Consider the following 56,512-nt stretch of genomic DNA (forward strand, 5'->3'; position numbering starts at 1 on the left):
CAGTCATCCCAGTCATAAACTGTTTTCTCTCCTACCATCCAGTTAACGGTATCAAAGGCATTCGGTCAAAGTCCACCAGATTACGGAACAGTTTCTACCTCCAGGCAATAAAACTGCTAAATAGCCAACCTGCAGCTCCTTTTGCAAATCACCCGTAATGGCTACATGGACATACAGGTTTCATTGTATTTGCCATACTGCACTACTTGGACATAATGTATTGCATACACCCTGGACCCATAGCAGCTCTGTTTATATTGAGTTTTGTCTGATGTTTATCTTATTCAATTTCTATTGCTCTATTATCTATCATTATGTAACCATATTTTGTAACTTTAATTCTGTGATTTTTATCCCCCCCCCCCGGTGAGGTTGTAGAAAAGACATTTCATTGCCAGCAACTACTGCTACATGCTGTATTGTTGTGCATTTGATAAATAAACTTTGATTGATAGATTGGTATAAAGCGGTAGGGCAAATGATAACATGGCATAATTTAAGATGAATTACAATTCTAGAAGCAGTATATTCATCTTTCACACAATGTTATTAATAATAAAGGCATAGCATTGTTAGAAACATGAAATATCAAAATTACACCAAGACTTCCATTAGTTGTGGTTTGGCAATGTAATATTTTTGGCTATTGCATTTATTTTTAATTCTACCCTTGTGTATTGCAGTGATTATTATATATCATGTAGTAAACAAACTGGTGTTCAGTGTTTATTTAATATTTGTTAAAAACTGAACTCTACCAGTATTCCTTGTTTGCAGTTTGACTGCCATTATATGAAACTGGTACAGTATGTTAATGCTGTCCCCTGGTCGTTGCTATAAATTTCCTAAATGTCTGAATGTCATTGTTGAATCACAAAACATTTGTGTAGGTGTCAAGTCAAGAGGGATTCAGAAGCATATTTTAATGACAGCTATTTATGTTCTGCAATTCTGAAAAGCCTTGTTGGTACAGTATATCTGTTTGAAATAAAGGCTTTTTGTAAAAGAAGTGTGGGTGTGACAGACTGAAAAGAATGTAAGATTAATAAATCCAAAGGCCTAAAGGTTTTAATTAGAGCTACACTTTTGACCATACATCTTGTTTTCTGCTTAAACTGTAGTGAACACCAAAGCACTTAAATAATTCAACCCTGACATTAATTTTTAGATTAAGTGCAAATGAAGCCATGAATACATATGGGGATTATAAACAACATAATTCAAAGCTATCCTTATAAACAACTTCCTCTTATTTAGAGCTATTCATTTAGATTGTATTATACAGTAAATCATTCATGTAATCTGAAGCTATCCATGACAACTTGACCTTTGGGAGGTACTGTGAGCTTTCTCAGTGCTTATCTTTCAACTTCTCAATAATGGCTACACTGTCCAATTATTTTATGATTTTTAAAAGAATTGTACCCATAGAATGGATATGAAATTTGCAGCTGTATTCCTCTTTGCCTCTTTAAGACTTACTTTAACAAATTTTAAATTTTAAATCATTGTTGAAGTTGCCGCAATTATTTAATCATGCAATTGATTGATTGATTGTTTCTAAAGCTTTGGTATACAGTACATCCTTGTAATGAATTCAGTTTTCTGAACTCTTTCCACACACTGATTTATTGCTTTATTGTAAAATATGACAGGAGGCCAGCCAAAAAAGCAAAAAAAGAAGCCTACCTCTGTCTGAGCTCTACTTAAACTTTCTTGTCTTTAAAAAAACTCTTCCAAAAAAATACTCTTCTGAACTAAAATGCTTCTACAGTATGCTCATTAAACTGTGATTTACCATACACCATGAGAATGACCAAGAACATCTCAGAAAAGCTATTGAGGTTTCTGAGGATCTAGAAACAAAGGATACTGAATTGTTTGCATTGCTGCTGATAGCTTTAGAGACAATACAGTAGATCAATTGGAATCTTCTGGTTTACCCTAATCAACTCCTAAGTCATTAAGGGTCTTCATCAGTGAGACATCCAGTATAAAAACCAGGTATGCAGAAGCATGACAGAGATACATAGAGACAAATACCAAGAGAAAGAAGAGAGAGAGGATAAGAAGCATGCCAGGCAAGAGGACCTTGTTCATATTAGATTTAAAGACCATATTCTAACTAAGGTTTGGAACTTTGGTTTGGAAGGTTAGGAAGAGTGCTTGCCATCTGTTATATTAGGAAATTCTAATTTCCTTTACAAAAGAATCCCGAGGTTAAAGACATTCTCTACTGGTTAATGATGTATTTCATACAATAGCGAGCTACAGAAAAATTCCAATTTGCTTTGGACATCTGGATTTGTCTCTTATATATAAGCATGTTTATCTCTCTTGTGGGCTTTTTAGGTATTTTGTAGAAGTTTGAATACTACAAACTATTTTGTAGGTGTTTTCTAGTTGGTGCCTTGGTTATACCTTGTTTGTAAATAGAAATTGTAAATTGTATGTAGTCTTTTGTGTTGTGTGTTTGTGTTATTGTCAATATTAATATATATTATTTTGATCTTTGCCTCTTATTAGTCTTTCACCAGAGCTGTGCCAGAGAACAACGAGCTGAGGTCCTTCTAACTATACCACCTGCTTGGGTATATTCTTGACATATCTTTACAATTTAGCAGTTAGAATTATTAGTTTGATTATTGCTATTGAAGCTATTGAAGTTTCTGAAGATCTAGAAACAAAGGATTGATTTGTTTTTATTTGATTTGTAGTATCATTTTGTTCTTTATTTTCTTAAGCCTTATATTTGTAACAATATGGCTAATGCAATGAAGGTGTTCATCACTTCAATCTCTAGACTTAAAATTAGTTGAGCATGCATGTTACTCGCTGAATATACAGTAAAATTGAAGTCAGAACAGAATAGACCTCAAGAACAGACAATAATGCTAAGTGGCTGCAAAGCAATTAAAATGCGTTTAGTGAGCACAATGGGTGGCAAGCATTATGCAATTATTGTAACCAAATGATTTTTACACCCTCAAAATGTACTTTAAGTGATCTGTCCCAATATTTGTGGTTGTCTGAAATCACTGGATTGAATACAAAGTCTATTTTTATTGGAAAACAATCAATTGTGTCCATCAAATTACCAAATAATAAAATGTAGATTAAATTGTATTTCTGATTCATACCACATGATCACACACACAATCTTTGTGACTGTAAAGCAAAACCTTTTGGATGGCATTGTAAATATGCCTGTGCTTATTCATGCATCCATCTTTTAACCATTTTATCCAATACAGTGTCACGGGGGAGCTTCAGCCTATCCCAGCAAAGAAAAAGCACAAGGCAGGATACACCCTCAATGGGACAACAGTCTATCACAAAGCACAAATAGACAAATGTGCATACACTTATATCTGGGGCAAATATCCCAGAATCCAATTAACCTACCAGCATGTCTTTGTACTTAGCAAGGGAGGTAATAGGTATTCTAGTTCACATAAAAAAGCACAAGAAAGGTTACAAATTAGAGGAATCCATCTAGCCCTTCGGTTAAATAGAGCTGGGTTCCAAAAGAGATATTTTTGTTGACTGAGTTGAACTTTGTTGGTTTAAGAACATAAGAAAGGTTACGACTGAGAGGAATCTAGCTCATTTGGTAGTAGTTAACTGGTCAAAGGATCTCATCCAGCTATTTCTTGAAAGAAGTCATGTCATTGACTTCAACAACATGGCTGTGTAACTTGCTCAAAACTTCCACAATCTTTTGTAGTCTTCTCTGTGCAAAACTAAAAAGATTAACTTCTTTTAGCCTGTCAGTGTAGTATACAGTATTTCTTTGAGTATGGAGATGTACAGTGTGTGGTTAGATGATTAGATGGCTGTATGGTTCTTCTCTGACTTTCTCTGATTCCAAAGCAGAAATATCATCCTTATATCCTGGTGACCAAAACTGAGCATAATATTCTAAATAAGGTCTAACTAGTGCATTGTAAAATAATTTTTACATATAGATAATAACCCAATATTTGATGTGCTTTTTTATTTCTTCCCTACAGCATCTAGAATATGAAAAGTATGGTTGTAGTAAACATCTAAATTTATTTAATAAGTAATAAGTAGTTTATCTTTTTTTCTTAATTTTCTTATTTATAGATTATTATTTAACCAACTGCATGCCCCGAACGTATTTACATTAAGTGTTATGTATAATGAGTTAACCTTAGTCCTTCTGAATTTCTATTACAGCTTCTACATTGTTGACCAACCCATTTTTGCTATACCATCTGTAAAGGTGACTAGTTTGCACTTTATACTAGAATCTGGATTATAAGTATAAATTAGTAACAGCAATGGTCCTATCATCTCAAGAAAACTGCCAGATGATGTCAAGTGCCTCAATCAGAAATATTAATATGCTAACTGTGATAAGAAAATATAATGCATGGTGAAGAGCAGCCTGAGTAGAGTAAGAACTTGCTCTAGGATACAAATATCAGAGGGTAAATTGAGAAAAACAGATGCAAAAAGTATCAAAATGTATGTTGAAATTATCTAAAAGTAGAATCATATTGTATGGTGGACAGAACCATATTAATAAATCTAAAAGATCAGTTTGATCTTAAGGAGGCCTAAAATGGACCACATGTCACAACTTTGAAAGCTAAATACTGAAATCAATCAAAAGCATTGTATAAGTACAGTACATACAGTGCCTTGCGAAAGTATTCGGCCCCCTTGAACTTTTCAACCTTTTGCCACATTTCAGGCTTCAAACATAAAGATATAAATTTTTTATTTTATGTGAAGAATCACCAACAAGTGGGACACAATTGTGAAGTGGAACGAAATCTATTGGATTTTTGAAACTTTTTTAACTAATAAAAAAATGAAAAGTGGGGCGTGCAAAATTATTCGGCCCCTTTACTTTCAGTGCAGCAAACTCACTCCAGAAGTTCAGCGAGGATCTCTGAATGATCCAATGTTGTCCTAAATGACTGATGGTGATAAATAGAATCCACCTGTGTGTAATCAAGTCTCTGTATAAATGCACCTGCTCTGTGATAGTCTCAAGGTTCTGTTGAAAGCGCAGAGAGCATCATGAAGACCAAGGAACACACCAGGCAGGTCCGTAATACTGTTGTGGAGAAGTTTAAAGCCGGATTTGGATACAAAAAGATTTCCCAAGCTTCAAACATCCCAAGGAGCACTGTGCAAGCGATCATCTTGAAATGGAAGGAGTATCAGACCACTGCAAATCTACCAAGACCTGGCCGTCCCTCTAAACTTTCAGCTCAGACAAGGAGAAGACTGATCAGAGATGCAGCCAAGAGGCCCATGATCACTCTGGATGAACTGCAGAGAACTACAGCTGAGGTGGGAGAGTCTGTCCATAGGACAACAATCAGTCTTACACTGCACAAATCTGGCCTTTATGGAAGAGTGGCAAGAAGAAAGCCATTTCTCAAAGATATCCATAAAAAGTCTCGTCTAAAGTTTGCCACAAGCCACCTGGGAGACACCCCAAACATGTGGAAGAAGGTGCTCTGGTCAGATGAAACCAAAATCGAACTTTTTGGCCACAATGCAAAACGATATGTTTGGCGTAAAAGCAACACAGCTCATCACCCTCAACACACCATCCCCACTGTCAAACATGGTGGTGGCAGCATCATGGTTTGGGCCTGCTTTTCTTCAGCAGGGACAGGGAAGATGGTTAAAATTGAGGGGAAGATGGATGCAGCCAAATACAGGACCATTCTGGATGAAAACCTGTTGGAGTCTGCAAAAGACCTGAAACTGGGACGGAGATTTATCTTCCAACAAGACAATGATCCCAAACATACAGCAAAATCTACAAAGGAATGGTTCACAAATAAACGTATCCAGGTGTTTGAATGGCCAAGTCAAAGTCCAGACCTGAATCCAATCGAGAATCTGTGGAAAGAGCTGAAAACTGCTGTTCACAAACGCTCTCCATCCAACCTCACTGAGCTCGAGCTGTTTTGCAAGGAAGAATGGGCAAGAATTTCAGTCTCTCGATGTGCAAAACTGATAGAGACATACCCCAAGCGACTTGCAGCTGTAATCGCAGCAAAAGGTGGCTCTACAAAGTATTAACGCAAGGGGGCCGAATAATTTTGCACGCCCCACTTTTCATTTTTTTATTAGTTAAAAAAGTTTCAAAAATCCAATAGATTTCGTTCCACTTCACAATTGTGTCCCACTTGTTGGTGATTCTTCACATAAAATAAAAAATTTATATCTTTATGTTTGAAGCCTGAAATGTGGCAAAAGGTTGAAAAGTTCAATGGGGCCGAATACTTTCGCAAGGCACTGTATATATTATATTTGCATTATATTTTTTATATAGTTCAAGTACTGTAGGTAGCTATGTCAGCATGTGTAGGCTGCAAAAGTAAAGGTTTATTACCATGCTGAAAAGAGAAGAAAAGAAACAGGAAGACAGCTACACTGCCAAAACGTCATATTTGTATACTGTATATACAAATACCTCTCCTCATTTCAGCATCGCAACCCCTAAAAAACTGGGACATTTCCAAATAGTAGATTTAAATGTTAGCAACTTGGCATTTGCTTGTCATAGGAATTTGGCTAATGTCATGTTTCAAAGTCATAGTATACAAATTTCTGGCAGGTAAAAAATCAACACTAAGGTTATTGTTGAAGCGTTAGGAATTCATAGCAGGTTATGACTTTGAAACATGACATTAATATATGAGGAACATGACATCTGTGATCACTTGGAACTTTTGCATAAGTGAGGGCTTGTTGATTATGAACATAAAACTTTGTGAGAAAGAGTACCACACAACCATTTTTCGGACTCTTTTTCAAAGAGTCATCTATTCAGCAGTCTACAAGATGAAGTTTCAACTAATAAGGAGACGCATATTCAGCAAACACCACAGCTGCAGAGCAGCAAGAGGTGAGGAAAGCTTGTATCAACATTCTGCATTCAAAACTACAAACAAGACACAATGCTTTGCAGCCATAATCACAAAGCCAAATCCAGGCTAGTAACTGCAGTAGCTCTGGCAGCAGTAAGAAGATCAACCTGGACCACAAATCCTGAACTTTGCCCAATAATAGACTCAGAAAGACAATCAAAGAGCAGCCAAATGGCCACAGCTGACCATATCTAGCTTTACGTCAGCATATTTTCATCAGTATAAAGATTCTCCTAATAGCTCACAAATGGGACATAATGATGATTATGATCATGGCAACTAATCAGAAGTATGTTTGTCAGATTCAGTAAAGCCTTCTCTAACATGAGTTTGTACAACACAAATTTGACCTTTTTTTTTTCTTGTATAGTTTATATTTTATGACATTCTCGATTCATGGTGCATAATTGAAACGCAATACGGTACAGTTCAGTATAGGTAGTGCCATTAATTTGTGTGTATCATATACAGTATGTAAATACATTTTATGATGATTATATATATATTTTATGATGATTTTACTGTACATGGCTACTGTACATTCTGAATTGGATTTGCCTGATGTGCTGCACTGGAGGAAACTTAAACCCAAGCTGGACTAGGTTCAACTGTAATGTTCTTTTCAACTGTGGGCCCTAAAATGTGTCTAAAGTATTTATTAATGTTGTATCAAAAATATGTACTTCACAATATAAAAGTAAAACTTGATTTTGCTTCACTTTTTCATATATCTTGACTTGTACTCTGTCTCTAATACATCATTGTAGCTTTACAGAGCTATGATCAGGTTTGTGATGTTTTTCTCATTAATAATCCCTGCTGTATTCACAGGAACATTATGACACCGAACTCTTGTGGCATTATACAGCAAAATGAAATTTCATGAACAGCTGTTGCATCTTAGTACCATGACATGAGTGTGTCATTTACTCACTGTGACTGCACTGAATTCAGCAAAAACTGCAAAACTAAATAGGGCTAAACTGAACCGAATTCAGAATGTTATTAGCCGTGCTTCAAAACAATTTTGTGCGAAACTGCATATTTGGTTACTTAAGTTTTATAAGTCATTAATTGGTGTGACCCAGACTATTATAATAAACCAATAGCTTACAAAAGACAATGCCATAGAGAAAATTATGCTGCAGAATTCTGAGTATTTATATCTAATATAATAATGATAATTTAATAATATTTTAATGGTCATTATTTCCCCATAAGACATTTTTTGGGGAGGCACCTTAAGCAGCAAGCAGTAAAGTGTTCACTCCAGAATTTCCCTGGACATTAAATAGTTTAAAACTGAGCTAATACTTCTCAGTTTGTTTGGGCTTATCCCCATGTAAATAGTTAAGGACATTTGGTTCTTTGCAAACAGGTTTGTTTGAGTCCTTCAATAGCCTCATGCTACATTATCATATAATGCTAAAATTATTTCATGTATTATCCTCATGGAATGTATACATTTTGCTTTTAGAGGTTGCTTTATGTTGAATAATGGGTAACAGCATAGTGGCAGGCGCCAGTCCATACTGATGGAAAGTGCCTTGAGGAAATTACCTCTCATTTACCACACCTGTGGCTGATCTAGGGGCTTTAATGAGCAGCAGGTGCACTGCTTGTATAAAGTCCCTCTCGGTAGGAAGAGAGAGAGTAAAAAAAAAAGTGAAAACCAGACAGAAAAATCTTAGGTCAGGGCTTGTCAGAGAATTTGTGTAGCTCTGCAGATGCATTGCTGCAAGCATTTAATATTAATGAGCATAAGGTAACATACAGTATAGCGATATTTTCTATGATTACACCTTTCGTACCAGTTATGTAGATAAAAAAAGCTCAGATTTAGCATGTAGAATAATCAAAAATACCCACAAATACTTTGTGTGAAACTGTGTATCCTGGCAGCGGACAGAAGTTTTTGATTTTTCTATCCATCAGAGCCCTTAATTACCTAATTAAACTCATTTTTTTTTCTTAATTAGACAGCTTGAAGCCATTGGTTGTTCTTAAAACACTGGAAATTTACAGAACCCTATAAATCCTGAGGGACAGTGGCCCTTGAGAATCAGAATGGGGCACCTCTTTACTTTACCTAATGCAGTATTTGTGGTTGGATTCCAGATATGCAATGCTGTCACAAACACACAAACCAAAACAGCATAAAATATATTGTTAAAAAACCAGTCACTTGGCAGACAAGACCTTGAAAACATAAGGAGAGTAACATTAAGCTCCAAAAACCTCATTATCATATATTTTTCCAACCTCAGTGTCTAATCAGTATTTGGGTCACAATAACAAAAGACTAGTTTATGTGGTCTGACCCCTGCTCAAGGTAATATAACCATGCATCACTCATACTAAAATAATTCACCAAAACTACAACATACTTAATTCATGTGAGAGAATTAAAAAATCACTTTTAAGACATTGCCATTGCAGGCTAATTGTACAGTGCAATATAACTGAATTGTAAGCTAAAAGACGAGTGTAATGAAAATTGTATACTCTTTTCCATTCCTTAGGATATACCTATGACTATTGTATGATAACTTAAGTAATCAGCAGTCAAATTGATTTCTTTAAAGTAGATTGCAGCTCCTGTAGAAACAAAGGACAATAATATCAATTTAACTTAATTTATCTTCTTTCTGAACCAAGCTTTGTTAGCTTTTAAACCTTTATCAGTGTCTTGTATGGTACATTATGCTGTTTGTATTACTCATGTGTTGCAATGAGAAGGTGCTTATTTAGCCCTCTTAATTCTGGTCTTCATAGGAGCTCTGTCCCCTGTGAATTACAGGGATGCACATTTCCATGGCAACACATGCAGCATTTTATCTTCAAGGCACTTTCTGTTCCACTTTGGAGGAAGCCATATAAACTAGGAATTGTGCTGTATAGCCTACAATTTACATATTCCTTTCATTTGTGTGAAGAGTGAAAAAATAAATGTAGTAAAGGATGACCTTGAAGATGTTAAGTGGCACATTTAATTTGGGTTACCTTATTTTCTTATCTGCACCTTTTTTATATTATTTAATTTTTTTCAGATTATATTTTGTCTCGTTACCTGGCACTGATGTTATGTAACTGACTTTCAAAAAATCTGTTGTCTAGACAAAAGGATAAGTAGGTGGCCCCGATCCATTAGGTTTCCAGAGCTGCATTTTCAATTGTATGTGCACAGACAAAAGAAGGGTTTCTCAACTGTCTGACAAATGAGGAGAAATCGGCAACAATCCAGCTGGAAACTAACCCTGTTGCTGTGGTTACAGTTACAAAAAAGAGAGTGTAAAAACAAAATAACAGTAATCATACTAGTTTTAAAAGCTTCTTCTGTACATACAGTATGAGTATAGTTCATTTTGCGGTTTCATTTAAAAATTGGTCAGATTCAACATTTATTTAGCATTTTTTTACATTTACAGTTACATTTGACAATTATATTTGCAGAAAAAACAGGTGACATGCATACATCTCAGATTCCCGTTCTCATCATAATTTTATAAAGCACCTACATTTAGTGGTACACTAAATGAAATTTAATTACATTTTAATTTGAAATAAATGATCACTCCTGGGTTATTACATATCAGACATTTTGTTATGGCACAGCACAAAATAGCTAGACTGCAGGTATAACTTAAAATGGGAGTGAAGAAGGAGAATCACTTGAAAATTCATATTCAAATAAAAGCAATCCTGTTTATAAGATATATAATAACAAAATTTGTAACACATTGTGTTGCACTCTTCATTTCAGTAATGTAAACAAATACTTGAATAATAGTATGTTTAGTATTACTTTTGCTCTGTACTGTAAATTATATATTACAGTTGGTGCAAAAATGTATAAACAACAGCAAAAAATTGTTATAAAATATGAATAATATTAATGTAGTTCTGTGAAGGAGACCTGCTAACTGCAAAAGACCATAATCAAATAGTATATTACTGTCTCTTAATCATATTGTAATGCTACAGGGCTCACGTGGACGCCTTCGCCGCTGCCGCATCAGGTCAGCCCCCCACCATCGGGGACTCAAACCCAGGCCTCCGGCATCACTCAACAGGGACTCAGACACTTGAGCCAAAGGGAAATCTCCCATCAGCCCAGCAGCTCTGGTCCCTGCTATTCACAGGGAAGGGCGGTGACGTCACAACTCTGGTAAGCCAGCTCTTGCAAGCAATGGAGGCTGTATGCGTTACAATATATACTGGATACATCAACCAACTCTACTCAGATTTACACTTGTGAGAAATACTTTTGAATTAATCTAAAAAGCTTAAAATGTTTTATGAATTGTGCGTTTCCTGTTGGTAGAAGTAGGAATCATCTGGCAGAAAAGAAAAAAAGATGTCATTAACTATGGATTTTGTAATTTTGAATTTCTTTGAGTGGCTAGAAATAAAAACTACGTTGGAACTTTGGGGAAAGAAAAAAAACGTTTTTCTTGGTGAAGAAAATAAACATAAATAATATATAACTCTTGATTTCAGGATAAACATCTTGTCTTTCTGTTGATTTTCTTCTCATTGACTGGAGTCAGGAGGGTTACATGGCATCGTGAAAGAGTATTGAAAAAAGTAAAAGTCAACGATGATCACTTTGTCATTGACCGATGACACGCTCCTACAGAATCACATGCAGTTCTTAAATTTTTTTAATTGATTTTTGAACAGATTGAACTGATTTTTTTCAGTTCAATTCTATCTCAAGCAAGTTCAAAGGATTCAGCGTAACTGAAGAAACCATCCCCAAGCCTTGGTGTTTCTTCTGCTAATTTAAATGCTAGGATGACCTATCCGTGCTATTTGCTAGTACGACACCACACCCAGATTCCACCATTTCATTAAAACAAATGTGAAAAATAATGCCATACTCCATCAGATTCAGTACCAATAAACTTGTATTTTTTTTCCAATGACTTTATGCTGGCACTCAATATTACACATTTACACAGGTTGGTACAATTGTGCCCTGGGTTCAGTATCAGACTTGTGGTGCTATCTGTGTGGTGTTTGTACATTCACCCCGTGTTTGTGTGGGTTTTCTCCAGGTGCTCCAGGTTTCCTCCCACAGTCCAAAAACATTGGCTCAATGTTCTTAAGCCAAAAATGTTAATTGGCTTTTGGGAAATTGGCCCTGGTCTAAGTGTTTGCATATTTCTGTTTGTGCCATGCCGATGGATAGGCATCCTGCCCAGAGTAAGCTCCGTCTTCCTCCCCACTCTCTATTGGATAAAAGCAGTTAGAAAATGTTGGGGTGGATATCCATTTAAAGACAACGCAATAGGAAACCCCTTTACCAGTTTGCTTCATGAAACAAATATCTGATGGATTACAACTTGCAGGATTAATTCACTGTGGACTGTACATTGACATAATGTTCTGTTATTTGAGTTTGGCAATAAAGTGGGTGGTCGTTTTATCTACAGCTGTTTGAAAACATATGCAATGGTCTGCAGCTCTGCCTGTTTTTTGTTTTCCTGAGGTTTGGCTTATTTTAATGATTGTTGCTTTTCCGGCATTTTCATTTTATGGGGCCCAATAAAAAAACAACATGTGGTAATGTAAGTATGGGGTAAGATCTGGGCTTTTCCAGACTGAACATTTGTCCAAAAATACATCTAATGCAAGACACAGACATTTACCCAGGATTCAATCCTTATTACACCTACAACAGTTGAAGTGTATTTATCCTATCAATCCACAATTAACACTTCAACAACAACTATCAAAAGACTACAATGTTACTATTTTGCAGATTTACTGCATAAGAAAAAATCATATGAAATAAAATTAATCATGATCACAATCTAGAAAAAAATACATATTAAATAAAGATATATAAAGGTACAAAGGTACATATGAGAGAGATACCTATACATCAAAACAAACTTCCGACTTTTGTTCTCCTCTCTTCACTTTGGATAATCATATATGTATTGAATCCTTGCTGCTAACATACAATGTATAAGGTATTTACAGAATGAGCTCAGCACCCTGGACAGTTCTTTGCTCAAAGGTAATGTGTTCATAAAATCCCGGACAGTTAAGAATGCTCAAAACTTCCTAAATCATTCTGAATGAGATGAATGACCAACATATATATTAGTCACCAAGCAGCTGGTGAACAGAAAGTGGCAAGAATATTGGCATTTATTTGGAGTGTGAAGGTAAAAAGGTCTGACACTCACTTGATGTTGTTCTATGTGTAATCAAAACTTTTTACTGATGGTGATTCGAACTAGTAAATGTATATGTTTTTATGAATTCAATGGTTAAATTTCAGATTAATATTAAAACCTTAAAATTAAGTGATACAAACTTTAAAAGGATAAAAGTTCCACATGTATTTTATACAAGGACCATAAAAATTACTGGTAATATTTAACAATAGTATTTCCAAGGCTTTTTCCATCCAAAAATCTATGTTTAATAAATGTGCCATGAAACACAATAACAAACTATGAGCAACAAAATATTGCGAGTACGTTTCAATAAAGGTATTAATGTACAAGGTATTTTATTCCACAAAGTTCACAAGCAGTGCTGCCATGTTAAAATCTACACACACTGAACGTGAAAGGAGGTCTATTTATGCATCCTTGGTTTAAAAAACTAAGAAATATTTGATATTATTTTTTTGTATATGTCTCTGTCTTTCCAGAGTTGTAAATGTCTTCCCTGGCACCGGAAATTGGTTACTATGTATGGCAAACAATTACTATTATAATATAGGATATGAACGAATAGAAATGATCAGCTATGGTATTTCAAAACCCTTCTTTGCACAACACTTGAAAAACAAGTTTTTTTATCATATATTTCTTGAAAAGCTCATTTAAACAGAAATATCAAATGAGTATGTCCAACTGAATGTAACAGTGTGTTGTTTTAATTGGGAGTGAATTACAAATGCAGCCTAAATTTAGTCTCTTACAACTTTTGTGTGTAATTGTGGTCATGACACATTATGATAAGTACCTGCAATACTGAACAAGTCTGACAGGAAAATATTACTCATTCAAGTAGGAAAATCCTTCATTCCAAGATGGTTATGAGCCTCATATCTCTTTTTTTTTTCTAGAAATCAGAGCTCAACATGTAACCTTTCAATAATATATACTTTCTTTTAGGTTTTTGAGGAAGTTGAAATGCAGTGTACCAAATATTTGACTGAAAATGATTAGTGTTTGTGTTGTACACCGTTTTGTTTTAAAATTAGAGCTGCTATTTCAATGTAAATTAAAAGGGCATCATAATACTGTATACCTTTTATGCTGTAGTATTGTATTTGTTAGGAAACATTTTTAAAGTACAGTAATACAGTTGTGACTACATTATTAACATCTGCTACAAACCTAGTTACGCCTATTCTTTAATACTTCACCCATTCTTTTATACAACCCAAAAGGGTTCGAGAACTCAATTCCTTATATTTAACTTTAGAAAGCCAATGTATTTGAATAGAGATTTCCTAAATAAAAGTAGAGACATCTATAGCTTTGAAAAGCTATATTCCTCAGAAAATAATTCTTTCAACCCAATACATCAGTTATGGACAGTTTTAAACAACAATATGAAACAATGTGCACACAACAACAACACAAAAGTACTGCAAACATTAACATTTTACTGCAAAAGCCATCTACACTGTATTTACACCTCCATTATTAATTTCATAAAGAAGAGTCAAGCACCTCATAATGAAACTCCGTAGTGAAACGACACTTATCCATGCAAAATGGAGCCAAAATGTTCCATTTGGAAAGGTATAAATCCTTCCACTGGCTCTAAATATTCAATCGATATTCACCAAGCACATCTGTGCATATCTGATGGAATATCTTACTGTACTACCTTAAAAACTGCAGCCTACTACTGTATATTTGGGAGAAAGTAAAAGACAAATAGATTACCACATTTTAGAATATAAACAAGGCATCAAAATTAATAGCACAGTTTTTCCAGTTATCTCACACTTTAACAGCAATAATCACACTGCCGAAAACATCACCAGTGGAGTGAGTCAGTGTTATGTAACATACGCCTGAACATTAAGAATGAGAACTGTTCTTCAAAGACTTTGCAACCCCCTGGAATGAAAATTCTATTCTGACATGTCGTGCACAGACAACACATTTGCAGCACTGATCTTACAATTCTTTCTAAAAAGCTAAAGAACTTAATTCTTGTCATTGATGTTCAGAATTCTACATTTTTAGCTTAATGGTATTAATGATATATTGATAATAACATGCTAAACATATTTTTCTTATGTGTAGAAACTAAAGAATTTGAACCAACCCTCTGGAAGAACAACCTTTTATACATTTTTGTCTTTTCACCTTATTTATTTGAAAGTTCTGTAATAAAATAAAATAATTTTACATACAGTATACACTTAAGATTTAGATAAGTTAATGCTGTGCCCTGAAATATGTGTAGCATTACCTAAATTTATTCTGACTGATACATTTGAAATTTAGACTCCCTTTAAATTGCAACACATTTGGAATAACATCTTAATTTTCAGAAGTAGCATTTTTCCAAAGTCATATGGTGTTAATAATCACTCTGGGTTTTCTGCTTCTTGTTAAAACTTTTGTTGCATATTCATTTGTGAACTTGTATGACCTTACAGGGTTTAGCATGTGAAGCTCACAGAGACTTCAAAAGGAAGCCATGCCTAGGAAACCTCATAGCTGGCTAAGGCCCTGAAATTGGAAACAGAATTACAGTAATAAAAAAATTGTGGGTGTATGGGATTGAAAGCTTGATAACATGTTCTAAATGCTCACTATACTACTGCAAGCTTGGATCACATGACCTAATTTGAAACCAAGAACATTAAACAAGTGAGCAATAGCTAAAGCTTTATGATTTTATGAACCAATCTCTGCCTATACAATTTCATGTAGTTATATTCACTGTATATCAAAACTGATACAGAAATGGCCCAGCGAAGACAGAATACAAAGACTAAACAGGAGAGTATGAAAAGCTAAGAAAACATGAAGCTCTGCTGATAAACAGCTCAGGATGTTTGATTGGCGTTCAAAGTTTAAAATTGAAGTACAGAGCCAACACACTTGATTCATTCAAACTCTGCACAAAGATGAAGACCTGCTGACATAAAATATGTGGATATACTGTAGCCCAGGAAAAAGAAGCACAAACTTTATTCAACAAAAAGTCATGAATGTATTGATTCTGCTGCTCAATTGCTGTGTATTAGAAGATATCATGGATCTATAGGCAATAAAATCAGATGGGTAAGCTACAGAAGGTGGGCCTCATACTCAATTCTTAGACCTTTAAAGCATTTCTAAAGCTTTATTTGTTTTGCAACTGTATCTTTCAAGAAAAAATCTATTTTCCCTTCTGCAAAATGGTATCCTCTTTTCCTATTATGACTAGCATTTTAACTAGCAGTATCTACATTTAGCTTTTTGAAATATAAGAGTAACACTTCCATAATCACTAAGACAATTTTCTTTATTATCTATTGAGTCTTAAGACTTCTTACTCTCTAAGGGAATAATTGCTGGAGGAACATATAAAGTGACTTCTATTTTACAATATAATTAAAATTTAATTTTAATTAATATATTGAAAACTGTGTTTCAAACAATTGTAAGCACATCTGTTTTTTGCGCTTACATGGACTATTAGTAATTCCACATTACTTATATTATAGATGTGCTTACAGACCAGGAAAACAACATTTTACAGCACAGTATGATTTTACAAGATGGAGACAATATAATGAACCTTCATCCTGTAACTTTCAAGTCCATAAATACATTTTTCAGGAGATTTGAGAGGATATGTACATTATTATGAAAGGAAGGCAGATGGCGCAATAGTTAGCCCACTGTGGCCTTGCATTGTGGCTTGGGCACTGAGTTGCTATCTGCATGGAGTTTGAATGTTCTACCTGTGTTCATGTGGGTTTCGTCCAGGTGCTCCAGTTTTCTCCCACAGTCCAAAGTCATACAGTACATGTAGGATAATTGGCTTCTGGAAAAAGCTGGCCCTGGTACAGTATGTATGTTTGTGTTCGTCTGTGTCTTCCTTGCAATGGATAGACATCCTGTCCATGGTGTATCCCACCACGCTCCTGTTGCTTGCTGGGTTAAGTCTTGGCAGTAACAAAAGCTAAATATTTGTGTTAAGATGTGCTTAAAGGGAAAAGATTTATTTATGTATCCTGATCACATAGCTACTATGAATACCTTAGTATACAGGTACCATTTTATTTGTATGTTTTTTCCATTATTCCATTACAAATTTAAGAACATGACAAAACATGACAAAATAGACTTTTTTGAACATCTAACTTGTTTGATTGTTAAAAGATGATTGATCTGATTTCATGCATTTATTTCAACTCAACTTCAAAAGTTGTTTCTGTTTGACTGCCACTATGACCCGTACTATAACCTCTGAATCTATAACCTTATTTGTGTTTCAATGTAATTAAAATATTTAACTTGTATAAAATTAATGTTATATTTTGATGAAATTATAAACCCAAGTTTTATAGACTTTAGAATAAATCACTAGATTTCTGTATATTCCTTTCAGAACACTGCTATAGAAAATGAAAAAGGAATGCATTTCAGTATTTTATGCACCACCAGTAAACAAATAATAAATAACTTGAACTGCTGTTTTAGTTTTATTAAACATATTTTCAGAGTGATTCTGGATACATGTGGAATAACACAAGCTGTTGAGTGATTACTGGCTTTCCAAACCTTATTAATAGGGTGAAGGAAATTTGAGGAAACTACTGTGTACATTTGGTTAAGTTGTTTACAAACCAACCCTAGCTTTTTTTTAAAAGTTGGGAAAGATGTCATATCCACAGCTATTTAAGATAAAAAAACACAGCCTTTACTTTCCGCATTGCAGAACTCCAGATACTAAAAGAGTACAAAAATATGCAGTCTGAAACTTCATCAGCAGCAGTAATCTACAATCTAGGCATGCAACCATACTTTAATGAGTTACTCAGTCAGAGACTAAATAAATTGCTCACGTAATTCCAAATATCAATTTAGGAGTTAGTTAAACCATAATTTAGAAGGAGTAGAGGCGTGATTTAGATTGTTTTATTGGTTTAACTTGCCTGACTGAGAGAAGGCCAAACTGTTGATGAAGACAAGGCTGCCATAGCCACCACAACGAGCTAGAGGGAAAGGAAACATACAAAAACATGGAAGACATTGCTTGGGGGCAAAGGTGGTTGAGTAGGACATCCAAGGATGAAAAGAGAAGATAGGGAAAGGAATGAGTGAGTAATGGGCCAAGAGGAAAAAGTTTTGTTTAAGCAACATGGATGCCATTCATTGTGCTGAAAAAAAGAAAATACAACATCAAAACTCCAGTTAGTAGTTATTTTTCTTCAACTGCATTTGGATGCTGACTGCTATGGTTGGCCTGGGTTAAAAGGTGCTCTTTCAAAAGAGATGTGAGGGTACAATTGTGACTGATAAGAATTGGTGATGAGTGATGAGATTGATTGCTGGGAGACTGATGAGAAAACCAGTAGGCTTGGGAAGATGGAGAGCAGGAGGATGAGTGATGGCAGTGGCTGCTGTGAGGACTGGACTAAGGATGCAGGTTTCACAGAAGAAATAAGAGGAGGTAAAAGCATGAAGACAGGTAGGAGTGATATTACCTGATTCTGGAGTTTTGTGGTTTGCTGGGTCAGTTGAAGCAATGGGGTTTGTTTTTTTATGTAAGTGGAAGAAAGTGAAACAAAATGTACAAATGGGAAAGCTACAAAAGTGATTGATAGGCATATGTTCAGTTTAGGTTCTGACTGTCTCCCAAACATTTTATGGCCTCAAATAAGACCGAAATATTGCAGCCTCTTACAGTATATCATTTAACAGGATGTTACACTGAAAAAAAGAAAAAAAAAATCTAAAATGAATCCAAAACTTTTCTTTGTGCTTAATAAATATGTGGCCAGGCATCTCCTGCAGTAATGGACTTAAAGGAAAATTACTGTATTTTTTCTGCACCAATGGATCTCTTTTACAGTATGTTCACTTTAAGGGAGCTTTAAAATCCAGACAAAATGATCAGACCATAAATATTCTAACCTTCTGCTGCATTAAAAAAATGAACATCCTGAAAGAAAATTTTGACTGGTTTTGACCTGCTGATTAAATCAGATATTTAAAAACAAAAGCTAAGGGATCACCAACCGGAAAGTTTAGTCATTTAAAAGAAATATTCAATACTCCAACATATTGTTGCCCTCTCGGGTTCACGTGGGTATGTGCCCTCTCTGCTGCCGCCTCAGGTCAGCCCCCCACCGTTGGGGACTCGAACCCGGGCCTCCGGCGTCACTCAACAGGGCCCCAGCTAAAGGGAAATCTCCCTTTCTATAGCTTTGGTCCCTGCTATTCAGAGAGAAGGGTGGTGATGTCACCACGCTGGTAAGCTGGCTCGAACAACCTGCAATGTCCACAGTATGCATTATAATATAAAGTTCACTTGTGCAAATTTTACTGGTTAACAAAAAAGAGCTACATGCCATGGAACGGTGACTTCCTGGAATAGTTACATCAGCATTATCTATGAACAGAAAATGATGTGCAGGAAGATGACTCAACACAATGACTCTCTTCGCCCATCTAGGCCAGGATAAATACTCCAAGCTCCTGGCCAGGTCCCATCTGACAAACAGGTGAACTCCTAATTAGGTGAGGCAGTAGGATCTGTAACCTGACTCTGGATGGTTGAACAGATAGAATAGAAGAGAGGTTTGTGGATCCACCACAGGTAGCATGTTTGTTACGACTCCAGGTGTCTAAGGGTAAAGGGATGTAACATTTAGGATGAGTTTGGATGCAGGTGGGTTCTGGTGAGGGACTTAGGAAGCATGACAACAAGTTTGGCACAAAAGTGATTTATTTTAAAGTGAATAAGTGACTGGTATGTAAACAGGACACGATAACACACAGGGAAAAGGAACTTGAGCGGTGCCAAAGGAAATAAAATAACAAACAAAATGGAGCTGGCTAATAAAGTGAGGGAAAGCTGACCTAACTACAAAACAAAAACCCAAAACACTCGGTCTTTGGCGTCTTCTAACGACCTAGCTTAACCTGACTACACTGACTACCCAGAACCATAAAAGACAAAAGGCACTCACCCATCCTAAACTAGTGTTTTCTAATACAAAGACCAACTATGTGTGCACAATGTACCCAACAACCTCAACTAACCCTTTACACAAAAGTTCACACAAATACACAACTGAGCTACGAATACAAACAAGGGAAAATGAGAGTAGACACAAGGAACAGGATACAAACGAGCACAGAGGATAATACAAACAAACGAAAGTATAAGGAGACAAACACAAACCAACAAAGCTGAAGCTATACGGAAACACACACAGAAAGCGAAATGCAAGAAAATGGAGGGATGAAGACGAAGCAGAAGCCGAAGAAAAACGAAAGCAAAATGAAGCCGAAGTTGAGCCGAGCAGAACCGAAGTCGAGCGAAAAGACCCCTTTATTCTGAAAACCTCCAAGTTAAATACTGAAGAAGTTGAGTTCTGATTGGTCGAGAAGCTGATTGATGATGATGTAGATGATGTAATACTGAAACAATGGTGTAATGATGGACCGATGGGGGGGGCGGGGGGGTACCTGAATACAGCTAGCAAAAAACAAAACAAAACAAAAACACGGACACGCATGGTGACGTAACAACGTTTAAAACACAAAACAAATATTACAGCAAATTTGCTATCATGTTACACAGTGCACAGTTGCAGCGATCTAGAATGTGCAAGGTGTCCATAGGCTCATCATAGTAGGAACCATAGTGTACAGAGATGATGTGAGGCACCTTGTTCTTATTTTTCCCTGATTGTCAAATGCAGGACAGGACTGCAGTACTCTCTAACACTGCAAGAAGACACGGTGAAGACTTAGTTTTCCAACCACTGTGTGCATGTAAGGAAAAACTAAAAATAAAAAATAAATTATTTTAAACATGTAAAACTAATAAATACTGTACAGTACTACTCAAGAAATCCAAATGAATAATTAAAATCAAGATCACTTAATTTTGAGATCACCTCATTTGTAGGGCAATGTTGTGCAGTCTATTTCAGATGGTTGACTCATGCACTTTGACATTGACTGAGGCAAGACTTGCCTGTAAATCCTTTGATGTTATCCTGGGGTTCTTGGAGACTTCCTGCAGCATCTTTCAGTCAGTTCTTGGGCTGAATTTGGTGGGATGACCTTGCCTGGATAGATTGCCAGTGGTTTGAAATTTTCTCCATTTGTAGATGATCTTTTGGAGTGATTGACAACACATTGCTTGGAAATAGCTTTAAAACCCTTCCCAGACTCATAGACATCAACAATCTTTCTTCTGAGGGCCTCTGAAAGCTCTTTTGATCTTGGCATGATGTAGCCACACACCTCAATTTCTAAGACCAAACCAGACCACAAGTTTCTGATGTTTATAGAAGGCAGTGTTCTCCAAGTTACACTCTAATGATATTCTAATCATTTGCACCTGTTTTGGTTCACCTGATTCTAATTTTAGGCATTTGATGCAATGATAAAGGTAGGGGTGTACTAACTTTTTCCACATAAGGAAATTGCATTTCTGTTGATTTAAATAGTACGAATGAGTGCAAAATGTAATTTTTCAATGTTATTTTTAAAAATTAGATAACCTTTTTCTATCAGTATTGTTGAAATGACGATCAAATATCCTTTTGTCCAAAAATGTAAAAAAAGACAAAGCTTTTCATGGGGTTTACTTACTTTTTCACATCACTGTAGGTACAATGCCCCCCCAAAATTGTATTAATCTGTTAATGTTAGTGTTTTCATGCACTGATCATATACTGGTGACAAACAATTGGTCAAACAACATATTATACATAAATCCTATTTCAGCATCACTACCACAGAGGAAATTCCAATTAGGTTTATCACAGTATAACAATTACTAGTTTTATAAGCACTACAGTTTATACTGTATACAATAATTAATAATGATTAATTAGTAACACTGGTACAAATGTTATATTGTATAATATTGATGAATGTAAACTGAAACTCTTAGTTCCCATCACCATGAATTTGTTTACCAAAAAATTCCTATAAGAGGAAGGAAATCTCTGCATTAACAGTCATGTGTTAGGAAAGATCAGCGTAGTATTTTAAAAATGGTGCCGGTCTTCGTCACTGCAGGAATGGAATCACTGGAAGTACCATTAGTCAGCCGTTGGTCATCAAGTTAATCGATCAGAATTTTATATTTCAGGAAAAGTGACTTCCAAGAACTGCCCTTACAATAACCTCATTACTGACCATAGCACAGATGGAGGTCAGAGCTCAGGTGTACAAAAGTCAGATAGACCACATAGGAGAGCCATAGAATCAATCAGTCCGTCAGACCAACCCTGCTGAAACAGATGGTGGTCCAGACTCTCATGTATCTGTTTAAACTGAGGGATGTACAAAGTAATATTTAAACATCTGTGAAATGTTTAAAGAGACATTTCATCCAAAACCAGAAAAAAACAAATAGGTTTGCACTTCTATCTAGTGTTGACCAGGGAGGGTAGTTAAGGGTTATGGGAATCCTGTTAAAAAATTCTAAATTGTGAAACATTTAACAGAGGTTTAATGTCATTTTCAGATGTACTGTGTTTGATTGTAAGATTGTGTAAGGATTTGTTTTGCATATTCAGATTTTCAAATATATAATTTAGTCTGTAAATTAAGATAACTACCCTGTCTCTGGGTTTGTAGGCATGAATGCTGTTTTTTAAATACTTCATTTCGAGGGAGATGAAGCTATTAAAGAAGAGCTTGGCTATTAAATTCTTTGCTTAATCTGACTATCAAAATTGTATTATCTCTGAACTTTTAAATTGAATGATGATTCTGTATTGAGACAGATATACTTTGAGAAGAAAATTAGTTCTCCCCTAGCTACATCAGCAGTTTCTGTTAAGTTCAGTAAAAGTACTAAGACAGAGAGAAAACATATACTGTAAACTGCATGTTCAATTTCTCCTCACATCTGTTACTATTCTCAAATGGGAATGCTTCATGCTTAAATGATTTCATTTGTCTGAAAGCTTATGGCTAATTTGACAGCTATTGGAAATATACTGTATTATTAAAAGCTATTTTACACACTCCATATAAACATATGACTTCTGTATCTTTAAACCACAATTTTTTAGAAATCTAATTTACAAGGCCTTTGCATTGACCTTGTTTCCATTTGTGATGCAGGTTTTGCAAATGTTGTCTCAAGAAAGATACATTGAAGTTACTGTACATGCCTATGCTGCTGCCATCTGAAATCTGATCTCTGGCCTATTTTCCTAAGACTGTTGATCCCTGGTCTGGCTTGAGTCCACTGAGATACAAGTTTTGTTGTACAAAACCTCACTGGTGTTAGATTTAACATTTTCCTTCTTGTTTAAAATTTCAGGCCACCTGTTGTGACTATGAGACCTTAACAGCCCTCTATTTGACAACTGGAAATTTTATGAAGATTGTGTTCTGTTCTAGTTGTTAATGCATTGGAGGGCAGAAAGTGATCCTTTAGGGGGGTGGAAAGTGATCTGTTGTTAGATATCAGATTAGGTATTGTTATCAAATCTTGTATTACCCATTAAAAAGATCTGTGCAATAACTGGCTCTTTTGGAAACTGGAAACTGGGGAAGCCATAAAAGAGATTGTGCAGAAAATCTGAACTCAGGTTTCAACTTAAGTGACACCACCAAACGATGGTGGTGGTGACTGACAGTAAAGCGAGGTTTCAAGATTTTACAATGTGTACTTTGGAAGTATCATGTAATTTATCAAAATGTTCAAACACAATGTGATACTTAACTATGGATGCCATGTACAGTACCATACTGTATACACATTATAATTAAACCCAAATTACACCCAGAGGTGTTCTGATAAATAAAAAAATCTCTTGGAGACATTGATTCTTGGAAATAGAGATCACAGATATAGAAGCATAAAGTATGTTGACGCAAGTCATCAAAAATAACACATTATAGGACAGACAGTGATGGGGCTGACATTTAGCCCATGATGACAGAACACATGAGGATGGTATAGTTCTTGCCAGAATGCCAAGAAAGTTCTTTGTTCTAGATCAAATGGCTTTGTTCTAGGTCAAAAAGTGTTGAGATGGATTTTTGGATTCCCTCTTTTCAAATCCTTTCAGCATAGTAATAGTGTATACTAGTTTAAATGTTGTTCTACATACCAGTGTTTTTGTATTATGAGAGACAGAGAAGAAATTATTAAGAAACAAACAATTTTTGTTTCTAGAATCTGTAAAAAGGAAACTAAACGCACCAGTTCCCAGCACCACCATCATCACAGATACTGAAATCCAGACACGAGTCACAATACTTTTATTCAGGGCTAGTGACACAAACAACACAAGAAAAAAAGAAGTGGTGGTAAATGTACCCATTCTTAGGGACATTGGAAGTGAGAAATGCGACAAAGATCTCGAATCTATAACAATATGCTGTCTCCCTGAAGCTGAGGTAGTTGTCATCATCCAATATCTAGTCTGAGTCCTAGAAAAGGTGAATGACCAGTTAGTGTTCAGGTCAGTACAAATATCATTGGTAAAAGAGATAAGATACAATCACTTTATTGGCCATATACAATTTCTTGTAGTAGGAATTTTTCTTTTTTTGCATACCCCAACGTGCTCTCCATGAGACACACAGACAGAGAGAGAAGCTTGGGGTCAGAGCACAGGGTCAGCCATTTACATGACACCCAGATTCCTCTGCCGGCCGCAGGATTAGAACCGACAACCTTCCAGCCACAGGTGCAGAGCCACCGCATTGCCCTATAAACAGAATTCTCCAAATATTAAATAAATTAAAAGCCCTTGGAAACAAATTGAGGAGCAGGACAAAATAAGTTGTTCTTTTAGAGATCCTGTTAACATCATGCAAATGTAAATCACTGCAAATATTAATATGTCAACATATGTAAAGTGCTTGTGATTTCAGCTACTACATTACATATAAAATGTCCTTGTTAATATTTAAAATACATTTTGCCATTCCGTTATTTAATAAAATTCTTTTAGGTCAAGAGCAAATTCATGCAGCAAGAACAACAAATATAAGTCTATGTCTTTAATTGCCCTTTCCAAAGATAAAGTAAGCTAGTAAGCTCACAGTGAGCTCCATTATGTTGACAGCACAATCTGCTGTGGAATGTTTTCATAGACAGCCTTATAAAGCTGAGTACACCAAGGCAAATATATTGCAGATCCAGTAATCATATGATATATTGATATTATAAACAATCCCCTGAAATGACTGAAGTGTCAGTGGTGGGCTTCAAACAGTGAAGTGAATAACTTTACTACACTTGCAAGTGTTTTGTAATTATATTACTTTTGATATTTGAGTGTTTGATCTAAAAGATCTGAGAAAACTTCAAAGATAAATATGTGCTTGAATCATGGAGAGCAAAATTTAAGTAAAAGCCATTGAAAACAATCACAATAGTACGATTGTCTATAAGGCCAGATTATAAAGACAGGATAACAGAACTTCTCTGATATTTAGAAACCATAAAACTAATCTATGGAAAAGGAAAATAATACAAAATCATATCACTATGCTATTAAGAGTTAATGCATAATGTAAAAAACTAAGAAACAACAGAACAGAATAAGTAAATTTTGGTGCACAATGTTCAGATTTGTGTTTTTCATCAGTGAAGTAGTCTGAATTATCATACTCCTGGTGTAAATGATTTTTTAATAATACTCCTAAATCTATGCAAATAAATATCAGTATTGAACTAATTGGAATGCTAATATAAAGCTTTTCTCTCATTTTCTGTCCTTAAAAATACTTGTTTTCATGGGAATAATACTGTAAAGTCCTTATTTCCTGATGCATTTCAGGATATTCAGGGAAAACAAGTAGATTGCAGGTATTCTGGGAACAGAAATGGAAACTAAGTGGGAATGCGTTAACAACATGTATGATCTACAGTATTTCTTTGCAAAAATGGTTGTGTTAAGCTGGAATACACCATCCAGCCATGCTACTGAAAATAATAACTTGAGGTCTTTCTAGAAATTCATGTATGATGTGTTTTGTGTAGTGAGCTGCTAGTCAACCAACAAGGTAGAATGATGTTCTCTTATTGGCAAACCTTCTTGTAAAACTTTACCTCAATGGCATTTTTTCTGCTTCAGACAAAGATATTGAGTTATTTAACCTTGAAGTATTAATAGTGCTTTGCAAAAGAATTGAAGCTTTGGTACAGTTTTCACATTTTGTTGCTTTGGAGTTTGCAGTCATGACAATTTGAAACAGCAATTAATATTTGTTATATACCCATATATATTTCATGTATTCAAAGCAAAAACAGAAAGAAATAACTAAATAGATAATATGAAAGAAAAATGGTCCTGATTGCATAAGTATTCAAACCATTTGCTGCAGCAAATCTAAATTAATTTAGGTGCACAAAATTACATGAATGAGTCACACAATTAGATGGTTCTCATAACCTAAAATAAAAGCTCTGTAAGGCTGCTTTGTTAGGTAGTGAATTTCAAGCAAGGACTCAACCACGAAGACTAAGGAGCTTTTAAAGCAAATCAGGAATAAAGTAATTGAAAACACAGATCAGGAGTAAGGTGCAAAAAAAGGTCTCTGAACATCCCTGTCTGCATAGTCTATTCCATCATGGAAGGTACATTTTACCTCCCAGACAGCCTACGTCAGGCCATCCCTCCAAACTGAGCAGCTGAACAAGGAAAAAACTGGTGAGGAATGCCACAGTGAAACCAACGACAACATTGAAGAACCTACAGAGTTCAGTTTTTCATGTGAGAAAATGTCTTCATGAGTCAACAGTAACCTGGGACACTTTACAGCAGTAGACTGTATGGCACATAAGAAAGAAGGAAGCCATAACTGTAAACAATAAGTATTTAAATGATACCACAAACATGTGGCAAAATGTTTTGTGGTCGGATGAGACAAAACTGGAATGTTGTGGTCTAAATGCACAGCAATATGTCTAACGAAAGCCCAGTACAGAGCATCACCCAGTCAACATTATCCCTGCTGTCAAGTATAGTGGTACCAGCATCATTTAACAGGGAAGCTTCTCATCAGCAGAGGCTTGGAAGCTTGTTGAGATTCAGAAGAAAATGAATGGAGTAAAAAAACAGGAATAGAGGAAAATCTGTTTCAATATGCTAAAAAGTCTAAAACTGGGCCCAAAATGTAGCTTTCAGAAGGACAATGACAAAATACAAGGACAAAGCTACATTGGAGTGGATTATGAATTAGAAAGTGAATGTCCTTGAGTAGCCCAATTAAAGTCCTGACTCATATCCTATAAAGAATCTGTGGAAAGACTTCAAAATTGCTGTCTAGATTCGATCCCCAAGCATCTTGAAAAATTGCACCCACCTTGTGTGCAAAGTTGGTACAGACTTTCCCAAAAGACCTGCAGATGTAATTGCTGCCATACAGTATCTCATTTTGTGACTTATCTTACCCTTAGAATTCTTCAGTTTGTGCATTCAGGTTTTGAATAAAATCCATCCATCCATTTTCTAGCTGCTTTACCCAGCACAGGGTTATGAGGGATACCAGACCTTCTCCTGGCAACTATCGGGTGCAAGGCAGGATACATCCTGGATGGGATGCCAATACATTGCAGGTCACAAACAGACACAAACACTCATAAACAAACTCGTACCAGAGCCAATTTTCCTAGAAGCCAATTAACTTGCCAGTATGTCTTTGGACTGTGGGAAAAAGCCTACATGAACCCAGGGGAGTTTGCAGTAGAAAAACTCTACACATACTGTATATTGCACCCTCTGATTTAAACCCAGGGACTGCGAGGCAGCAATGTTAAACACTGTGCCACTTTGAATAAAATAAAAAGTTTATGAATAAATATTTGCATCATTTTTGTTATTTCATTAAATGTGACTGTAGGAAGGGTCTGAATACTTTTTGCAAGGCACTGTATCATACCCTTTAATCCCAGAAGTATCCTGGATATTTTCTGGATAGTTTTTGTAAATATCCTTTGGAAGATGCAGTTAGAAACATTTCTGCTCACACAATATTATTTATCTTACCATAAGAACAAATTAAATGTTTTTAGTAATGCTGCTAAGAAAACATACATACAGTATGGGGTTGTATAGGTTTTCCACTTTCAAATTTGCTTGACACCTCTTTCACAAGACTTATATGGTGGGAAATGTTCTGTGAGTCATTAATCTAACTGCAGATTGATAAAAGTGTTGTGGTTTAATTTTGCATTTTGTATATAAACTGATTTCTTTTGGTCTTTTCTGAGATGTCTTCATCTGGGTGAGAATGCTAGCTACTTCAGTATGTATGTGCAATACTCATAATTTGAAAGAATTGCTACACCACCCATGTATGGGGTGGTCTGTCATCTTCGTCCATTACAATGCAAGATTAGTAATCTTGTCTCACAATAACACTCTGTCATCCTTATATCTCTAGCCAGGAGTTATTCATATTTGGAAAGTAGTTTTGTACAGCCAAGTTAAAGGAGTCACACCCTCACTGAACCACCCACAAAGAAAGCCTTTTGGGTCATATACACTTTTGTGTGGGATTTCCCAGATGAGTTTTAAAATCCAATAAACTAATATTATAACAGTACATCAGTTTATAATGTTTCAGAGCTCCAATTAGCTATTTTATTTAATATTTCTTTAAGATTGTACTGTATATATATGACATATACTGTATGTAGATATTTGCTTTATACTTTAAATTCACATTAACATTAGTACATTTCTTTTCTAATGTGCGAATTAATTTCATGCATATTTACAGTAATTGCAGTAGATGTTATTTCTAGATTGTTATATGTGCATTTTGAAGCACTGGCAAATCATAAAAAAGAGTCCTAATAGAAATGTGATGGCTGTAGGACATGTCAACGTCTTCTTGAATTTATAGTTAGTATGAAAGAATTAGTACTTTTCAGAAAGAAATTAATTTAAATTCAGTGCACACAAAATTAATTCTAATTTAAATTATTTTTTAGAAAGCTTTTGTTACTATACCACACAGTACTAAATTTAATATCATGTGGTCAAGGGTCACATTTTTGAATTTGGGAATCATCTAATTATTTAAGACTCTATACTGATTTTATTTTGCTTTACAACATAGGTTTAAGTTACATAGATTTCCTGAAAAGGGCACAGATTTTGCAATAACTCCACAGGAATTGTGCTAGTTTGATATTGGATCTTTTTATTACACTAAGAAAAAAAAGATTGAAAATGACATTTATGTTTCACTCAGGTGTTGTGAGTTTCATCCTTGGCAAATACACCTCAGGCTGAGTAAAGCAAGTTGGTTGTTAAATAAAATAGTTATGTGGACTATATTTTCTATCTGATAGAAAATAATTTTGAAGTTTCTCTGAGACTGAAAGCAAAAAAATACCCTACACCTGTGTTAGAATGTTAATTTCCATGACAACGAAATGATCAATAACAATAAGTAAGCATCAACAAAAGTGTCACAGCACAACTGATTTTCCATGAATTGGCTTTTGAAGCAGCTCTCCTATTAACACAGTTAGGCATGCCTGACACAATCTGGACCTACTCTGCATGCTGATTGTGCTAGTAATACGATTGTTATTATGCTAATCTTTGGACAAAAAGGACCAACTGAAACTAGTCAAAATGAGTGAATGAATGAATACAGGAAAATAATTCAAGAATCAAGAGAGTAAAAAGAAAAAGACAAACCTACTTGTGGCACAAACTATCTAATTTATTAAATTTGTTTGACTGAAAAATTACAACATCAACAATAAAATAATATTAAGAAGAAGTATTCCTTTTTCTATAAAAAGGGTATTTTCATTCAATTTATATAGAGGTTTACATCTGAAGTGATGCCTAGACACTTTACTCATAAGAAGGAAGCCACATCACTGGAGGTACTGTAACACTACAGTCACAAACAGTGCCACATGATCTTCAATGACCAAAAAGCCTTCACTTGTCTTCTGAAAGATGCACCTCCTACAGCACAGTGTCCCTGGTCACCATGCTGCTGTATTTCAATACAAATTATAATCAGGAGAAAAAAAAGTTCCACTTATAGAGGTCTCCAATCTCAGAACTAAAGAGATCCAATGTTAATGGCCTTATGAAATCTGACAAAATCAGATTACCAGATGTTAACACTTCTGTCACAGGTGAGAAAAGTGTGTTCACTAGATATGTTAACTTCTTTCAAGAAACGGCGGGATGAGATACTCATATTGTGTTATTAGCAGCCAAAAAAGCTAAATATGCTAAATAGATTTTTATTTGATTCAATCCACCAAATGGAGACGAGCGTGCCAACAAGCGGACCATGCTGATGCGGGATTAACGCTAGGATGAAGAAGAAGAAGAAGATGCTAAATAGATTTTTCTTGTTTGTAACATCTGTATTTAAAGGTCTTGTTCGAAAACAGAACAGAGCCAGCACAAAACAAAGCATTTGCTTGTTACTGTTGAAGTTGATAAGAATGAAACTCTCATGGTTTTTCAGGATCAAATGAAGAGGTTTTGCTTGCAGATATTGTTTCATACAAAACTTTCAGAAATTCACTCTGCCAAAGAACATTGAGGCTTAACAAATCTTTCATGGTGCTTATAGTGTGCTGCATCATCAATTTATGTCATTTACTGTAGCTATACACATTCTTCTTGAAAATTGCCTACTTTACCTCCACCATGAGAATGCCATCATAGACTAAAATTGTTAAAATATTCAACAGCAGAATAAACATACAATATTGAGCATCCATGCTTTCCTTAAGGAAGAATGAATCCATTTTTGGAGCCTTGTCTTGAATTGTGATTTTTAAAAAATATTTCCATATTTTATTGCTGTGAATTCCCATTATGGCCATCAAGAGATCTGAAATAAACTTCAATATACAGTGCAATGAATTTGACTATAAATACTTTTCATAAGAGATTGGAGTCATAATCATTAAGATGTCAGGGACTTTTGTGAAAGATTAAATTAAAGAGGGATCTGGGGCCTCTGTTTACGTAGGTATGTCATTTGATACTTGAACTTTGGTTTTTTAACCTTAATTTCAGCAAACACTTTCAGTGACTAAAATCAAATCTGCTATGTGTGTTTTAAATTTTTTTGGAATATAACATTTCAATTCCTGAAAGGGACACAATGAAGAAAGACTATTACACAAAATGTAAAATGATTAGACAACTTTTAAAGAATGAATTGTTCTAAGAACTATTTCCAATTCTAATCCACTTGTTTAGTACAAAATGTTTAGATTGTTCAGTTGTGAAGTGTACTGATAAATGCACATTACATGGTAACCTAATCTTGATCCGACTCTGGGCGATTCTATAGGCCATCTCTCGCCACGCTTTCCGGTCTTGGACTTTCTCTTTCAGCTGTTCTATGCCTAAGCCAGTGTCCGTTTTGATGGCATCGAGCCACTGCGTTCTTTGGCGGCCTCGTCTTCTTGTTCCACTGATCATTCCAAGCATCATTGCTTTCTCCAATGAATCTGATCGCATCACGTGTCCAAAATAAGTGACCCGGAGTCTGGTGATTTTTCCCTCTAGCAAAATTTTTGGCTTGATGCGCTCCAGAACCTCTTTATTGGTGACCCTTGCTGTCCATGGTATCCATAACAGTCTTCTATCATAACGACAATGTATTAAATTCATCTATGGAACAACCAAATAAAACAAACACATGAATATTCACTGCTGACATGGAATTCAATAAGAAATATCATTCTCAATTAAGACAGCTTTTAACCATTTAAGTAAATAGTACAGGAGTTTTCAAACTTTTACATCAGATGATAGTCCATAAGCAAATATGTAATGAAAAATAATTTAACCCACCTTTACACATTGACTGACATAAAACATATTTTTTTGTTATCAAAACAATAGGATTCACCATAAAATAAAAAGAGAGGTATCAGCTGATACTTCCATGCTTGGTACCAGAAGAATAAAACTACCTGTGTGTCACTTTTTTCATGTTTTAAAATGGTCTGTCCTTGTTTCTCCTACCCACTCTAGGATCTGTGTAAGTTCTCAACATCTGGTCCCCCCTAGCTGAAAACTGTATAATCATCTTTCTTTTCCGTTGCTTTTGTTTCTGATACCACTTACAACTAACATTAGGGCTTCTTTGTTAGTCCCATTGTTTTATAATTTTCATCTTATCTCTTTGGCACTAGAGCTTTAGTCACATTAGCACTACTAAAGCTGCTTGAGCATTTACATTAGCTTTCTATTGCCCTGCCTCACATTCTCTTATTCTTCACTGAGCACCAGATCTTCATTTGTTTTTCCAGTCACTAACTTTCCTGGCTGATCCTGTTTGGCCAGGGACATCGCTCTACACTGAAAACTTACATCCCAGAACCATCTGTTTTTTTGTCTTCTCTCTATCATCCTTCATTGCATCTCACACTCTCTAAGTTGTCCTTCACTCTCAATGTTAACAGTGATCTTAAAAGTCAACCTGTGCCTCTATCTCAACTACAGGAGGGAAGTATAAAGGACTACATGCTGCTGCACAGTATTTTTAGTCAAGGAAGGTTGTTAATTGTCATGATGGACATTTGTGTGTTGCCAATGATGAAAAAGCTCTCTCACACAAGTAATTGAGGAAGATAGCACAATGATACCCAGTAACTCTGTGCATCAACAGCAGACATTTACCCAAATTTTCCCAATTCTGCTTTATCAAAAAACTTCAACTAGAGTGTACTGTTGTTAAATTTTGAATCTAATCAACCCAGATAGAAACTCCCCGACTCACAAATACTCATACCATTGGTGCTTTCCTACTACCCTAACACCATTTCTATTCCCAAGACCATCAATGACAACTTCCCCATTTTACGGAAAGACACATCCACTAAAACCCCTTTTCCTGACCTCCCAATCATCTCATATCACAGACCACCTAATTTGTGCAACTTTCTTGTTCATAGCTTCCTTCACTGCCCACAGAAACCATCCACACAAATCATCTTCCCCTGCAAAAGAACCCGTTATATCATCAACAAATATATATCCAATACTATGTGAATGTGCAATTACAAGGCTCCAAGATGACATCACATATTTTCAGCAATCCTCATTTACTGCACCTCATGCAGAAAATTGCCCATCCATTTACATTGGTGAAACAGGAAGAAGACTGGCAGACCATTTTAGGAAATCTGTGATATGTGATAAGATCTCAGAGGATCAAAAATCTCTCCAAACTGATAGTTCCCTAATTCACCTCTAATGATCATGATCCTACTATCCTCTCCGTCTGCGTCAAAGAGGGGTTTTGTATGTTATCAGAAAAAAAAACATCCAAAACCAAAGTGATCCTCAATCTTGTATCATACCTTCTGTATCACACAGGAGTGAAAAAAATCTTCAAAAGCTTTTAGACTATGCTTACCGCAAATATATTTGAATTTTAATTACACAGCAGAATGCAGGAAACATGTCATTTGAAGGGAGAGTAAACAATACTTCTGTGTCGGTTTGCACAGACATGAATGTAAAGAGATGGCCAATGCCAAACATAAAGAAAAACAATTCCAGGAGGGCATACAACCCATCATATAGTTTTTACATTGTTAGCTTGCTGTTTACTGTTACCAGCAAAAACAGTAATAGTAAGCTAGCCGTAGGTATAGGTCTTACTGTCAAATCATTGTAAATGTATTCCTTCAATGTTTAAAGAGTAGGCAAATACCTACCTACAATACATTTTTCTACAGTTTCATATCAAGGACCCAAACATCCAAACATCCATCCAATTAATCACCACATTTAAGCCTGAAACCCCACTAACTTAATGCTCTGACATTGAGATACAATGAGTAGTGCAATTCCCTGCCTGGTTCAAGAACCTGTCTTCGTGAGACTCCATTTCTCCAAAATGCCGCTTTTATTTCAACTTCCAGAAACTCCTCGCAGTCAGCATTGAATTTAGGTCAGTCTAAGTCCTGTAAATCTCTGTCAGTCTGACCCCAGCTGTGCACTCCCGTCATCTGCAGCAGTTAACATACAGTTTAACAGTTTAACATACAGAAATATTTATCAAGCAAAGGTAATGTAGCGGGAGAACAAAAGCTAGGAGAGAGGAGGAGCGAGGGGCGGGAGCAGGGGACAGAAAGAGAGGCCAATCAAGAGGTGTGAAGTCAGGATAGGTGAAGAGAAGTGTGAAATGAAACCTACAATGAATAGAGAGAATTTAGAAGAAAAGTAGTCTGTCGTTAAGAGAAGGGGGAAGGTGTGATCCTAGTTGCAGGATAATTCTTGTTTCTGTAGTCTGATGTATGAGTTCGGAAAACCGTCTTTGAGAACACAGAGGGAAAGATTAGAGTGGTCATGGCCGTCAGAGGCGAAATGAGAAACAATGGGCTTGGAGAGATCTTTAATCTTCACAGCCCTAACATGTTCCCTGAAGTGGTCTCCGAGTCACCTTCCTGTTTCTCCAATGTAGATGGCTGGGCATTTACTGCAAGAGATACAGTAAATAAGGTTGCTGGAGGTACAAGATGCCATCTGGGTGATCCGGAATTGTCTTGAGGGGCCTTGAATGAGTGTGGTGTTAGATTTGTACTTGCAGGTGATACAGTGAGCTCTGTTGCAAGGGAAAGTGCCTGGTGTGGATGGTGGCTGTGGGCGGTCAAGAGAGTTGTGAACAAGAAGGTTACGCAGATTAGGTGGTCGGCAATATGAGATGATGGGGCGGTCAGAAAAGAGGGCCCCAATGGAGGGATCATCCTGTAGGATGGAAAAGTTATCGTTAATGGGGATAGGAAGTGTGATGGGGTGGTAGGGAAGCACCAAAGGAATGCGGTTGTTACAGTGGGAGTTCCTGATTGAGTTGATGGTCCAAGGGGTGTTTTTGACTCGGGAAAGGGCCCTGTCTATAACACTGCTGGGGTATCCTCTGTTGATGAAAAAGGAGTACATTTTGAGGGCTTTGAGGGAAAACGTTTTTGAGGGGAAAAATGTTGTGTTTTCTTTCTTCTCTTTTCAGCATGGAATAAACCAATTGCTTGTTCCTTAGCAGCCTACGCATGCTGATGGAGCTACCCACCTGAATTATTTATCAGACAGGCATCTGTAAGGCACTGAAATTGCAGCACTACAAGCAGAGTAGTTTCTAATGAAACCACAGTATGCAACATACTGTAAATACAGTATGTGTTCAATATTAAAGGTCCTAGAAGAAAATTCTGAGTTCATCATTAGATTTAAATCCTTCAAGATTTAGAAATTGGCTCCTTTTAGTCAAACAAGAGCCAAACCATTAAAGGGAAGTACCATTTCATATTAACTCCATATGAAAGTATGTATTACTTCACATGGACACACTGTAAAGTGTTACTGATAATTGCTATTTCATATGCTGGGTGTAATCATTCACTTAATGGAAAGCCTGGCACAGAACAAGATCCATGCTGAAGAGGAGCTAATTTTCAAAGATGATAACACTTGTTTCTTTTGTGGGAGTGCATTTGAGACCGACATGCAGAAAACAACAAATATGTCAATTTAAACTTATACATAAAAAGGTTATCTTCAGTTAATTTTAAATTAGATAGCTGGAACAGATAAAAAATACATTAAAAGAATTGTGCCAAATTATTTTCTAACTGGTTATATTCATGTTTATTTGTTTAGATCATTCACAAAGAACTTAAAAATAGATTTCTTAACATGTTTAAAGTAGTTAAATAATCATGCTTTTGCTTTTGAAACACATTGACAAAAGCATGTTTTAGAGATGTTAAACATAAAAGTGTTGATTTAATATCACAATATACAGCGAGTACTTCAGTCATGTTATTGAAAGTGAATGTAAGCACTGTATTCCTGAAAGGCAAGTTTACTGAAACTTGCGGGAACCTTTCTTTTTTAGTCTGTTTAGGCCTGCGTGGTTTCCTGAATTTGTTAATTCTCTTTATTAAAGGGTATGCTGATCTAGTGTGCTATGTGTTGAGTAACCACATCACAAAACATAGATTATGAGCCAATTCAATGGTAATTTGATATGATTTCCACATTTTGTGGACTGCTGACTTGCAATATATTCTGTCTTATATGTGGTCAGTGACTCCATATTCAAGCAGGTCTGAAGGAAAAGATTCATAAGCCATTTGGTTTATGTTACCAATGTGACTAATGGGACTAAACCTGGTTGAAATGTCAAATTCAAGCAAGTCTAGGCATGAGTAATAAACATGATCTTGGAACATCTGCTGTTTTCAAAGTCATAAGATCATATCTGTGAGTATGCAAGCTGCTTGTTTTTATGTTGTGTGAGCTGAGTTTCAATGCTATACGACTTGCCTTCCCAAGATGGAACATATTGCATGAAGCTGAGAGTTTTTTTTTGTTTCTTTTTGAATTTTTCCATCATCATAGTACAAAAAGAGCATTAATAATATGTCGGAACATCTTTTCAACAAAAGATCAATGGGTTTTCCATTCTCTTTGACTGTATTTACAGTAACATTGAGATACTGAGAAAAATTGATAAATTATTAGTGAAATACCAAGGGCTGAAATAACTAACATTTCTACAAAATGTTTCAAATCAAGCATTATGTATAATCATACAGTAAGGTTTTATTTTGCACAGATATACTGTATGTATGTATTTCCATCACCAAACAAGGCAATTGGCAACAAAGCAAACTGTAATTGGATGGATGGAAGGATTCATGTATTTTCTTTTTTTATGTCATTTTTAAAATATAAATATGGGTAATACAGTAATCAAAACAGCATTTATGATCAAAATTAGTTTCATGGTTAAAATATGTTGCTGTCAAATAAAAATGCTTAAATTAAATGTGGGAAACATTTAAACAACTTAAGCAAGTTACTAAAATGAATCTTTTCACACTTACTGCACAAGCTTTTGTATGGGGTTGTTGTGTTGAAAACTTGTTTTAAATGTTGAGAATATTGTAGTGATATTGGGTTCTATCATCTGAATTTTATCATTGCCTAGGAGAAACAAAGTTATTTGTATCTAACAAGTCTTTTTTCTTAAATTAGATTATTACAGATTTGTTTTTCTTAATTATTCAGATGAGTGTTTGAATGTTTCAGTCAATGTTTCAAATAATTTTAAATTATTTGAAACTCATACACCCATTTCTAGAAAAAGGCAATGGTACCAGCTTCAGCAACATAGATGAGTAGTTGATTCCATAATTGCGTACTGTATGACTAGTACAAACTAGTTGTTTGTACATCATACCAAAAAAGAGGATTACAAAGCACCACAGAAGCTGCAAAAGAAATTAATGACTTTGACAAGATTCCACAAATCCATTGTGAAAAAACCTAGCAAATGACATTTAATGCATGTAGACTATTGCAGAAAGAAATCAAACTAAAAACAATAAATGGGAACCAATGAGCTCAAAAGAAGTCATGAAACATTCTTACAGTATGTATTTGTTATGAACACACATCCAACAATGGGAAGAAACAATAAGAAGACAAATACAATGTTAGGATATACTGTATAGAGTAGAATTTAATTTACTGTTGTAGTTTTAGTATTTCAGGCTGATCACAAAACTTGTGTGTAAACATTGTGGACAATACATAGACCTAGAATAAAATCTGTTATCCGTGATAAACAACTATCCATTTAAAAAAAAAATTGGACTGCTTTTCAACAGTAATAGGGCTGTAATCCTTCTGCCAATTTAATAATAATTAACTTGAATTGAAGCATTCCTCTTGATGTGAGCAGCTCAGACAGGAAAGTACTTCTTATTTTTCCTTTGATGATGACGTTGGAAAGGTGGGCATCATCCATTAGGGTACACAGTGCCCATTTTCATGTTCTGTGACATAGGTCTTTTAACTGCTTTTTTCTTTCTAAGCTTTTAAAAGTTCTTTACTCACCCAGGATTTAAAACAGATTGAATTTAAAAGTAAACTAAGCTGCAGTCCTTGTTACATAAAAATCAAAACTGTGAAGAAAGAGAACGTTTGCACACAACTAATATTAATTAATCTACTCAATTAAACATGGTAAAACCTTTAACTTATTTTTGTGTCGCACTGACCGCTTTACTTGTGTCAGAAGCTGTAACAATATCCTTGGCTAACTTCAGAAAACAGAGGAATATTGACATAACAGGACCAGGTAAGATTGCATTGCATTTGATAATCATGTTACAAAATGTTTCATCCAATGGGAGACTAGTATTTCATTTAGTAGTTGCATGAAAATCACAACTTTTGTATATAAATATTATCTTAATATTCTATTTTTACCTGTGCATTATTAACAAAAAAAGGTTATTGTTAGAACTTAACAATTTGTTACAGTAATGTTGTCATATTACATTTTAAAAAATCTCAATAAAATTACTTGTCAATAAAATTGTTTTTTATTATTGTTTAAAAATAGTAATTCCTCTCACCATATAAAAAATGATTAACACATTTAGATCTTCATGTGATGGCATATATCTTGTAACAGTACAGATAGTATGGTATTATCTAAAATTCCAGTTTTCAATCTACAGTATTTACTTACTATGTACAATACTTTGCATTTTTGTACAATTTGTGTGGAATTACTCCTCAGTATTGTATTTTGTAAAACTGGCCAGTGTTTTCACATTTAAATGGAAACAATGAATTGTTAATTGTAATTATAATACTTTTTACCACTGAAAATTAAAATTGAAATGATTTAGATGCTAAAGTGGACTTTTAGCAGTCTATGCAGCTTCAAAAAAGCAGCAGTAAAAGGGTAGCAGTCAGGTAATTTTTCATCAGAACAGGTTTGGATTTGGGGTTTAGTAATACAGTATGTGTGTTCTGTTATTTTTAAATATTTGCATTTAAATGTTAAAAAAATAAAATGTATAATTTTACTGTGTACTCCAGTTTGCAGAAATGGAGATTGGTTGGTTATCATCGAAGGTATTCCAGAGTGTGGTAAGTACTCTGTATCTTTGTTAAATACTGTGAACATTAAAAAATTAAATATGTTAGTGAGAGTCAACCATACCACTAGGTACTGTACAATATGTCTTTTGAAGGCATTTTTACAATAGTTGAAACATTTTGGGTCTGGTCTATTACTTTTTAATGATGTCATTAATAAGGAAAGTGTGTCAATCTTAATATTTAAAGATTATCAATACTGGGATAAAGATGTGTACATATAAAACATATATATATATAGTGGAATTCATTTTGCTTCATTTTCATTTTTACATTACCATGTATTTTTTTAAATTCTGTCAAGCAGTTGCGTTTATGAGTAAATAGATCTGGGGATTGGAATTATTGATATCTGACTGTTCAATAGAAATTGAAATTTGAAAATTAGAGCTTTTAACAATGTAAAAATAGCAAGGCATAATGTTTTTAATGTGTTCTTCTGACTACTTCAAGATAATTGCTCATAATGTTAAGAATTTAGCAGTGCTCAAATGCAGCTATTAACCAATGAAATGCCCCAAATATCTTGCCAATATCAGAAATTGTTCAGTTTTTTTATGCCATAGTGAGTTTCTGATACCATGTTTCAGGCCATTTACATTCACTGGTTGCAATGTCAACTTCTGGTTAGCTTCTAATGCTATGGTCTCATTTTCAGGGTTAGAGATCACGACTTGGTGATTAATATTAAAATATGAAAGGAACGATGTTAATTATACAAGCCACCGATAAGAACAGATACGCTTTTGTTAAGTAATCTGGAAAATATAAGACACAAAGTTTATTAGTTTAATTCATGCTCCCTTCCATACACTTTGCATTTTTAATTATTCACCACATGTGGAGAACTAGATGACCTTGATTAGACTTAATGTATTTAAGGTATTTTGAGGAAATTTCAGCGTGGAATCCTCTGTGCTTGTGTGGCCAGAATGTTCTAATAACCAGTATGAAAGTGGGAAGTACTTGTCACCAAGACAGTCCACCAGGGTCCCTGTGAGGAGGCACAGAAAAAAAGTTAAATGAAATAGAGAAAGAAAACATTACCATACCACAGTGCAAGATTCAGCTCATGACAGTCTGGGGAGAGGGTAATAATAATTAATAATTGCTTGCATTTGTACAGCACTTTTCATCTGAAATTATACCAAAGCTTAAACAATATATACCATCCATAACTGAAGTATAGCACCCACCTGACAGCCATTGTGCCCCAGGAGACCTAATACAAAGCAAATCAATTGAACAAGAGAGAAATGATTTTCCTACAGTAGTTTGATTATTAAAGCGGGAATCTGGAAGACCAAGTTATTAAAGCCCAAGTTAGAAATTAGCCAGGAGACCAGGGTCAACAGCTCTATCTATACTAAGAGAATCATAGGATCTTTAATGATCAAGCAGTCATGGCATAACTTTAATATTTTATCTAAAGGATAACACCTTCTCCATTTGATCCAGTTTGGAATTTTAGTTACAGTATCAGTACCCCCACCTACTAGTCCGATATGTCAGCATCAATGCCATTGGGTGCTTCTCCAAATGTCAGATCAATTGCAGTGAGCAGAGGACCCAATGGAAATCAAGATGGAGAAATAGCCCATTTATGAGCAGCATTCAGTTTTGGCGAGAAGCAGATCTTACAGTTTTGTCTTCACCTATTGGGAAGCCAAAATAGATGCCTACTACATCCCCCATTCACACAGTATACTATCCCCAGCAAATCTATGGAAGTTCACAATATTGTGAAATGTGTTTGAATGTATTGCATCCAATTCTTGTTGATGGTGACATTTAGATGGAAATAAACATAATATGGGTAGTGGCATGCATCTGCATCTGACTACCATAGCTGATTGTATTTCTAGAATCACATCTATCAATTACAATTGATGCAAGTGGGGAGCCTAACAAGTTACCTGTGAGATGTTAAATCACTTTAGAAGAAAATGATGGAGGAGATCTACCTTGTAACTGATGCTGGAAAGAAGATGGCTAAAAGTCAAGGCTTGGGGAAAAACACCAGAACACAAATTCTTGTTGTCCCACATCCATGATCCTTGATACTTGGACATGACTTTTTAGGACAGAACCAAAGCTGACAATGGGAACCATGAAGTTTCTCAGAGAATTTACTATTTTGCTGGTGAAGAGAGAGGAACTGAAGAAGTCAGGCAGTCAGAGTAGCAGAATATCAGTACAACCTCAAAGGCATTGTCCAAAGTGTCTAGCACACTTCCAACCTAGGAAACCCAACTTGATGGCAATCCATGGTCAGGCAAGGCCCATTTAAGGACAGAAGATAGTGACCCTGGGACACAGATCACTCACTTTTCTGGGAAACTAGGCTGTCTGTGTTCCCAACAGGTATGGGGGAATAGCATCACCATTCTACTGTACAGTGTGAAAACACTGCACACTGCAACTCTTCATTTCATACTTTATATGTACTGTAAGCATGACTGCATAACACTTTGAAATATCCTTTTGTCAAATTTGTAATCTCACTTTTCTTTGTTTCTGTCAATTAAATCTGAATTAAATTTTGATATACAGTACTTCTTTCAATTTATACTGTAATTTAATCTTAAAGGCTCTTACCATTCAGTTTAGAGATAATTTTCTTCATCCAGTTCAGAATTTCAGTCATTTTCAAATGTCACATTTCAGTGTCCACTACACTCCAGATAAAGTGGGGTTAACTAAACTAGCAGAAGAAATTAAAGTTGAACAGACCAGTTTAGACCCAAATTGATATTAGAGCAGAGAATCATGGTTAGTGCCTACATTCTTTCCAAAACTATCTTTGCATCTTTAATTACCTCACTTGTATTTTTTTCATCCACTTAGTGACCCAACACTATCTTGCTTAGCTTCAGATAGCTGACAAGTTCAGGATTCAGTGGTACAAGTGGTAGATTTCTTGTACATCGGGTTCTATTGAGCACTATATTTAAACTGTTGTCTTAAATATACGACACCTGAGCGGCAGGGCACAAAAATCACCACACCTGCTATACAAAAAGACTGTTCTTCTGATACAGGGAGTTTTAACACTCTTAAAACTTCAGGCAAGTGACTTTGTATTTTTTGTACCATTCTTATAAAAATCATTGTTTGCTATTCTTCTCAAATCCACATCAATGGAAAGTAGGCCATAGAACATCTATGAACTATGCATTCATATATCTACCAATTCACTATACTCCAAATAGGATTTAAATCCCTATCTCAGTCATACATTTGAATGTGAAAGCTACAGTATAAAACCCCCAAAATTAAAATCCCACTATGCAAAGTAGTCTCTGCCAGTGGGAATACATTTAACAGTTCCAGTCTTCCACGCCTCCTCCACTTTGGCATTGTACCAACTCCTGTACCAGCTTGAGAGATGTGTACACAATATACTTAACTTTCTCCTGCATGTCATCCCCCTTTTTTACAAGTAAGTCCTCCAAAGCCTTCAGCAGAGTTAGAACTAAGCTTTTGCTGACTACACATTCCAGGAACCCAGAAAGACTGTTACATGATACAGAGCCCAGCACAAAATTGGAAAACCCAAAGGCATTTGATAGACTTTGTGCCACCACTTTTCAATTCACAGTAGGCAAGAAATACTGTAGCCCAGGCTTAAACATTGTGAAATGTGAACTCAAAGGTTCAACCTTCATTTCAAATAAGTATTTGTTAATCCATCCTTTTACAAGCACCGTGTGCCTTACTGTTATGAATAAGGATAAATAAATATTAAATACTGACTTACTCATTGTTCATACAAATGCTCTTTTCCAGAAACTACAGTATACGATAGAAAATGACTTGAAATAAATGATTAATTTTCATGCTGTATAAATGACAGGAGAATCTCCTGGATTTTATTTTGGTGTTTCTATTTTATGTGCTGCTTTTTTTCTAGCTTTTCAGTTTATCTGCAATATTGATAGAAGTCAAACTGGCTTTCTTAAAAAGAAAATTATCTGTAAAATAGCAGATTATGTTTAACACATATCAAACTCTTTAAAGTTAATTGAAAGATACAGCACATACTCCCAATCTTATAACATCTTCCAATCGATTTTTAGTTTATGATACCACAGCTCTTTCAATAGAGCTAAATTAAAATGTTTTAAGCAAATAATTGAGAATGTAACAAGTAGATAAATGGGCCAGTATTCATACAACAATTTGTACAGGAAAGTGATTTTCTAATTCTTCATATGTCAGAAAACATTTCTAGGTGCATCTGTCATGGTGGCCAAATAACTCTAATCCATCCCTGTGGGAGCTCTCTGTGAATGATTATTTCTACCAGTCTGCAAATTCTATGACCTCCATTGCCCATAGCCATATGGGGTATGCATCTGTTACTTAAAAGTGCTGTTTTGTGTTCAAGGCTGCCATCACTTCAAAAAGGAAAATGGGGAAAGGGGTTCCAGTTGGCAGCTAATCAGCATATTGGTAGAATTTTAACTGAAGAAACTTGAGTGAGGGCTGTTGAGTGAGGCAGGATGATATACTGTATGACACATTTCATGATAATATTCAAAATGGATCTTATACTGTATGTCTCAGAATAGTAATGTTTCTTGCAAAATCTAAAATTCCCCTTTTTTACTTGTGTGTTAATGTTGATAAAAGCAAATTCTGATGTGTCCTAATTTATAATTTTTATGATGTTTTTAAAAACTGGATTATTTTAGTAAAAGTCCTAAATAGTTGTGAGAAAATAAAATAATAAAATAAGCATAATGAAAAGAAAAACATCGACAAGAAAATAAATCTGTGATTGCTCATCAATAAATATAGAATAAATTATCAGGCAAATTCTATATAGAGTAGTATTTTTTTATATAGAATCGTCAGTTATTTTTGTTATTTCCTTCTAATTTGGAATTGTGTGTTTTTCACGTCTTCGATACAGCTACAAACACCTCAACCACACACTGAAGTACAATGTGGATGCAGACTTCTTCAAGCAAATTGTATACCACTTCTAGGGGAATCTCGATCACAATAGATAGTGACATGACCCAGGATCAAACCATTGGTTTGATTAATGTTACATATAAATTTCACACTTCTTGTGAACTAGCTTGCTTCATTTTTCACATCCTTTCCTCCATTCATGGAGAAAATACGAGTTTAAAATGTTTTAAAAACAGAAGCACTGATGGGCTTGTTGTACTATTCAGCCAGGTGAGGTACCCTAATGAGGCTTACTTTTTGAATTATGCCTCTTGTCTGCCTTAAATACGCTTCAAACAAATTACTGCACAAGCTTTCTTTAGACCTTTATAGGAATCATGTCAAAATTTGTGTATTGATATAGAATTTACAGAATTATCAATACTACCTAAAATATGTGTTGGATTTCCTACTGTATATGTAGTACTTATTATTTTTGGTTATATGAGCTCAACTAAAAATAAGATGGTTGTATGTCAAGGGAGTATTTTGAGAAATTAAGCCAAATCCCCTGCTACTATTTATTTACGAATATATAAAAATGAGACTTTCCGGAACTGAGAACTATGGAGCTACAGTGTATTTTCAATCATTTTAATGATGAGGGTGGATGATACCCTAATCAGAGAGTCTGCTGGAAGTATTGTGATACGCCATTCTGAGGCACATCTCAAACATTGTTACTTTATATACTGTACATTAATGACTACAGGTTTTGTTTAATATTTTAAGAAAATAAAATCTTTTTTTGGTTCAGATTTTGTGTTGCAAATATTGGGGCAGCATAGAGATTTACGGCCTGTATAATATTTATAGACAGGTACCCAGGCTGGAACCCCGAAGCTGTGAGGCGTTTGTAAGTTCTCCTTGTGTTTGCACTGTTTGTTTGTGGGTACTGTAATTCCATCACATCCCCTAAAGGCATGCACAACTGAATCGATTAGATATATTTATATTGTCTCTACCAAAGTTGATTCCACAAACCCATTAAGGAAGAAGTCTGAGTGCCCCACTTCTTCACTGTTTTTCTCTCATGTCTTCTACTGCCCTAAATTTAAGAGAGATCCAGCTCGGAATCTAACAAGATTAATTATAGAATGTCATTTATTTACTTATTTCATGTATTAATTCCAAGGAAATGTACATTCTTACCTGTTTGTGTGCTGTGTGTTTTAAATTAAGAGTGAAATATCTTACTCAAAGGCACACTGGGCCTGGAGCTCACAATCTTCTAGTTACAAGTGCATGTAATAAATAAACTCAAAAGGTTTATTTATTACATGTTTTCATGTTCAAATTCATATGTTTATGCTTCATTTTTTACACCAATGTTAAAGTTCTTGTATATTTTAGAAAAGTAGGTACTAATTACTAGTAGTATTCTATGAAATAACTTTGTAATTTGTTTCTAATAATGCAAATGTATGCAAATGTATGTATTTATAGAGATATTCAACATATAATCAATGCGTTTATTTCTTCAAATTATTACTAAAATAAACAAAAGCTTTAAGGCATTTTTTTTGTATTGCTACTGCTGTAAGCGTACCACAGTCTATAGCCAGAGACAATCACATTTACCAAGCTCTGCAGTTTAAGTATGCCTTAAGCATGCACAGTCTGACAATATGACAGATGAATCTCACATTCTTATGTAGAACAAGATTACAGCTGCCACAGTTTTATCAAAGAAGGAATTTCCCACAATTCTCTTCTCTGAAAATGGAAAGATCAAGCAATGGTTTCAGTGTTACCACTAGGGGTAAGATAGAACCATTCAACAATAAAGTCATGTAGCATACCTAGATAATCTTAAACTCTCAGGAGTCACATTCCATATCACCTCTTGACTCCTCAATTGTTTATCAGAGAATTATGTCAGCAGTACTGGATATAGGTTTTCTAGAGATGTTTGCACCCTACCATTCAACAACAGACTCTATGCTTTATTAAGTTCTTTGGTCACATTTCTAACAAGCAGAGATTACATATCTTCATTTTAATCTGCAGTGCTGTCTCTTGATAACCATTTTAGATATTAATCCTGAATGAACCAGACCACAGAGTGAACAAAATTCTATTCCCAGGGTTCAGATGTTTATTATGAAGCACTTGTGTTATAGTGTTATAGTACAATAAAGTTCAAGTTCAAGTTCAAGTTCAAGTGGTATAAATTAGAACAGACCCTATAGGGTTTACATCTAATACTAAAGAGGGTTTACATTTAATACTAGAGAAAAACCCAGTTTAAATTTATTGTTTATTAGATTTGTACATTAGAAAAATGTACAAATGCAGAATTTGTGAGACACATTTAGTTTAAGTTTTAAGAGCTGTGTGGAGGAGGTAATAAACAATGAAAGCTAATAAGAAACAAGTATCAGAAAATCTGACCATTTTAATAGATACAGTATAGGAGCCAGAAGGTACCTCTGTCATGCATTCCCACAGTTTGGGAAGAAATTTAACGGTTGCATTTTAATTATGTCATGTTATTCATGGTAATCTATTATACATTTTATTTCACATGCATGTACAGTGGTATCAGATTAAACATGTTGTTATGACCTGTTGTAAACATTATATGACCATCTTGTCATATAATAAAGACACATGCATTTGACACTTTTGGTTTGCACCACAAATCACACACATACAGTACCCACCAAAAATACTGGATCATGAAAATCAAAATTAATATTTTTGCTTTATAGTAAAACATTTGCCCAAAATAAAACATATATTATATCTGAATATTCACACATACTGTATTTCAATATTCATACATTTGTCATATTTATCTCATGACTACAAGTACAAAATACTTGACTTAAAGCAAAAATGATTTTTGACTTTGCTGTTTCAACTATGAGAAAATATTTCTTTCAGTAGGTACTACATTATATCCATAATCCAATGCTGTTGGATTGTGAAACTCTGAAATTTGATGTTTTCACTACTGGCTTTCACTATTCTTGGATATTACTCTGCCTACAGTATATATCTGTTCAGCAAACTGGACATTAGAATATCATTGGTAATATTGTCTGCTTTCCTGTCATTATTTATGTCACAAAGAAATGTAATAATAATAATAAACTTTATTTTATATATCACCTTTAAAGGTGGCTTCTCAAAGCGCTTTACAGAATGACCACAACAATAAATAGAAAGAATACACAAGATAAAACACAATTACAATATACAGAGGAGACCATGGATGGTGGTACTAAGAAATGCAGAGGGGTGAAGAATGGAACCAGTTAAGTAAAAGTTCTTCTAAAGAATGGATTTGAAGGAGTTTAGAGAATGTGACTCTCTGATATCCTTGGGCAGAGAGTTCCAGAGTTTGGGGGCATAACAGGAGAAGGCCCTGTCACCCATACAATGTAGACTGGCTTCAGTCATTTGACCAATTTGAAAAAGACAATTGGTCAGTTGATGATTGTAAGACAACAGGAAACAAAAGCTTCCAGCTGGTTATGTTACAGTGACAACTTGCCCTCTCTGTTTCCCTTTTTTATAAAATAAATTTCTTTCTGTTACTTTGTCTAGATAAACAGCTGGTTAGTATCCTGTAAAAGTAACAGTAGCTTGAATAAGTAATGTAATTTAATTTACATCTTCTAAGTCTTCTTAAAAGCAATAGCCTTAATTACAAAGCCTAGTTCATTTTATTTTAAAGAATGAGTAGAACTTATATTTACATATCTCTCAATAGCTACCTATCTCCATAATCACTTTGCCATAAAGTCATACAAATTACTAAAATAGTTGTGCCAGTTATTGAACGTATCCATGGCACTTCTGAACATTCTGCAGATGGGCTTCTTGCACTATTTATTACTTTTAAGTGTCTTGTTTGTTCTTGATCCACAGTTCGTCCTTTATGGAACACAAAGTTTGACCACAGCCACTGCAAGAGGGTGGTTGATGGCTGGGTGACGTGTGCATGTAGCCCAGGGTACCAGCTGGCAGCTGTGGAGAATGGAATGGACACATGTGTGAACACAGGTACTAGACCAATTTTCTTAATTTAAAATATTATCCAGTACAAGTTAAACTAGCACTTTGGGGAATGAATGGTACTGTATAATTACATGGTTCTCAGATGGTAATTTTTGCTTGAAATGTGTGTAAACTCCTCGGCAGATGGGTTACATACATTAAGCATTGACAAGCCCAAGATCAGATGAAAATTGGCACAGATTAATAGATTTAGCACTCTACAAAGGACCCTGTTGTGTATAAGATCTATCAAAAGTTGAACCAAATAGAGAATTCATAATTAAATAATATTGAGAGAAATCCAACAGTATTTCAGTGAAGCAAATAAAACTGATGACAAATCATCAGGGCATAAACTGAAATAAAAAGCATTTTTAAAAACTGCTAAACATTCCTTCTCCATTACCCATTATAGACAGAACAGAAGGTTAACAATTATAGTGCTATTGTAATGCAGCTGCACTAACCTGATACATCCTAAAAGCACAAAGGACTATCTACACGGCACAATCAAGGAAGCAAACCAGGTTCAGAAGCGTCAAAGCAGGCCAGGTCTTAACAAGAGAGAATGCATGCAAGCCACAGAGAGTGATCCAGAGATATACTGTAGTCAGAACAAAGTGTAGAATGAGAACGTAGAACACAATCAAGGCAGCTCAAGAGAAAGGACCTCTGAAACTAAAGAATTAATTCTATGACTAAGTGAAGAGGTACTGTCGAGGGGAGTCTTAAAGTAAATACCCTCCTTGTTAAAGGTAAGCAATGGATTAATTGCACACAGGTGGAATTGATCTCTGCCAATGTTGTATTATCACAGAAACCAGCTGATTGACAGCTTGACCAGTTGCAATAGTGTCACAGTCGTGCAATCCGGTGTTCCCACAGGAGTGGATATGACAGCTATAGAATTAAAGTACTGTACCTCATGTTTTAGAATAGGAATTACAATCATATTTAGTTTATTAAATCTGAGAATATCCTGTTAAAATGAGATTGCTGTATCTATGATAAAGACTTTGAACCACTCTATAATAGAGGAAGTAAAAAATGAGGAAAGTATCACCTAATTACAAGACCCAGTGCATATCCACGCTTTCACTGCAAAATGGCACAGGAAGAGAGAGATGTACTGTAACATCATCTGGAAAAGCAAAAAGGATCATGTTGACTGAGCCTCCCAGCAGGTTCTCTGGACAGTACTGTAAGTCAGGCAAGTTTGGTACTGACTTCAGAGAAACTTTGCATATGGCTGCCATTGGTTGCAAAGAATCCAGAAAGAAACTGAGATGATGACTATCATCTTCTATTATGTAGAATTGTTGACCTATACAGTGGAAAAGTGTGAAAAGTACCATATAGGGTTTCACTCTTCCTAAGAGCTGCCGTAAATACCATCAGATCTGTTAATCTCAACTAAAGTTGATAAAAAAGAGATGAAACCAAGAATTCAGTATGGAAGCTTTTGCAAATAGTGGGAAGGACTATTACCTCTGAGCCCCACAGGCAACCCTACAAGTTGGATTTATACTCACATTAGCAACATAATTCCTTGGAAGAAAAATTGGAAAATGTAGTATATCTAGCTTTTTTTGAGTAACATAACTGGTTATCTTTATATATTGCTAAGGTACATTGTGTTTTATTTTTATTTTCAGTTGTGTTTTACTTTCTGCTAAAAAAATATTTTAGATAATTGTGAGTTAAATTTTCCAAAAAGGGAAAGAACCACTTTGAAAAATGCTATATAAAACCTGATTTATGTGACTATTTACAGTTAATTTGATTATGGGTCAACAAATTGATTATGGCATGTTTAATATAAATCACCTAAAGACTAAAATTTCAAGCTCAAAACATGTTTAAAAAAACTTTGTGATCCATCCTTACTTGGCTCTTTTGAAAAGTGTGCTGAAAAACATCTGAAATTACAAAAAAATACATATATTCTGTTTCTTTCTTTATTATATGTAATAACAGTTTACCTAATGAAGGGTTATAGTCGCTATGTATTTTTACATTAACGATGGTATTTCACATTGTTATTGGAATTATATTTGTTTTATTTTCTGTTACCTTTTTCTTGGAAAGATGTCATCCATGAAAGTGGTTACTGCAGCCTTAAACCCTGCCCTGAAGGATATGAGTGTAGAGATATTGAACATTACAGATTTGACTGCATAAAGGGAAAGCTTACAGTTCCAAACTGGGTAAGCAGACACCAAAGGTAAAATGTGTACATTAAGCTACAGTGAGGTCTTTAGTATTTGAATGTGCAAACTGGGTTTCTGAGGTACAGAATTACATAGGTTTATATCTCTACAATTACATATCTTGACAGCAGTTTACCATGTATGGAGATATTGCAGTAATAATAATGATTGACTGTGTTATTCAAAATGATGGGAGTGTAATAATGAGTGAGGAGTGAGGAGGAGTCACCTTTAAACCAAGAGTGTCTTTGGTGAAGTTTAAGGACAGTCTTACTGCTTGATGGTGCATTTACAAACACTTTGATCAAAAAGTTTTTCCATTTCTACAAGACAAATGGAAATATCCTAAAAAAGATATGTTAGACTGCTTCATAGAATTATTGAAATGTGTTTTCGAGGTAACAAAGGGAAATAAAGAGCATGTATTTATGATTGCAAATAAGAAGCACTTCTGCATCCAAAGAATATTGGATATTGGATATCTTAAGTAAAATAAGCAAGATGGACCCTTGTTGGTATAATTCTGAATATGCTCTTATATTCTTCCAATTTCTGTAATGCTAAATGAGAACTTACTGTACATTTTTTAGTGCTTTTTATGCCTCTTTTTAGACACTTTCTCAAAAAGTTATATTGGAATATTCAAAATTGTTTTGCATACACATTTTAAGTCTGTGTATCATATCATATACAGTAACTTAATATAAATGCTGCTAGCTGTATTTTCTCTGACCACTAAATGGAATGCATCTTCTCCAGATTTGGATATGATTGCCATTAAAGTTAATTTTATATTATGTTTAGATTATTCTGTCTTAATTCAATAGAGAGAAAAGTTGCAGAATCTTATTTCCAAAATGGCATGTATCTCTTGCATAACCAGGAACATGGAAGATTTAATTAGATTAAAACATTACAAATTTTATGGATTTGTATAGTTATAGAGTGCAGTATCAGGATTTTGCAGTAAAAATATCAAGTGCTCTCATTTAAATTTTACAATGATTCATTGCCATGAGGATGATGAACAATTGCATATGAAATCCCAATGGAACTGTAACATTTATGCTTGGAAGGGAAACAAAATGACACTTCATGTTTTTTTAACAGTAACTGTGGTGTCTTATTCTATTGCAAAAATAAATGTGAGTATATTCAAAGAAGAACATAATTTTATTATGCACATAACGTTTTATATCAAAGACATACATATCAATTTAATATATTAATATATATTATTTCTTTATATAAGGTCTTTTATGTATACACTGTTCACTTTGAGAATCTGTGCTAATAGTGCTTTGAAAAACTATATAGTGCAACCTAGAATTCTTCTAAATGCCCACAACTGTTGAAAAATCTCATCGGAGAACTGACATGGGTAGAGCATAAAAAATAAACTCACATTCCTTTTTCCAGTTAACACTCCACTTGTTGGAGCAGTTCCAAAAAAAAAACACCTTTATGAGTCTTCTTGAAGACCTTAGTCATACATAAGAACATACAATCGCAAAAGTCCTTGAGATAACTTTCATTGCAGCTAGTAAGAACAAAAGTTAAAGTGCACTTAGCACGAGTCGACATTTTACTTGTAATGGACTAGGTATGAGCACAGATAAAACGTTGCGTAGAGAATGGATATTTTATGAACACATTGAACACATTAAAACTGTTGTGTCTTTTTTTTTTAATTAGCACCAAGGGATTTATAATATAATAAATAATGTATTGTAGAATATTTTAACACTTAATCTGCATTCTAATGAAACTTTCTTCTGAATTATCTGTACATATATGTGGGCTCCTTTGCATCATTACAACTATACCACATCATAATTATACTTTTTTTTTTCTGCAGTATGCACCAATCAGCAGCATGAACCGCAAATGAAATTGAAATAACCATCAGAATGGATTCCAGAACTCAGCTGACTTCAATCTCCTCATCATTTCTGTGTACTGCTTTAATTATACTGTAGTTCTTTATTATTATAGACCCTACATGGATTTTTAGTTTTTTATCTTCATGGCCTTTTAATTCATTCTCAAGGCATGTCCGTTTTGTTCTGAGCTCGCATGTGAGTTGTTTTATATTTAAGCGATTTAATGTTTACTTCTGCTATCACCAGGGTTATAGTTAAATGTATTGTTAATTATATGCTTGCTATCTAGTTTATTGCTATGATCAAAAATATGCTGAAATCCATATAGTACTGTATATACAGTACAGTGCATCTGTAATCTATTCAGTGTATGTACTGTATGCACATACAGTATAAAAATATGAAAGTGATTGATTAGAAAAAAGGCAGATGCCAATAAAAACTAAATTTACTATACTACTTACATGTACAGTATGTCTTTAATTTTCAGTATCTACTGTCTTTCTATAAGTGTATTTTTCTGAATTGACTTGTACATTTTGAGTACATAACCAAACAGATCCTCTCCTTTCTAAGATGACCCTCACATCCCTCTTTATTGAAATGGTAGGAATTTAATATATAGTGATAAACAGTTTATAGTCTTCCTGTACAGAAACAGTGGAGTGGAGAGCAACAGAGGTTAGCATGTGAATGTGTAAAGAATATGTCCTTACAGAATCAGGTGAGTTTTTGTTCAGTCTATTAGAATAACCAAGGCATTAAAAACAATACATCTGAAAAATAAATATTAAGTAATAAGTGTTTTATAGAATAAATATATTAATATTCATTTTAAACTATTATTATCAAAATATTTTAGTAGACATATAATTTTTTTAATTAATTGGACACATTAATCATACTGATGAACATATGGTGAAAGACAGGTTATTTATGTATGGATTTGTTTGAAAGTGATGCAATATGTACTGATGGAAAAAAGAAACGCAACACCTCCTCCTCCACACTCTGGCCCTCCCATCAACGTGGAACAGGCTGAAGAGTGACTCATCCGTGAAGAGGACCTGATGCCACTGCTGATGAGTCCATCACAGCCTCTGTCTGTCTAGGGAGGTGTGAACGCAGGGCCTGTGACAGGTGCTCTAAGGCCAGCAGCATGGAGCCTCACTGTCCTGTCACTGATGCAGGCATTGTGTCTGCCAGCAGTTTCAGCAGCAGTGCGGGTGGCAGATCTGAAACGATCTCTTGGATGGACCAGTCTGATGTGTCGGTCCTGCTTTGGTGTGGTTACTGGAGGGCGACTGGATCTTGGACGGTCATCTGTCTTGCCAGTCTGCTGAAACCGTCTCTGCAGTCGGGACACAGTGGAGCAGCTTACTCCATAGTGTCTGGCAACGCTGGCACATAACATGCCTGCCAGCAGCATGCCAATGGCCCTCTCCCTTGCTCCTGGTGACATTCGAAGCATTATGGAATGCAGAGAAAACTGACTAAGTGTGGCCTTTTTCTTGCAGTGACCTAAGCTTTGAATTAAGGCCTTTTTAAAGGTGACCTGATCAGGCATTGTTCCACCTGGACCTCATTGGGTAAAAGTGCACCTAATGAGCTTCGTGTGATTCGCAAGTTGCAATGCCTCACTGCACAAGCTGTATTGCTGGTCAGAGGGCTTAAAATAAATGGACATCTTTTTGTTCAGTACATACAGTAAGCTATAACTATAGTATTCTCATTCCAGAAAATGTTGCGTTTCTTTTTTCCATCAGTATATATATGGGATCAAATGTAATAATCCAAAGAAAGACATATTTTATAACCCTCACCTAAGAACTAAACAGACCCACAATAAGCTCTTTCACAGAAAACATTTTTGACCAATTATGAATATCAAGTTAGTAGTAGTACCTCTACTACAAGTGAACCTTGTTATATTCAGATCAAATAATAGTCCAGTAGTGAATTTAGGTGAGTAAACTGGACTGATGAACTCTAGCTGCCTGCTGTGGGTTTCAGTTCTGCTCAAAGCTCTTTGGTATTTATTGTAACCGAGACAAGGCATGAAGTAGTTCAAGTAGGTCGCTGCGTCAGCATGCGCAGGCTGCAAAGGAACAAGTAAAGGTTTATTCCATGCTGAAAAGATAAGAAAGGCATGAAGGCATGAAGTATTTGCCTTTAAATCATGAGCAGGCATAGATTCTTAAATAATCCAATATCTGGATATTGCGTGTGCATATTATTTGATTGTAATATATGCACATCTTCTACCAGCCCATGTTTTAGACACCCAGGCTACACACGTTAATCACATTGAAGGTCAATAGGTGCAAAGTAAAAAGCACATATGGTTTTGGCTTTTAACGCTTGGTTATATAATTGCTAGGCCATTGACAGGAATGAACTGCATTTCGGTCACAGTGTGAAACATTTTGAATTTCTTTGGAAACTGAATATACTGTTTATATATAACAAATATATAACATGTTAAATCTGTGGATCACTGGATGGATATATTGTTGATAAGAGGTAAATCGTAGTGCAAGCTATCTACCCATCTCTCCATTGTCCATCCTTTATCAGAAAACAGTTTATTCTTGGCAAGGTTCGTGGGAAGCCAGAGTCTATCCAGGAAGAATGAGTCAGAAGTACACCCTGCATGGAAGGTCGTCCATCACAGTACTTTCTGAAAATTGTCTAAATAGGCTAACAGAAATTCAGATATTAAATCATCCTGACTATGTAAACAGTGATGAACTGTGTAATTTAAGAAATTTAGGAGAACTGGGAGAACAATGGGAGTTGTGCTTCCAGCATCACAAACCCTTACTCAATTGATTCCGAAACCTGGGTAACATCTTTCAGGGCTCAACAGTCTCTTCCTTAAACCATTAGCTGGTTTTTTTATTTGGAAAGCTAACTTGTGATATAAAGTACTGTGTGTATGTGATATCCACACATCCTGTTTGTATAACTAAATAATAATAACAATGTAAGTAGCAACATAGATGGCTTATATAGGACATCGCTTAGCTAGCTGAACATTTCTTATTATTCTGCTAGCATTATTATATTACCAGCATGGCAAAACTTTTTTTTTGTTGAGTCCCACCATAATAAAATACAATTTCTATTTTTTTAAATTAAAATAGTAACTTAATTTCCTAGTTGATATTTAGTAACAGTAATATAGTGAAATACAACAGCATACTGTAAATAACAGGAAAACCAATATACACACATATTTTATCTAATTTGCCTTGTACAAGGCCCTTAACAGTGTCAATCCAACAGACTGGTTTAGTATAAAAGGTGAACTAGAGATTAAAGTTAAAGCAAAGACCAAACTTTACATTCAAACATACTACAATTATTAATATATTAAGAATTGTTCAACACGCACGAAGAACAAGATTGCAGCAACTTGCTGAAATAATGTGCTAATTCTTTTTTAAAAGCTTTGTGTAATAGTAAAAAGTTTTTTAGAAGTTTTTTATGAGAAAACCTGATATTAATTGGTTAATGCTCTTAAGGAAGACAAGCAATTATACTTGTATACAAGTCAGCCTGTTGCTCCCTAGGTAAGGAAAACCTTTTATTATTATTGGTAATTATGAAACCTGCCAAATTCAGAGAGTGGTAGGGTACATTTTACAATTTAAAATGCAATATGTACTTTGCTGAAGAGTATTACTGTATGTACTGTACATTTCCATCAAGATTGTAGAATGTACTGTATATATACTTAAGCACACAACAAATGATTATTAGAAACAATAGCATGTGTTGAGTTTTTACTGTCTTACATTTCATAAATGTATAGGAACACACATTCAGTACTCAAGTAAATTACATTCAAAATACAAAGCGGTCATATTTCACTGCCAGAAAAAAAAAATCTAAACATCATGCTTCTTGTACCATTAATTCCCCTGTTCCTATGACATTACAGCACCACACATTTTTCATCAGGGGTAAAGGGCAACTTGTATTAGATATGACTATAGGGAAAAAGAGAACTTAGTCCCACATGTCAGTTGTTCTAAGGAACCTTGAACTGGAGATCAATTTCATTGATTTAATGAGTTCATTGTTTGCTTAACCATATGTGAACTAAAAGCAAGAGTTTCAAAGATTTTTCACTTTAAGATAAAATGTAAAATGTAGTTATTTTTTAAATCTGGAAACTAGTAATGAATAATTTTGTAATTGAAAATAACATTGAAAAAATAAAAAAGGTATTAAATCAACACATTTGGAAACATTTTCTGCTGTATATTTCTCTGGACAATGTACTGCAGAAAATCTTTAATACATTTCTGATCCATAAAATAACTTTTATATTAAAATTCCTGTTACTGGGTATATCCTGTGTTTTAAGCCAATGCTTACAGAATTTATTGT

At 35.0% G+C, this 56,512-nt stretch overlaps 1 protein-coding gene across 1 annotated transcript; it reads left to right on the forward strand.

Annotated features, from left to right (window-relative positions):
• Positions 1–37,977: 37,977 nt before the first annotated feature.
• On the forward strand, positions 37,978–52,573 carry LOC148678323 (uncharacterized). The gene is made up of 5 exons (XM_088598293.1): positions 37,978–38,239; positions 38,992–39,042; positions 47,893–48,027; positions 50,110–50,228; positions 52,090–52,573. The coding sequence occupies exons 1-5, from the start codon at positions 38,122–38,124 to the stop codon at positions 52,120–52,122; spliced, it is 456 nt and encodes a 151-aa protein (XP_088454419.1). The 5' UTR covers positions 37,978–38,121; the 3' UTR covers positions 52,123–52,573.
• The last annotated feature ends 3,939 nt before the right edge of the window (positions 52,574–56,512 follow it).

The sequence above is a fragment of the Lepisosteus platostomus genome, chromosome 1, assembly GCF_059453375.1.
Source record: "Lepisosteus platostomus isolate fLepPlt1 chromosome 1, fLepPlt1.hap1, whole genome shotgun sequence".
In the NCBI taxonomy this organism is placed as follows: Eukaryota; Metazoa; Chordata; class Actinopteri; order Semionotiformes; family Lepisosteidae; genus Lepisosteus; species Lepisosteus platostomus.

Bases quoted from the DNA above. Each gene is read 5' to 3' on its own strand.
- LOC148678323 (XM_088598293.1), top strand. From the start codon at position 38,122: ATGGTAAAACCTTTAACTTATTTTTGTGTCGCACTGACCGCTTTACTT. The intron at 48,028-50,109 runs GTACTAGACCAA...TTTCTTGGAAAG, and splicing joins GGACACATGTGTGAACACAG to ATGTCATCCATGAAAGTGGT. The intron at 50,229-52,089 runs GTAAGCAGACAC...TTTTTTCTGCAG, and splicing joins AGCTTACAGTTCCAAACTGG to TATGCACCAATCAGCAGCAT.